General features: G+C 37.9%; 2 protein-coding genes across 2 annotated transcripts; one reads left to right on the top strand and one right to left on the bottom strand.

The window, feature by feature from the left end:
* The first annotated feature begins 11,376 nt into the window (after positions 1–11,376).
* On the top strand, positions 11,377–57,612 carry LOC131803204 (tetratricopeptide repeat protein 21B-like). Its single transcript, XM_059124303.1, has 6 exons — positions 11,377–11,635; positions 11,716–11,857; positions 11,914–12,160; positions 33,613–33,810; positions 56,744–56,983; positions 57,038–57,612. The coding sequence occupies exons 1-5, from the start codon at positions 11,498–11,500 to the stop codon at positions 56,820–56,822; spliced, it is 804 nt and encodes a 267-aa protein (XP_058980286.1). The 5' UTR covers positions 11,377–11,497; the 3' UTR covers positions 56,823–56,983; positions 57,038–57,612.
* On the bottom strand, positions 33,801–34,768 carry LOC131803205 (survival of motor neuron-related-splicing factor 30-like). The gene is made up of 2 exons (XM_059124304.1): positions 34,615–34,768; positions 33,801–34,558 (listed from the first exon to the last, which is right to left on the bottom strand). The coding sequence occupies exons 1-2, from the start codon at positions 34,654–34,656 to the stop codon at positions 33,881–33,883; spliced, it is 720 nt and encodes a 239-aa protein (XP_058980287.1). The 5' UTR covers positions 34,657–34,768; the 3' UTR covers positions 33,801–33,880.
* Positions 57,613–62,589: the final 4,977 nt, after the last annotated feature.

Below are 62,589 nucleotides of genomic sequence, written 5' to 3'. Positions count from 1 at the left end.
ACTGCCGACTCAAAACTGTTTTTTATTTGAGTAGATTTTGGATTTTTTTAATACTTTTCTCAAGTTATGGTGAAATAGGTCAAAAATGATCTAATCTCTTTTTTTTGTTCCTAATGTCGGCATTAAATATATAAGAGAAAATGCTTGATTATGTAACGTTTTTTAAGTTATAAATGATCTTTAGACTGTTATTACTATTATAACATATTTCTGATTCCAAAAGTATTAAATTTATTTACTTAAATCGATGATTAAGTTGACGCCACCACTAATTTTTTCTTTACAAACAAGCACTGTCGCACGCGTTGGAAGACACTCACTGACGAAAACCGTTATTCTCTCGTAATAAATGATCGGAGCTCATCGTTTTTACAGAAAGAGCAGACAACACTGCTGACGTTTTTTTTGCATTATTGCATTAAAAAAAAATGGAATCGACCACATTTTTAGTTATTTAAGTTTAAATTTCAAAAATGCCGACTACTGGGACATGCCGAACTTAGGCGCACTTACCCTATTTCTCTATTTTACATGTCTATGTCTAAAAAGTCATCATCAGCCAATCAATTGAAACAAACATCAATCCCACGGCAGCGGGTTCTACGACACCGGATTGACCCGAAACAACACACCAGTTTCGGCCAGCGGCTGCCAACCCAGTGTATACATGTTCGTGTTTGTTTATTTTTTCTGTTTTGGAGCAGCACATCCCGGAATGCTTGCTCCGGATTCTTTTGGTCCGAGCCGGGCTTGAGGAAAACCCCGGACCATGGTTCTGTACGGTTTGCCAAAACACCATCCACCATAGATCAGTCTCGGTGCGATGTAATGGATGCAGAGGATGGGTGCATTTTAGAAATTGTTCCGGTTTAACCCGTTGCGAGACTATAGCGATAGGGACTAGGTTGCTTCGTGCTGCACCAACGTAGTCCCCAGTGAGTCCACGACCTCGTCGTCGTCGGAGTATGGAACTCCCCCGCAGTCTCTAGAACAGCAACCTTTACTGCAGCACCTAACGCCACATGTTGCTGTTCCAATTCCGGACAGTGCATCGTTCTTGCAGTTCAATTGCAACGGACTCCGAGGTAAAATTGATGAGATAGTGGATTTTATGAATCGGAGGAATATTAAGATCGCAGCGGTGCAGGAAACCAAGCTCAATGAAAATTGTAGCTTACAACGTTGCAATGGTTACAACGTATTGAGGAAAGATCGCACCAGAAGTGGAGGTGGGGATTAGCGTTCCTGATACACCATTCTGTTCAATACAGACCTATCTCGCTTGAGCTAGTCTCTAGTGACCCGTACATGGAGTGTATGGGGGTAGCAGTCAAGTGTGGTACTGCCGGGGTAGAGGTGCTTAATGTGTATATCCCGCCGGTTAATAGCTGTGAACCGCGTTACTTGCCTAATATAAGCCCACTTTTGGAAGGCAATAACCGCCTGGTACTAGGGGACTTCAATGCCCACCATGAGTTGTGGCATTCCGTCCTAGGTAATGACCAGAGGGGATCAGCGTTGGCAGAGCAGATTGACTGCTCCACATTTTGCACGGTAAACGAGGATGCCCCCACCCGAATAAGAGGAGAGTGTCACAGTTCGCCAGATTTAACCATCGTGTCACCCGGTCTGATAAATGACGTGACTTGGCAACCCGTCATTTCTCCTTGGCTCAGACCATCTCCCGATAATCGTCTCCATCAGCAGATCGCCCGATTTCATAACCTCTGAACGCCGCACTTCCTTAACCATGGGAAAGCCCACTGGCCCGAGTTCAGAGAGTTCACCAACCTTCGCTTCAGAGAACTGCCCAATCCTTCTGATGTTCGGGTAGCTGAAAGGATTTTCCGGGACATCATCAAAGCTGCAGCCGCTCGCTATATACCTGCTGGTCGAATACCCGAAGTAAGACCAAATTTCCCAGCAGAGGCAGCGGGATTAGCGAATGAGCGTGATGAGCTCCGACGTACCAACCCTACTGATCCCAGAGTCAGTGAACTGACAGTGGAAGTCAACCGGTTGGTACAGGAGCATAAGCGGAAAAAGTGGCTAGACCATCTGAAGTGTTGCAACATTGGAACCGATTTGAGTAAACTGTGGGTAACGGTAAAGTCACTCTCGAACCCTGGAAAAAGGATGATAGGACAGCAGTCACATTTAACGACGTAACTGTGACTGATCCGAAGAGGTGCGCTGGCTGTTTTAACCGCCAATTTGTCGAGCACCCCGAGAGTGATAGGGCGAGGCGAAGAGTACTACGTCGTATAAGAGCTCTTCCCGCCGAGGATGTACCTCCACAGTTTACGATGGGTGATGTTGCGAATGTCATCCGAATATATCAATGGTAATGTTGAAGCAACTGGATACGCCGGGAGTTGAGTATTTAACCAAAGTCCTTAACTTGTCGTTAGCCACCCACATAGTTCCCGAAGCCTGGAAAATGGGCAGGGTGGTCCCGCTACTGAAGCCTGGCAAGGATGCCAGCAAAGGCGAATCATACAGGCCAATTTCGCTTTTGTCGCCAGTAGCAAAGACTCTCGAGGCCTTACCCCTCCCCAGTATTAGAGGAAGCTATTCAGTTGCTAACCATCAACACGGTTTCCGTCCACTACATAGCACTACAACAGCATTGCACGCCATATCCACACATATCAGTCGAGGACTCAACCAGAACAGGCCGTGCCACAGAACAGTAGTGGTGGCTCTCGACCTATCAAAGGCCTTTGATACGGTCAACCATGCCACGCTGTTCGAGGACGTTGAGAACACTACCCTCCGGCCAAGTTTGAAACGTGGATAGTCAACTATATGTGTGGACGCCAGTCGTACGTGGAATTCCGGAATAAGAAGTCCAAGCCTCGTAGAGTGAAACAGGGAGTTCCCCAAGGTGGGATGATATCTCCGGAACTGTTTAACCTCTACCTTTCCGGAATTCCGCGCCCTCCAGACTGCATCGAGATCGTAACTTATGCGGATGATTGTACGATCATGGCGTCGGGTCCTGTAGTTGATGACATATGTGTCAGGGTGAATAACTATCTCGCGGAGCTTGCCGCCTTCTTCCACGCGAGGAATATGAAAATATCCGCCACTAAATCGACGGCCACACTATTTACCACATGGACTGCGGAGATGAGAACACAGCTGAATGTGCAGGTCGAGGGGCATATAATTCCGACCACCAACTACCCCAAAATCCTTGGGGTCACATTCGATAGCATGTTCAAGTCTTCCGCGCAAGCCACAGCTATTTGCGATAAAATGAAAAGTAGGAACAAGGTCCTCAAGGCGCTAGCCGGCAGCACTTGGGTGCGGATAAGGAAACCTTGTTGACCTCTTATAAAGCGAAAGGTCGGTCTGTGGTTAGCTATGCGGCTCCAGTGTGGTCGGCGAATACAAGTGCAACGCAGTGGAAATGTATTCAGACCTGCCAGAATGCCGCCCTGAGAACTGCAACAGAGTGCCTCCTCATGACACCTGTGGACCACTTACATGAGGAGACGAAGGTTCTTCCCTTACGTCAGCATAATCATATGCTTTCGTTGCAGTACCTGCTTGGGTGTTATCGCGGGAGTCACCCTAACCACCATATGGTGGATAGAACTCCTCCACCCAGGCGTGTCAGGAAGGACCTGCACGATGTAGAGAAGAGGTCCAGCGATATAAGAGAGAGCCTCTAGATCATGAAGCCTATCAAGCGGGTCTGAATAGCATTCATACTGATGCAGTCACAGAGGTAGTTAATAATTACAGTATGAATGCCATACTCGGAGTCCACCCCCCATCCATTGCAGCTGAAGAACGTCGGCTGCCTAGGCAAACCAGGGTAGTTTTTGGCCCAACTACGTTCAGGATGGTGCAGCCGTCTCAATTCGTATTGGGCACGAATTGATGAGGATGTGCGGAACGCCTGCCCAGCGTGCGATACAGGCCCGCACAACACGCTGCACTTGTTTAATTGTCCTGCCAAACCTACCGAACTCCGTCCAGAGGATCTATGGCTACAGCCCATAAAGGTAGCAGAATTCCTAAACCTCGACATTGAGGAAGAACCAGATTAGTCGGAAAAAACAACAGAACGTGTAAAACTGCTACAACAACAACAACAAACATTAAAAAAAAAAATTACATCTCGATTGTTGACACTTTACATGAAAGCTTTAAGGACCTATCGACAAATGATGGTACTGGTCCTGTTTCCATTGTAAAGATTTCTTACCGTTTGCAATGCTTTCTTGATTGCAAGAATCCCCGCATGAAAAACAGTTTATATGACCAGTCCGTCCAGAGGAGGTTCCAAGCGTTGCATTACGTCATTATAGTTGAAGTCGTAAAGGTGTACATATAATCACTAATTTTATCATCTTTAGTGCTTATGCATGACCAAACTGCGAAAAGTGTCATCCTCCCGCTTCCGGTTGTCATTAAGGACGCGGCTCTTAGCACGACTCAGATGCATTTTGTAACATTGCCAGTATTATGCCATCAGGACCAGGGGATTTTAACAGTAGAAAATTTTTGTTCTCGGATGAAAGCTTGGAAAGCTGGTTAACCTTTCCATCAGCCTCTCATCTTCTGCTGTATTACGTGGGAAAGGTGTTAATGGTTGCCCACAGCAATCTTATTCTTGCAACCAGGGAAGTGGTTGGCCGTTAGAACGTCCAGTGTCCCGAGTTGACCCATGTCCCATCATTTCGCTTTATACTTGAATGGTTTAGGGTTTATATGGTTTAGGCTGTGTTTTACGAAATATTCACGGGGTTTACTTGACTTGGATCTTAATTTGCCAGTTTTTTTTAATAATCTTTTAAATCCATTTTAATTTATAGACACATAATTTTTTCTGCGTATGTTTCCTTACTACCGTAAATTCTCTACATAGAATTTCATTTCCCTCGCTCTTTTGAGGTATAGATAATTGGAGTTGCGACTAATTTCCTCCACAATCGTATCAATCTGTTCATACTTCGGGCAGTAAATTTCCACCTATGTCCTAGATTATATTTTACTGGAAATACAGACCTGGTTCCTTTGTCATCTGTGTTTTGGGAGAACAGCCGCCATTGCTTTTGTCCAACTCTACAATTTCTGAAACTTTATTGCAACGTATAGTTTCAATAGTTGATCTGACGTATTCGTTTAAATTTACTCAAGGGCACAGCGTATTTTGGCATTCTCTTTACTGCTGGGGTAAATCACTTATATGTCATTCCAAAGGAATCCCGGAAATGCGAGTTTTTACTTCTTTACAGCAATCTAGATTCAAATTTACCCCACACATTTTGTTTTTTTTAGACTTTCTAGGCTCTCTGAACATCGTTCGATAATAATGTTCTATTGCTTACATTTTGTGAAACCAATTGGTTTGATTTGGCAAGTTCAATTTCTTAGTAATTACATATTTTATAGGTCTCCGAAAAAAATAAAATTCCACTAATTTTGACATTTACTTACTGAATTTTCTTTTAGATTTTTGATAAATCATCCAAAGCAGTTCTATTATTGGAATCCCTGGTTATTTGCGACTTCTGTGTCTACCATTGATTGTTTACTGTATGTACATCTGAATATTAAAATACAGTACTGTAAACTTCGGCTAGTGATGATTTTTTCTCTTTCGGCAAGGGTTAGTTTCTGAAGTATTTTTAGGATTGGTTGTGATTTCATTTTTTCTAAGTTAAGTTCTCCCGAATACATACCTACATGCACTCGTCCCTAAGTTTTGTAAAGGATTTTATTAGTCTATGTTGGTTTCTATTCTTGGCTTGCAGAATATATGTTGTTGTTGTCGAAGCAGTAGTACATGCATGTGTTTGCGTTCTGGTAATATGGTTCCAGCTCCCGGTTTAGAAACTCGGCTAATTTAACGGGCTGTAGCCAGAGATTTTCTGGAGTGATTTGGGTAGGTTTGGCTGTGCAATTAAAGAGGTGTAGCGTATTGTGCGGGCCTGTATCGCACGCCGGGCATCTTCATCAATTCGTGCCCAATACGAATTGAGACGACTACACCATCCTGAACGTAATTGCGCCAAAACTACCCTGGTTGTCTAGGCAGCTGACGTTCTTCAGCTGCAATGGATGGGGGGTGGACTCCGAGGACGGCATTTACTTTATAACTGCTAATAGCATCCGCGACGGCATCGGTGTGAATGCCACTCAGACCTGCCTGATAGGCTTCTTGATCTAGAGGTTCTCTCTTGTAGCGCTGGATTACCCTCTCTAGATCATGTATGTCCTTGCTGACACGCCTGAGTGGGGGAGATTTATCCACCATATGATGGTTGGGATGACTCTCACGGTAACATCCAAGCAGGTACTGCAATGAAAGCATATGCTGACGTAAGGGAAGGACATTCGCTTTCTCATGTAGATGGTCCACTGGTGACATGAGAATGCACCCTGTCTCAGTTCTCAGGGCAGCGTTCTGGCAGGTCTGGATATGCTTCCACTGCGTAGCACTATTATTCGCGGGTTTTCTTTGTCCGCACCCCAAGAGCTGTCGGCTAGCGCCTTGAGGACCTTGTTCCTACTTTTCATCTTGTCGCAGATAGCTGTAGCTTGCGCGGACGACTTGAACATGCTGTCGAAACGTGACCCCAAGAATCTTGGGGTAGTTCGTGGTCGTATTAGATTCCCCTCGACCTGACCATTCAGCTGTGTTCTCATCTCCGCAACCATGTCGTAAAGAGTGAGGCCGTTGATTTCGTGGCGGATATTTTCATATTCCTCACGTGGAAGTATGAGGCAAGTTCCGCGAGATAGGGGTTCAGCCTTTCGCATATGTCATCGACCACTGGACCCGACACCATGATCGTACAATCATCCGCATACGTTACGATCTCAATACCGTCTGGAGGGCGAGGAATTCCGGTAAGGTAGAGGTGAAACAGTTCCGGAGATATCACCCCACCTTGGGGAACTCCCTGTTTTACTCTACGGGCTTTGGAGTTCTTGTTCCGGAATTCCACATACGACTGGCATCCACACATATAGTTGATTATCCATCGTTTCAAACTTGGCCGGAGGGTAGTTCTCTGCACGTCCTCAAACAGTGTGGCATGATTGACAGTATCAAATGCCTTTGATAGGTCAAGGGCTACCAACACTGTTCTGTCACACGGCCTGTTCTGGTTCAGTCCTCTACTAATATGTGTGGAAATGGCGTGTAATGCTGTTGTGGTACTATGTTGTGGACGAAATCCTCTAATGCTGGGGAGGAGTAAAGCCTCAAGAGTCTTAGCTACTGGCGACAAAAGCGAAACCGGCCTGTACGATTCGCCTTTACTGGCATCCTTGCCTGGTTTCAGTAGCGGGACCACCCGGCCCATTTTCCAGATTTCGGGCACTATGTGGGTGGCTAGCGACAAATTGAGAACTTTCGTTAAGTACTCGACTCCCGACGTATTCAGCTGCTTAAACATTACTTAGCGTTACGGATGACATTTGCAACATCACCCATCGTAAACTGTGGTGGTTCCTCCTCGGCGGGAAGAGATATGATACGACGTAGTACTCTTCGCTTCGCCCTATCGCTAAAATATTCCGGGCACCTCTTCGGATCAGTCACCGTTACGTCGTTAAAGTGACTGAGGTCCTATCATCCTTTTTTCCAGGATTCGAGAGCGACATAACCGTTACCCACAGATTACTCATATCGGTTCCAATGTTGCAACACTTCAGATGGTCTAGCCACTTTTTCCTCTTATGCTCCTGTACCAACCGGTTGACTTCCACTGTCAAATCACTGATTCTAGGATCAGTAGGGTTGGTACGACGGATATCACTACGCTCGTTTGCTAATCCCGCTGCCTCTGCTGGGAAGTTTGGTCTTATCTCGGGTATTCGACCAGTAGGTATATAGCGAGCTGCTGCAGATTTGATGATGTTTCGGAAAATCCTTTCTGCTACCCGAACATTAGAAGGGTTGGGCAGTTCTCTGAAGCGACGGTTGGTGAATTCTCTGAACTCTGGCCAGTGAGCTTTCCCATGGTTAAGGAAAGTGCGGCGTTCAGAGGTTATGAAATCGGGCTACCTGCTTATGGAGACGATTATCGGGAGATGGTCTGAGCCAAGAGAAGTGACGGGTTGCCAAGTCACGTCATTTATCAGATCGGGTGACACTATGGTTATGTCTGGCGAACTGTGGGGCATCCTCGTAAAATTCCATGTATGGGTCACTAGAGACTAGCTTAAACGAGATGGGTCTGTACTGAACAGAATAGTGTGACAGGAACGCTAACCCCCCACCTCCACTTCTGGTGCGATCCTTTCTTAGTACGTTGTAACCATAACAACGTTGTAGGCTGCAATTTTCAGCTTGGTTTCCTGCACCGCTGCGATCTTAAAATTCCACTGACTCATAAACTCCACTATCTCATTTATTTTGCCTTGAAGTCCGTTGCAATTGAATTGCAAGAATAATGCACAATCCGGAGTTGGAACAGCAACATATGCGTTAGGTGCTGCGGTGTTGGTTGCTGTTTTGGAGACTGCGGTGGAGTGCTGGGTTGGCAGCCGCTGGCCGAAACTGGGATCTTGTTGTTTCGGGTCAATCCGGTATCGTAGAACCCGCTGCCGTGAGATTGTGCAGAATATATGTTGTAGGGCTTGGCGATGGCGTTTCTTGCATTGAATATTGTGTATCGACCATCAACATCAAATGGTTTGACGGCCGATTTATTTAGGACTTCGATTGCATTAGGCTGTTTCGGAGGAAACGCTGTGGCAAGCGTGCCATCTGAAAGTCGCAATTATGTTTTTATTGTATACTTTCATCAAATTTCCATTTGCTTCGTATTTGTCAGATTTGAAAAATCTTACTGAATGATAAGAAATTAAATTATTAGAATTTAGTTTAATTTGAGGATTTTGAGGAAGACTTGGGATTGGTTTCCGTACCATTGTAATAACTTGATAACTAAACCTGATATTCTTTGAGACACTCAGGGATCAACGTTACGCTATATTCGGGTTTTGATGATTTCAGCCACGTTTTTTAGCGGAATTGTTTCAAAGTTGGTTTTTGAAGTTCTTATTATGTACCACAAAAATATCTATACAGGTCTATGTATTCCTATAGCCCCCATACAACAGTTTCTCCTTATATTCGGTATTCTTCAAATTCTGGAACCATATTTTCAAAAGTGCTACTTTTTTAATGATAGAGGTTATTAACACATTAAAATGTTCTTAATAAGAAAAAAGAATAAACAAATTTCCAGTATTAATGTCGTCATGCCATCATAATCATGAGGACTTTTACAGAAGGATTGCTGAAGAAATTTAGTTTGCACACTTATAACATTTATTGTTTACGTCCAATTCTGTAACTTTTATTAATAATTCTCATCTATGCTTTGCAGGAAGCTTTGGATTTTGTTTCCCAAAATGACTTGCAACTAGAAATACATTGCGAATTCGTTCAATCCTACGTATCCAAATATGCTCAACAATATCTAAAGGACATTAAAGAATAAACGTTATATGCTTCATTCATTACAAAGTCTATTTTTTAAACATATGGGGTTTGTGTGCTTGTAAGTATAATGGATATTCAAGATTTCGAGAGCCTCTTGTTATACTATGGCCGTTCGGGACTTTTCCATACCATGCAGAAAACGGCTTTAGATGGATTATCAAAATATCCGAATCATTTCACTTTTCGACTGTACAATGGTATGGCATTGGTGTTAGGCAACAGGATTCAAGAAGGTATACGAGAATTAAATCCACTTAAGAGCGATGATGAACTTGGAATTGCAGCTATTATGGCTTTACTGTATGCACATAAGCGTTGCAGTGCAGTTGACAACGAAGCCATTCAAAACTTACAACAGCGATTAGATGAATCCTACAACAAAGCCGGTACTAACGCTTTTTACAATGCCAGTTTATTCCTCTTTTTGGCTAAAAATTTTCGTGATGCCGATATTTACGTTAACAAAGGTTTACAAATTGATAATGATCACGAATATTCAATAATATTGCAAACATGGATTAATACATATTTGACAAAAAATGAGATAAATGGAAATATTATACGTAAATTAGAAAATATTCTTACACATGGGAAAAATATTGACGCCACTCTGGCATTGGTTCGTTGTTTTCAATTGCGCGGTATATTTGAAAATGCCATAAATTTTCTCATAAAGCTTTCAATTAGATATCCCCAGCTAAATATACCATTAATAGTAAAAATGGAAACTCAACTTGCTGCACTCAACTGGGATCAATCCTACGAAACGGCTCTGCGTGTAATTAATTTGGAGCCAACCAACGTAGCTGCACTCCGAATAAAGGCTTGCACTCTCATAACACGAGATGGCAATTTAAAAGGAGGTATTTCTACGGTTCAACAACTTTTGGTGGCTACAGAAAGAGTAGAAGTGGGAAATGTTAAACTCTTATTAGAAAACTGTAAACTAGTTGCTCGTATATGCTCTCGAAATGCAGATATTCTAACCCTTACTCTTCGTTTTATTGACAAAATAATTCAAGCGAACCCAACTTTCGCGGACTGCATCGTGGAATTGGGCTATCAAAGGATTTTACTTGGCAACATAAATGAAGCTGGAATTTGCTATCGATCTGCCACTAAAGCGGATAGTAACAATTTTTACGCTTTGTGTGGTTTAACTCTTTGTCAGATGTTTGAAAATGGACGTTCGGAGCAAATTCTCCAACAGATTGACTATTTGTGTGACAAGTTTGCTGGTGAAGAACATCCATTCTTGTTGTTTCTAAAAGCAAAATATTCTAATCAAACTGACCATTCTATTCAATATTTAACGAAAGCTATGGAGAAGCATTTACGGGATTTGGAAGGTGAATTGTTTGGACCGGAATATCTTTTGAAATTAGATCCGGAGTTTCTACTTCAAATAACAGCAGAATTTTTAAGACACTCGCCGCTACAAATGAATATTAAACCATCCTTACACCTAATACAAGACACAGTGCATATAACGTTAAAACATTGCATTTTAATATTGGACCTCCTTCTTAAATATTGCCCGGCGCATATTAATGCAAATTTTGCACGTGCAAAGGTACATCTCTTGTGCAGTGAAATCAATTCGGCAAGTTCCTTATTGCAAAGAATTGTCAATGAAATTGACTCCACTTTTACGGATGCGTACTTGCTTTTAGCGCAAGTTCAAATATACAACCATCAGTATGTTAAAGCATTACAGTATCTGGAAATGGCTTTGTCATATGATTTTGCTGTGCGTGAGGATCCGAAATATTATCTATTAATGGGTATTGCACAGAGACAACAACAACAATACTCTGAAGCTCAAAAAAGCTTTATGTCTGCAATACATATCTTGGGCAACGAATCAACTTCGCTTGGGAGCAAGATCCACCAAGAGGACCGGAAAAAAACTTTACTGTTGCAGATAGAGTCACACTGTATTTGGAACTTATTGGAACATATAAGGATATAGGTGATACGCAGGGTGTGTATGAGAGTGAGCGGTTATTACAATTTGCTATGGAGGAATTCAACAATACTACAGAGGAGGGCCGTTTAGTAATTGCACATGCTGAATTTATGTTACAAAACGACAACGTCAACAAAGCTATTGAGTTGTTGTCAGCGATACAGCCTGGACAATCTTATTTTATACAGGTGCTTATATTCTTATTCAAATGATTGACCGAATCTATGTACATGTATAATAAACATATGTATATGCATAATTTTTTAAGGCCAAAACTAACTTGGCAAATATTCATCTTCACAACCGGAAGGATCGCGTAGCCTTTGCAAAATGTTTTAACCAACTAGTTGAGTCATGTCCAGAGCCTCAGAGCTATTTGATATTGGGAAAAGCATATATGTCAATACAAGGTAAATAATAAGGAAACATATTCTCAATAAATTTTAATATCGTTTATTTCCAAAAGAACCGGTTTTGGCTGTCAACGCCTACCAGAAGGCATACGAGATGAACCCACAGGATTCGAATTTAGCTAATAAATTGGGACGTGTTTATATAAAATCTCATCAATATACAAAGGCTATAGCATTTTACCAGCATGCCATTCAAATACACCCTAATATGAGTTTGGACTTAGCAGAACTTTTTCTAAAATTAAAACAATATAAGGATGCCTGCGACATATTAGAAGAACCGGAAAATTCAATTAAAATGTAAATATGAACTAAATGTTGACCATGTAAAAAAAAGGCACCACAGTAAGGTATTAACATTTTTAATTAGATAAATTGAGAGTATTGTGCTCACAGTTTTTTTAGCGTTTTGCCGTTGCATAAGCTTTTTTGTGTGGATGATTTACAAAGGCGGAACGATGATAAACGGAAATTTTCACAGTTGAGTTACTGAGAGTTTTCAAAATTTTACTGAAAAATTTGCTCAGCAAAAATTATCCAGTAACATCAGCTGCATTGGGACCACGCAAAAATGTTTACAAATTTCAGACAATAATGTAAATATTTTTTTATTATTATTTTTGAGTTTATAAGCATTTAACATTGTATTATACTATTAAACAACTTACTTTCCATTTAAAAAAATTCAATTTTGCGTCCACTTTCTCAACTATTTAAAAGTTTAATGTTCACAACATGGAAAATATTACAATGGTGGAAATTTAATAAAGTAAACATTTTTAAAACGTTATAATACCCTCCACCATACATAGTATGGAGGGTATATTAAGGTCGTCATTCCGTTTGTAACTCATCGAAATAATAGTTTTTGACATAACAAAGTATATATATTCTTGATCAGCGTAAAATGCTAAGACGATTTAGCCCTGTCAGTCCGTCTGTTGTAATCACGCTAGAGTCAGAACGAATAAAAATGGGAAGCTAAATTTTTGCACAGATCAGTCTTTTGTCTGCAGTTCCAAAATGGGCTATATCGGTCCACGATATCCTAAAGCCCCCAAATAACGGTACCCCCGATATTCGATATTTTGATGATGTTAGCCACACTTTTCAATGGAATTGTCTTAAAACCCACACAAGTAGCTCCTTGTGAGTACTTCACCCCCTGAGAGAGAATTGTCTACACAGGTCCACGATATCGTATATCCCCCATATAACGGTACCCCCCGATAATCGGTATTTTTATGATTTTACCCACATGATTTGATTTGATGATTTGAAAATCCACACACACAGACAATACGATTGGAAAATGTGGCTCAAATCTTGAAGGACAGTATAGCAGTACAGAAACTATAACTGTATTCGTTTAAAATAGTGCAACTGTATGTGGTCAGTTTCATATTTTCCATGTTGCGGCCGCAACATCTTCCACCTCTTCCACTAGGATGTTTTGTGTCGTATGTATTATAACGGTTTATAATTTACAATAACTGCATAAAATATTTTCGAAAAAAAACGTGTGCTGGATTTTATTTTGGATACGTGATTTTTACTTAACTAAAAAAATCTATACGCTTTTTATACCCTCCACCATACTATGGAGGGTATATTAACTTCGTCATTCCGTTTGTAACTCCTCGAAATACTCAAGTCAGACCCAACAAAGTACATATATTCGTGATCAGCGTAAAATTTCTAAGTCGATTTAGCGATGTCGGTGTAATCACGTTATCTTTCGAAAGAATTGAGATAGAAGGCTAAAATTTTGCACACATGTTTATTTTGCCAATAGGCCAGTTCGTAAATGGAACGAATTAAAGTAGATTGATAAAATTTTACTGAAATGTATATTATACCCGCAGGACTCTTGGTATTGAAAATGGGCCATATAGGTCCACGTTTTCATATAGTCCCCATATAACGGTACTTCCGGATATTCGGTATTTTGACGATTTTAGCGAAGTTATTCCCCGGAATTGTTTCAACATTGGTATTTGAAATTCGAAATGGATACTACAGCCTGTGACAGAAAATTGTCTATGTAGGTCCACGTCTTCGTATAGCTCCGATATAACGGTACCTCACAATATACGGTATTTTGATGATTTTACCTATATTACTCACCGTTTATTTCAAGTTTCGAATATGGTAATGGCTTATGACAAACAAAGCCTATGTAGATTTACGTCGTAGAGACCCCAATATAACGGCTATATTCGGTATTTTTAAGAATTTAACAGAATTTTTAACTTTTTTTTGAAAATTCAAAGTTCGGCCGCACCGAACTTTTTAACTGGCTAATACTTGAAAAGTACAGCGAAAAGAAGATGATTTTTTAAAAACTTGAGCATGATCCAAGCGAAGCTTTTTTATAACCTACACCACATAGTGGTAAGGGTATTAAGTCATTGTGCATTTGTTTGTAACATGGAGAAGGAAGCGAGATAGATCTATAGTTAATGTTGTGCTTTTATGGTTTGAAATAAAAGCCAATGTTTGTTAATACTAAAGGTGTAAAGATTTATTGGATGATGAGCGTTCACAGCTACTAATTTAAAAAAAGAAGAAGTTACAATGTAGTGAGTCAGACTCGAGTGACAGACAGAACAAGACTGAGCAAGCTGAAATGGCGGTAGCACGGCGTCCTATTATATGAGCGTTGCCGTATAGGATGTTGCAACATGAGATGCCATATTATAAATGTGGGTTGCCACAACGTCTCCCTCCTTAAGATGAGAAGGTGATTTTGAAATAGGTTCGACTGGTTGTCTGCGACTTGTTATTCTTTGAGGTGTCCCGTTTGGTGAACCTGTTGAAGTTGCAAAATGTTCTTGATGGTTAGGCAAAGCGATTTCGAATTCTTCAAGTAGTACGTCCAATGGTAGTTTTTGTCGTTCTTGACTGCTTGACTCTACCGATTCTCTATGTCGAAGTTGATCAGTATGAGCTCGTACTAGAATTTTTCTGTCCCCAACGTCGATTAGAGTGTTGTAAATGACTTTCCCTTTACGCTCGACTATTTCGCCTGTTGTCCAGTAACCTTTGTTTCCTTTGAAGTTTCTTGCATAGACCAATTCTCCGTTGCTAAACTCTCTGTTTTTGGTACCGTGTTTGGTATTGTACTGCTGTTCCATTTTGAGATTGACGTTATACTCAGGCGATTGTCGTTTCCTTAGAACGTCGAAGACCGTACTCATTGTTCTTCCGATGAAAGATTCTGCTGGAGACTTACCTTCTGGTGAATTGGGATTTGGTGTGGATCTGTAGACTTCTAGGAAGGTTTGGAGAGATTCCGTAGGCGTTTCGTCTCCTTCGAGTTTTTTTAATGCACGTTTAAGTGTATCAACGAAACGCTCGGCTTGACCATTTGAACTTGGATGAAAACGAACAGTCCTTGTGTGTTTAATGACTTTTTTGCTGCACCACTTCCCAAATTGTTCTGAACAAAACTGTGTTCCGTTGTCCGAGACTAATTGTTCAGGATTTCCGAAGAGTGCACAATATTCGTTTAACATTTTTAATGTTGCATATGTGGTTGTCATTGTAGTCTCGTAGATAACAGGATATTTTGAATACGAGTCGATGATAAGAAGATAATATTTACCTTTTTCTGGACCAGCATAGTCTATATGTATCCTTTCAAGAGGGTGTGAAGTTAATGGCCATGGGCAAAGATTTGTTTTTACTGGACTTTTTGCCGCATGTTGACGATTTTTGCAATTCCAAACAAAGTCTTCAATTTGTTTGTCGATGTTTGGCCAATAAACATAACTTCTGGCGATGGCTTTGCTGCGTTCTGCTGATAAGTGTCGTCTGTGAAGTTGTTGTAAGATTTGTCTCTGATATGATTTAGGAATTACTATACGATTATTGAAAAGAATGCAACCATCGAACGTTGAAAGATTTTCCTTGCGGTTGAAAAATTGAATTATTGATGGGTTAACATTTTTCTTGCTTTCTGGCCATTCTGTTTGAATGTATTTGAGGACCATTTGTAAATCCGTGTATTTTGTTGTTGCATCGACGATCATTTTAAATGATACTGGGAGAACTGACATAGTTTCATTTATCTCGTTACGTATGTCTTCTTCGAATGATATTGAAGCCACTATAAAGTCATCTGGGGGTTTTTCGTGATTGTTGACTAATCTTGATAATACATCAGCGTGACCAAAGTTCTTTGTGTTTGTGTATTTAATTTCGAAGTTGTAAGCCAGTAATATAAGGGCTCATCGTTGTAAACGATTTGCTGGAAATATGATGTATTGCCTTCATAGTGTTGTCTGGAAACATATGATAGATAACCGCGCCGATTCCGTGAGATGATGCATCGGCTGCTACATGTATGGGCAAGTTTGGATTGTAATGCGTTAAAAGAAGATCTGATGTCAAGATGCTCTTAAAGTCGTTTAATGATTTTTGACACTGTGACGTCCACTCGAACTTGGCGTCCTTTTTTAGTAGATCGTCAAGAGGTTTACGTAGTGTTCTCATGTTGTTTACAAATTTCCCGTAATGATTAATAGAGCCTAATAACGATCTTACTTCCGAGACGTTTTCTGGCGTTTTAAGATTTTGAACGGCTGCTATTTTGATTGGGTCAGGTTTGATTCCATCTTTGCTTATTATGTGTCCTAGATATTTGATTTGTTTTTTGAAAGAATTGGCATTTTTCAAATTTCAGCTTGAATCCGTGATCTTGAATTCTTTGTAAAAGCTTGTTTAAATTGGATTTATGTTCCGGAATAGATGGACTTGATAACATGATGTCGTCTATATATGCTTTTGCTCCTTCTATGCCTGCGCATAGCTTATCCATGATCCTTTGAAATGCTCCCGGAGCTAATTTTATACCTGGGGTTAGACGGTTGAACTTATACAGACCTTTGTGTGTATTGATGGTGAGAAGCTCTTTACTTTCGTCATCAACTTCGGCTTGTAAATATGCGTCTGAGAGATCTAAGTGACTAAAGATTACACAGTTGTGGCAATCAGACATGATTTCTTCCGGTGTTGGTAATGGATACTGATTAGGTTCTACTATTGAGTTTAGTCCTGTTGAATAGTCTGCACATATTCGAATTTTTCCATTACGTTTGCTGACCATTATCGGCGCTGTGTACCTCGATGAATCTACCGGTGTGAATATTCCTGCGTTTTCTAATCTGAGGAGTTCTGTTTCAATTTCCATTCTTGCTGCGGAAGGAACTGGTCGTTTGGGAACGAATATTTATTTTGTGTTTGTCAATAATTGTATGTTGACTTTTGTTTTGCACATACCTGGGGTACTGTTATCAAAAACTGATTGATAATTCGTTTTCAATTCTGCTATTTCATCAACGAAGGTTATTTGATGACACCATGAGGTTATTGGTTTCTGCCATAGATTGAATGATTGAATCCAATCGATTCCCATGATATTGAGTTTTTCTATATCTGTTATATAACATTTTAATGTTTTTGATGTTTTGTCGATTGTGACGTCACATTGAAATTCTGCTAGGAGCTTGATTGAGTTTGCGTCGCTAGCGTTGTCAAAAGTTTCGTAGGCTTCAGGCTTACCTATAGCTTTCCATGTGTTGATAGATACAATGGATATGTCTGACGCAGTATCAATTTGAAGTTTTACAAGATTGTTGTTAATTAGGACAGTTGTGTATTTCCTTAAGTCGCGGAAATTAATGTTGTGTGTTTTGAAAACTGCCTTAGTTTTGAATGATTTCCTTGAATTGCTGTATTTCTTGAATTCGTTCTGGTTGTTTTCAGATGATGATTTGAAATTCTTACCAGTCTTAGCGATGTTGCAAAAGTTATTTTTATGACCCACTTGATTGCATGTTGTGCATTTATGTTTCTGGAAAGGACAAAATTTGAAGTGAAGGTCTCCGCAATACCAACAGGGTGAATTGGGTGTTTTGTGCTTCTTAAAGTCTTTTGCGTGCTTGCTTGTTGAGTGAACAGACGATTTTTGATTGATGTTCAATGAAAATGTTGTCCGATTTGAGATCTAGAATTCGTTGTGTTTCGTCTACTAGTTGATCTGGGTTCATTGTAGTGTTTTCATCATCCAGTACCTTTAGTAAGCGAAGTCTTATGTCGTTGTCTTTTGCTGACTTGAGTCCTAAATAAGAAATGAGACATTTGAATTAGTCGATTTTCAGTTCTTTCATGTTGAATAGTTCGCATTGTAGGTTTACTCTGCTTGCGTACTCTATGAAATCTTCGCTGTCGCCTTTTGCTAGCTGGAGACATTTGTATCTTTGTGAGACTTGTGTTTCTGTTTTACCAAACAGTTTCTTGAGTTCTTCAGGTTTTGCTGGTAATACGTATATTATACCCGCAGGACTCTTGGTATTGAAAATGGGCCATATAGGTCCACGTTTTCATATAGTCCCCATATAACGGTACTTCCGGATATTCGGTATTTTGACGATTTTAGCGAAGTTATTCCCCGGAATTGTTTCAACATTGGTATTTGAAATTCGAAATGGATACTACAGCCTGTGACAGAAAATTGTCTATGTAGGTCCACGTCTTCGTATAGCTCCGATATAACGGTACCTCCCAATATACGGTATTTTGATGATTTTACCTATATTATTCACCGTTTATTTCAAGTTTCGAATATGGTAATGGCTTATGACAAACAAAGCCTATGTAGGTTTACGTCGTAGAGACCCCAATATAACGGCTATATCCGGTATTTTTAAGAATTTAACAGAATTTTTAACGTTTTTTTTTTTTTTTTTTTTTTTGAAAATTCAAAGTTCGGCCGGACCGAACTTTTTAACTGGCTAATACTTACAGCGAAAAGAAGATGATTTTTTAAAAACTTGAGCATGATCCAAGCGATGCTTTTTTATAACCTACACCACATAGTGGTAAGGGTATTAAGTCATTGTGCATTTGTTTGTAACATGGAGAAGGAAGCGAGATAGATCTATAGTTACTGTTGTGCTTTTATGGTTTGAAATAAAAGCCAATGTTTGTTAATACTAAAGGTGTAAAGATTTATTGGATGATGAGCGTTCACAGCTACTAATTTAAAAAAAAGAAGAAGTTACAATGTAGTGAGTCAGACTCGAGTGACAGACAGAACAAGACTGAGCAAGCTGAAATGGCGGTAGCACGGCGTCCTATTATATGAGCGTTGCCGTATAGGATGTTGCAACATGAGATGCCATATTATAAATGTGGGTTGCCACAACGTCTCCCTCCTTAAGATGAGAAGGTGATCTTGAAATAGGTTCGACTGGTTGTCTGCGACTTGTTATTCTTTGAGGTGTCCCGTTTGGTGAACCTGTTGAAGTTGCAAAATGTTCTTGATGGTTAGGCAAAGCGATTTCGAATTCTTCAAGTAGTACGTCCAATGGTAGTTTTTGTCGTTCTTGACTGCTTGACTCTACCGATTCTCTATGTCGAAGTTGATCAGTATGAGCTCGTACTAGAATTTTTCTGTCCCCAACGTCGATTAGAGTGTTGTAAATGACTTTCCCTTTACGCTCGACTATTTCGCCTGTTGTCCAGTAACCTTTCTTTCCTTTGAAGTTTCTTGCATAGACCAATTCTCCGTTGCTAAACTCTCTGTTTTTGGTACCGTGTTTGGTATTGTACTGCTGTTCCATTTTGTGATTGACGTTATACTCAGGCGATTGTCGTTACCTTAGAACGTCGAAGACCGTTCTCATTTTTCTTCCGAAAAAGGTTCTGCTGGAGATTTACCTTCTGGTGAATTGGGATTTGGTGTGGATCTGTAGACTTCTAGGAAGGTTTGGAGAGATTCCGTAGGCGTTTCGTCTCCTTCGAGTTTTTTTAATGCACGTTTAAGTCTATCAACGAAACGCTCGGCTTGTCCATTTGAACTTGGATGAAAACGAACAGTCCTTGTGTGTTTAATGACTTTTTTGCTGCACCACTTCCCAAATTGTTCTGAACAAAACTGTGTTCCGTTGTCCGAGACTAATTGTTCAGGATTTCCGAAGAGTGCACAATATTCGTTTAACATTTTTAATGTTGCATATGTGGTTGTCGTTGTAGTCTCGTAGATAACAGGATATTTTGAATACGAGTCGATGATAAGAAGATAATATTTACCTTTTTCTGGACCAGCATAGTCTATATGTATCCTTTCAAGAGGGTGTGAAGTTAATGGCCATGGGCAAAGATTTGTTTTTACTGGACTTTTTGCCGCATGTTGACAATTTTTGCAATTCCGAACAAAGTCTTCAATTTGTTTGTCGATGTTTGGCCAATAAACATAACTTCTGGCGATGGCTTTGCTGCGTTCTGCTGATAAGTGTCGTCTGTGAAGTTGTTGTAAGATTTGTCTCTGATATGATTTAGGAATTACTATACGATTATTGAAAAGAATGCAACCATCGAACGTTGAAAGATTTTCCTTGCGGTTGAAAAATTGAATTATTGATGGGTTAACATTTTTCTTGCTTTCTGGCCATTCTGTTTGAATGTATTTGAGGACCATTTGTAAATCCGTGTATTTTGTTGTTGCATCGACGATCATTTTAAATGATACTGGGAGAACTGACATAGTTTCATTTACCTCGTTACGTATGTCTTCTTCGAATGATATTGAAGCCACTATAAAGTCATCTGGGGGTTTTTCGTGATTGTTGACTAATCTTGATAATACATCAGCGTGACCAAAGTTCTTTGTGTTTGTGTATTTAATTACGAAGTTGTAAGCCAGTAATATAAGGGCTCATCGTTGTAAACGATTTGCTGGAAATATGATGTATTGCCTTCATAGTGTTGTCTGGAAACATATGATAGATAACCGCGCCGATTCCGTGAGATGATGCATCGGCTGCTACATGTATGGGCAAGTTTGGATTGTAATGCGTTAAAAGAAGATCTTATGTCAAGATGCTCTTAAAGTCGTTTAATGATTTTTGACACTGTGACGTCCACTCGAACTTGGCGTCCTTTTTTAGTAGATCGTCAAGAGGTTTACGTAGTGTTCTCATGTTGTTTACAAATTTCCCGTAATGATTAATAGAGCCTAATAACGATCTTACTTCCGAGACGTTTTCTGGCGTTTTAAGATTTTGAACGGCTGCTATTTGATTGGGTCAGGTTTGATTCCATCTTTGCTTATTATGTGTCCTAGATATTTGATTTGTTTTTTGAAAGAATTGGCATTTTTCAAATTTCAGCTTGAATCCGTGATCTTGAATTCTTTGTAAAAGCTTGTTTAAATTGGATTTATGTTCCGGAATAGATGGACTTGATAACATGATGTCGTCTATATATGCTTTTGCTCCTTCTATGCCTGCGCATAGCTTATCCATGATCCTTTGAAATGCTCCCGGAGCTAATTTTATACCTGGGGTTAGACGGTTGAACTTATACAGACCTTTGTGTGTATTGATGGTGAGAAGCTCTTTACTTTCGTCATCAACTTCGGCTTGTAAATATGCGTCTGAGAGATCTAAGTGACTAAAGATTACACAGTTGTGGCAATCAGACATGATTTCTTCCGGTGTTGGTAATGGATACTGATTAGGTTCTACTATTGAGTTTAGTCCTGTTGAATAGTCTGCACATATTCGAATTTTTCCATTACGTTTGCTGACCATTATCGGCGCTGTGTACCTCGATGAATCTACCGGTGTGAATATTCCTGCGTTTTCTAATCTGAGGAGTTCTGTTTCAATTTCCATTCTTGCTGCGGAAGGAACTGGTCGTTTGGGAACGAATATTTATTTTGTGTTTGTCAATAATTGTATGTTGACTTTTGTTTTGCACATACCTGGGGTACTGTTATCAAAAACTGATTGATAATTCGTTTTCAATTCTGCTATTTCATCAACGAAGGTTATTTGATGACACCATGAGGTTATTGGTTTCTGCCATAGATTGAATGATTGAATCCAATCGATTCCCATGATATTGAGTTTTTCTATATCTGTTATATAACATTTTAATGTTTTTGATGTTTTGTCGATTGTGACGTCACATTGAAATTCTGCTAGGAGCTTGATTGAGTTTGCGTCGCTAGCGTTGTCAAAAGTTTCGTAGGCTTCAGGCTTACCTATAGCTTTCCATGTGTTGATAGATACAATGGATATGTCTGACGCAGTATCAATTTGAAGTTTTACAAGATTGTTGTTAATTAGGACAGTTGTGTATTTCCTTAAGTCGCGGAAATTAATGTTGTGTGTTTTGAAAACTGCCTTAGTTTTGAATGATTTCCTTGAATTGCTGTATTTCTTGAATTCGTTCTGGTTGTTTTCAGATGATGATTTGAAATTCTTACCAGTCTTAGCGATGTTGCAAAAGTTATTTTTATGACCCACTTGATTGCATGTTGTGCATTTATGTTTCTGGAAAGGACAAAATTTGAAGTGAAGGTCTCCGCAATACCAACAGGGTGAATTGGGTGTTTTGTGCTTCTTAAAGTCTTTTGCGTGCTTGCTTGTTGAGTGAACAGACGATTTTTGATTGATGTTCAATGAAAATGTTGTCCGATTTGAGATCTAGAATTCGTTGTGTTTCGTCTACTAGTTGATCTGGGTTCATTGTAGTGTTTTCATCATCCAGTACCTTTAGTAAGCGAAGTCTTATGTCGTTGTCTTTTGCTGACTTGAGTCCTAAATAAGAAATGAGACATTTGAATTAGTCGATTTTCAGTTCTTTCATGTTGAATAGTTCGCATTGTAGGTTTACTCTGCTTGCGTACTCTATGAAATCTTCGCTGTCGCCTTTTGCTAGCTGGAGACATTTGTATCTTTGTGAGACTTGTGTTTCTGTTTTACCAAACAGTTTCTTGAGTTCTTCAGGTTTTGCTGGTAATACGTATATTATACCCGCAGGACTCTTGGTATTGAAAATGGGCCATATAGGTCCACGTTTTCATATAGTCCCCATATAACGGTACTTCCGGATATTCGGTATTTTGACGATTTTAGCGAAGTTATTCCCCGGAATTGTTTCAACATTGGTATTTGAAATTCGAAATGGATACTACAGCCTGTGACAGAAAATTGTCTATGTAGGTCCACGTCTTCGTATAGCTCCGATATAACGGTACCTCCCAATATACGGTATTTTGATGATTTTACCTATATTATTCACCGTTTATTTCAAGTTTCGAATATGGTAATGGCTTATGACAAACAAAGCCTATGTAGGTTTACGTCGTAGAGACCCCAATATAACGGCTATATCCGGTATTTTTAAGAATTTAACAGAATTTTTAACGTTTTTTTTTTTTTTTTTTTTTTTTTTGAAAATTCAAAGTTCGGCCGGACCGAACTTTTTAACTGGCTAATACTTACAGCGAAAAGAAGATGATTTTTTAAAAACTTGAGCATGATCCAAGCGATGCTTTTTTATAACCTACACCACATAGTGGTAAGGGTATTAAGTCATTGTGCATTTGTTTGTAACATGGAGAAGGAAGCGAGATAGATCTATAGTTACTGTTGTGCTTTTATGGTTTGAAATAAAAGCCAATGTTTGTTAATACTAAAGGTGTAAAGATTTATTGGATGATGAGCGTTCACAGCTACTAATTTAAAAAAAAGAAGAAGTTACAATGTAGTGAGTCAGACTCGAGTGACAGACAGAACAAGACTGAGCAAGCTGAAATGGCGGTAGCACGGCGTCCTATTATATGAGCGTTGCCGTATAGGATGTTGCAACATGAGATGCCATATTATAAATGTGGGTTGCCACAACGTCTCCCTCCTTAAGATGAGAAGGTGATCTTGAAATAGGTTCGACTGGTTGTCTGCGACTTGTTATTCTTTGAGGTGTCCCGTTTGGTGAACCTGTTGAAGTTGCAAAATGTTCTTGATGGTTAGGCAAAGCGATTTCGAATTCTTCAAGTAGTACGTCCAATGGTAGTTTTTGTCGTTCTTGACTGCTTGACTCTACCGATTCTCTATGTCGAAGTTGATCAGTATGAGCTCGTACTAGAATTTTTCTGTCCCCAACGTCGATTAGAGTGTTGTAAATGACTTTCCCTTTACGCTCGACTATTTCGCCTGTTGTCCAGTAACCTTTCTTTCCTTTGAAGTTTCTTGCATAGACCAATTCTCCGTTGCTAAACTCTCTGTTTTTGGTACCGTGTTTGGTATTGTACTGCTGTTCCATTTTGTGATTGACGTTATACTCAGGCGATTGTCGTTACCTTAGAACGTCGAAGACCGTTCTCATTTTTCTTCCGAAAAAGGTTCTGCTGGAGATTTACCTTCTGGTGAATTGGGATTTGGTGTGGATCTGTAGACTTCTAGGAAGGTTTGGAGAGATTCCGTAGGCGTTTCGTCTCCTTCGAGTTTTTTTAATGCACGTTTAAGTCTATCAACGAAACGCTCGGCTTGTCCATTTGAACTTGGATGAAAACGAACAGTCCTTGTGTGTTTAATGACTTTTTTGCTGCACCACTTCCCAAATTGTTCTGAACAAAACTGTGTTCCGTTGTCCGAGACTAATTGTTCAGGATTTCCGAAGAGTGCACAATATTCGTTTAACATTTTTAATGTTGCATATGTGGTTGTCGTTGTAGTCTCGTAGATAACAGGATATTTTGAATACGAGTCGATGATAAGAAGATAATATTTACCTTTTTCTGGACCAGCATAGTCTATATGTATCCTTTCAAGAGGGTGTGAAGTTAATGGCCATGGGCAAAGATTTGTTTTTACTGGACTTTTTGCCGCATGTTGACAATTTTTGCAATTCCGAACAAAGTCTTCAATTTGTTTGTCGATGTTTGGCCAATAAACATAACTTCTGGCGATGGCTTTGCTGCGTTCTGCTGATAAGTGTCGTCTGTGAAGTTGTTGTAAGATTTGTCTCTGATATGATTTAGGAATTACTATACGATTATTGAAAAGAATGCAACCATCGAACGTTGAAAGATTTTCCTTGCGGTTGAAAAATTGAATTATTGATGGGTTAACATTTTTCTTGCTTTCTGGCCATTCTGTTTGAATGTATTTGAGGACCATTTGTAAATCCGTGTATTTTGTTGTTGCATCGACGATCATTTTAAATGATACTGGGAGAACTGACATAGTTTCATTTACCTCGTTACGTATGTCTTCTTCGAATGATATTGAAGCCACTATAAAGTCATCTGGGGGTTTTTCGTGATTGTTGACTAATCTTGATAATACATCAGCGTGACCAAAGTTCTTTGTGTTTGTGTATTTAATTACGAAGTTGTAAGCCAGTAATATAAGGGCTCATCGTTGTAAACGATTTGCTGGAAATATGATGTATTGCCTTCATAGTGTTGTCTGGAAACATATGATAGATAACCGCGCCGATTCCGTGAGATGATGCATCGGCTGCTACATGTATGGGCAAGTTTGGATTGTAATGCGTTAAAAGAAGATCTGATGTCAAGATGCTCTTAAAGTCGTTTAATGATTTTTGACACTGTGACGTCCACTCGAACTTGGCGTCCTTTTTTAGTAGATCGTCAAGAGGTTTACGTAGTGTTCTCATGTTGTTTACAAATTTCCCGTAATGATTAATAGAGCCTAATAACGATCTTACTTCCGAGACGTTTTCTGGCGTTTTAAGATTTTGAACGGCTGCTATTTTGATTGGGTCAGGTTTGATTCCATCTTTGCTTATTATGTGTCCTAGATATTTGATTTGTTTTTTGAAAGAATTGGCATTTTTCAAATTTCAGCTTGAATCCGTGATCTTGAATTCTTTGTAAAAGCTTGTTTAAATTGGATTTATGTTCCGGAATAGATGGACTTGATAACATGATGTCGTCTATATATGCTTTTGCTCCTTCTATGCCTACGCATAGCTTATCCATGATCATTTGAAATGCTCCCGGAGCTAATTTTATACCTGGGGTTAGACGGTTGAACTTATACAGACCTTTGTGTTTATTGATGGTGAGAAGCTCTTTACTTTCGTCATCAACTTCGACTTGTAAATATGCGTCTGAGAGATCTAAGTGACTAAAGATTACACAGTTGTGGCAATCAGACATGATTTCTTCCGGTGTTGGTAATGGATACTGATTAGGTTCTACTATTGAGTTTAGTCCTGTTGAATAGTCTGCACATATTCGAATTTTTCCATTACGTTTGCTGACCATTATCGGCGCTGTGTACCTCGATGAATCTACCGGTGTGAATATTCCTGCGTTTTCTAATCTGAGGAGTTCTGTTTCAATTTCCATTCTTGCTGCGGAAGGAACTGGTCGTTTGGGAACGAATATTTATTTTGTGTTTGTCAATAATTGTATGTTGACTTTTGTTTTGCACATACCTGGGGTACTGTTATCAAAAACTGATTGATAATTCGTTTTCAATTCTGCTATTTCATCAACGAAGGTTATTTGATGACACCATGAGGTTATTGGTTTCTGCCATAGATTGAATGATTGAATCCAATCGATTCCCATGATATTGAGTTTTTCTATATCTGTTATATAACATTTTAATGTTTTTGATGTTTTGTCGATTGTGACGTCACATTGAAATTCTGCTAGGAGCTTGATTGAGTTTGCGTCGCTAGCGTTGTCAAAAGTTTCGTAGGCTTCAGGCTTACCTATAGCTTTCCATGTGTTGATAGATACAATGGATATGTCTGACGCAGTATCAATTTGAAGTTTTACAAGATTGTTGTTAATTAGGACAGTTGTGTATTTCCTTAAGTCGCGGAAATTAATGTTGTGTGTTTTGAAAACTGCCTTAGTTTTGAATGATTTCCTTGAATTGCTGTATTTCTTGAATTCGTTCTGGTTGTTTTCAGATGATGATTTGAAATTCTTACCAGTCTTAGCGATGTTGCAAAAGTTATTTTTATGACCCACTTGATTGCATGTTGTGCATTTATGTTTCTGGAAAGGACAAAATTTGAAGTGAAGGTCTCCGCAATACCAACAGGGTGAATTGGGTGTTTTGTGCTTCTTAAAGTCTTTTGCGTGCTTGCTTGTTGAGTGAACAGACGATTTTTGATTGATGTTCAATGAAAATGTTGTCCGATTTGAGATCTAGAATTCGTTGTGTTTCGTCTACTAGTTGATCTGGGTTCATTGTAGTGTTTTCATCATCCAGTACCTTTAGTAAGCGAAGTCTTATGTCGTTGTCTTTTGCTGACTTGAGTCCTAAATGAGAAATGAGACATTTGAATTAGTCGATTTTCAGTTCTCTCATTTTGAATAGTTCGCATTGTAGGTTTACTCTGCTTGCGTACTCTATGAAATCTTCGCTGTCGCCTTTTGCTAGCTGGAGACATTTGTATCTTTGTGAGACATGTGTTTTTGTTTTACCAAACAGTTTCTTGAGTTCTTCAGGTTTTGCTGGTAATACGTAGTTGGCAAACCTTTCTTGTACTTGGTTCGACATTTTTCTCCATAACAAGGCCACTTAGTCATGTTCTTCAATTGAGCTTGCTTCTTTTCCGAAAACATGCACAAACCTGTTGTACCACGCTTGAAATATCAGACCGCTCTCTGGCTCGTACACGAATGCTGTCATTGACTGTGCTAGTGATTCCATTAGTGCTGCTTTGGATGAATTTGATGTTTGTGGTGAGTGTGGTGAATTTGGTGCTCCTTGTGCTTGAAGAAGATCAGCCATATGCTTTAGCAGTTGCGTTTGTTGCGACATAGCTTTTTGTTGCTCTGTTAACAATTGTAGAATTATGTCTTGAGACATTATTGCGGATTGTTGTGTGTGCAATTATTGATCAATTTCCACTATCCTCGTAGCCACTTTTGTTGTGCTTTTATGGTTTGAAATAAAAGCCAATGTTTGTTAATACTAAAGGTGTAAAGATTTATTGGATGATGAGCGTTCACAGCTACTAATTTAAAAAGAAAGAAGAAGTTACATTGTAGTGAGTCAGACTCGAGTGACAGACAGAACAAGACTGAGCAAGCTGAAATGGCGGTAGCACGGCGTCCTATTATATGAGCGTTGCCGTATAGGATGTTGCAACATGAGATGCCATATTGTTAATTTGGGTTGCCCCAACAGATATTCATAGAATCACTTTCTGAGTCGATTTTCGCATGTCAGTCCGTCCGTCCATGTATTATTGTGAACAAAATGCAGGTCGCATTGAATTGAAATTGGTGATAATCGGATCAGGTTTAGATATGGCTCACATATATCTTCAACCGATTTCGGGTTAATTGTACACCAAATGGCTAATCTAAGTCCAAATTGCCTGTATTTTCGTAGATCCGACCGAAATAATTCTAAAATTCAGATTAGGATACAGCTCCCATATATATCTTTATCCGATATCAGCTTTATTGTGCACCAAATGGTTAATATGAGTCCAAATGGACTGAATTTTGGCATTAACGACTGAATTCATCCTATAAACTAGTACTTCAAATTTGGTGTAAATCGGATCAGATATAGCTATAGCTCTCTTATATATGTTTTATCCAATTTGGGGTTTAAAGTCATTCACAAGCGTAATATGCATTCCGCAACAATAATCTTTGTTACCAGATATCGTACACAGCTCTGAAATAAGTGTTACAAATTTTGTCTCCCATGTATATCCTCAATCGATTTCGGGTTAATTATGCACCAAATATCCAATACCAGTCCAAATGACCTGAATTTTGGCATATCCAACCGAATTCAGTCTAGATTTGATGAAAATCTCTTCAGATATAGCTATAGCTTCCATATATACGATTCGTCCGATTTGGTGTTTAAGTCTCTCAAATTCGTAATATGCATTCGACAACAATGATATTTGGTACCAGATAACTTATAGAGCTCGGAAATACATCAGCCAAATTTTATGAAGATCGTTTCAGATTTGGATATAGGTTCTAAATATATATATATATATATCTTCAACCGATTTCGGGTTAATTGTGCACAAAATGACCAATATTTTTCAAAAAGTTCTAAATTTTGGTACATCCCATATATATGTTTCATCCGATTTTGTGTTTAACTCCCTCACATTCGTAACATGCACTCGACAAAAATGATATTTTGTACCAGGTACTTCTGCCAAATTTTATCGAGAACGGCTAAGATTTGAATTAGATCCCATATATATCCTTAATTCGATTTCCGGATTATAGTGAAAATATTGGCTAATATCAGACCAAATAGAGTGAATTTCGGGACGTACGTTTCCATTTTGTGCAAGTCGGTTCCGATATATATATTTTTAATATAATCCTTCTCCAAGTGATATCATGCACTCTATAACAAACTATATTTGCTCTAAAGCCAAATTTTGACGAGTAGTATGATCTACTTGAAATAAATTCTTTTGTTAAGGAAGCTCTACTAAATATGCACAGTGGTGAATGGTATCATATAGTCGGCCCCGCCCGACTTTTGACTTTTCCTTACTGCTTTCAATTTTGGTCAGTGAAAATTCACGCTTTCCTACATCTTCATTGCCAAATAGAATTTCGCAAAACACATAAGCATTAAAATGTATTGATTCGCTGTATTTTAAAATCGGATGCGCATAAAATACCGAATATCGGGAGGCACCGTTATCAAAACGTGGACCGATACTACTTTCATAATAATATACCACCGACCTGATTTCACAAACTTAAGAACTCATTTCTTAGGAAGAGATCACTCTCAAATGTAGGAAACGTCAAGAGAATTTCCAATGTAGGCTTATTTTTTTAACATAAATCAATGAAATCCTTTTTTCACACAACATGTCAGTAGAGCGCACAACAGGCCAAACTTCGGGCTTATGTGTATGTCTGCTATGACTTGTAGCAATTTATTTTGCCGCTCTTTTTAAGCTAACCTAGCCATACACGAATTTTTGAGAAAATATAGAAGCATTTTTTGATTTATTGATATATTTTGACTCAATTTACATGTTTTTGTATGTATATATTAGTCACTATCTGAGTTAACTACTTATTTACATTATTTAATAATTAATTACAATAAAAGATTTTGCGCGAGTGGGATAAAGAATGCAGAACTTTTACGCACAATAACCAAAATTAATAACGCAAAAATCTTTGAAATCTACATATTTTCTTAAAATATATTTTGTTCCGTTTTTTAATGACAAATTCAAATTTAAAAATAAAATTTCTTACATATATTGTACTAGTCCCAGTATTTGGCATCTTATTATATATTATTGAATTCAAATTCCTTTAATTTAAAACATTGTATCAGTGCATCTGCTAATAAATATTGACAGCCACAGCCAGCACATGATCAGCCATACAATGTTTAAAATTAAAGTAATTTGAATTCAATAATATATAATAAGATACTAAATACTGGGGCTATTACAATATACATATATAAGAATTTTTATTTTTAAATTTGAATTTTTCAAATTTTGTTTGCAATTCTGAAAATTTTCGGTGCTATCGCTAATTTGGCGTTAGCATTTTAAACCCTGCTTTGTATACTTTTTGACAAAACGATATTGGAATATGTAAATATGTAATGGGACTACTTAAAATATCATTTTAAAAATCAACATTCGGTCGTAGTTGTTTATTGGTAGCGCTTATATTTATAATGTAGGGTTCATACTATAATGTAAAGACTTATAGACTGTTTACAGAACTTTTGTTCAAGGCAGACAAGCAAATTTCAACTAGACAATCTAGTTATACCCTACACCACATAGTGGTAAGGGTATTATGTCTTTGTACATTTGTATGTAACATGGAGAAGAAAACGAGATAAACCCATAGTTCCTTTTGGTGATCAGCATAGAATCACATTTTTAGTAGATTTATGCATGTCCGTCCGTCTGTCTGTCCGTCCGTCCATGTATTTTTGTAAACAAAATGCAGGTCGCATTTATTATTCGATTGAGATGAAATTTTCTAAATAACAATTTGGAAATGGTCAATATCAGTAGAAATGGTTTGAATTTTGCTACATCTGACGGAATTCAGCCTACAAACAGGTGCTTTCAAATTTGAAAATCGGTTCAGATATAGCTATAGCTCCCATATATATGTTTCATCCGATTTGGTGTTTAAGACTCTCACATTCGTAATATGCACTCCACGAGACTGATATGTTGCATCAGATATCAGATACAGCCTAGCAATTCATGATTATATTTGCTATTGCTAATATCAGTCCAAATAGTGTGAATTTTGGCACTTCAGACCGAATTTAGTATATAAATAAGTATTTTAAATTTGGTGCACGATACAATAATATTTGGTACCAGATATCAGATGCAGCCAAGAAATAGCTGTTTTCAATTTTATGAAGATCGGCTCTGATTTGGATATAGCCTCCATATATATATATCATTTTTCGAGTTCATGTTTATTGTGCACCAAATAGCTAATATTAGCCCAAATGGAGTGAATTTTCGAAATTCAACCGAGTTTAGCATAGAAGGAAGAATTTCAAATTGGCTCCCATATATATGTTTCATCCGATTTGGTTTTTAAATCTCCAACTTTCGGAATATGCTCTCTACCATAACGATATTTTGTACCAGGTATGACATAGAGTTCAGAATTTGCAATATAAACCTTTCTTTTACGAGAGTTCTACTAAATATGCATAGTGGTGTAGGGTGTAGGCCCGCCCGACTTTTGAGCTTTCCTTACTGGTTTTTATTTGATTTCATTTATTATTCTTTTATTTTAAATTTAATAACCCAAATTCCTAAAATTAATTGTTCTGTTTACATTTTTTGGACAAATAACTCTGACACTTGTAGCACATATGTTTGCTGTACAGCAACACTTGCTGTTATCTATATTATTGTACCATGGCGAAAACCCACAAAACTTGAACGGAATATTGGTGTTTCTCCACAAAATTGTATCCATCATAGTAGGACAAGATTGTTTTATTATACATATTAGGTGTGTCTGGTTACTCTAAAATTTGTAACAATTGTTACAAATTGTTACTGGAAGTCGTCTGTTAACCCGAAAGTTCTGCAAAATAGAGCGGTTGGAGAGAGAAATTTTGACAGTTCTTTCAGTGAGAGTTTGCAAATTCTTGCTGGACAAATTTCTTCTTGCAATCACTTGCAACTCTTCTTCTTCCCATTCATCGACATTCAATCAGATGTTTTCTATTGTTTGTTTAGTTTCAATTTGAGAACAACGTAAAAAAATGTGAAAAAAGTAAATATTAATATGTAATAAGAAAATAAAAGACTATTTCCAACATTTTTATTTAAAAAACTTGTAAAATTAGTATTTCTTCCTTTGTTTTAATTCTCCTTATGGGGACAAATTGGTTTGTTTTGACAAATCAGCTGATTAGTTGCAAGCTTCTGCAGGAATACCGTCTGTTTACTTTTCGCATTTTCCTTGCAAAAGAGAATAAAACTACCTTACTCTCTCAGAAAGAAGTTGCTGGACAATTCCTGCTGGAAAAGTAACCAGACACACCTATTGTTGCCCGTTAGCGTAAAAAATAAGAATTTCTGTTGTCTCTAAATTTGAAATCATTTCAAATTATTTTCTTTTTTATTCAAAATAATACACACACATATAAAGGCTGTGTATATACTTTGACAGAATAGAGACACCAAAAGAAAAAAATTGTATTTAGTTTACAGGTTTGTTCTACCTGCAGCTATTGTGCCATGGTACCATGATTTTACACTATTGCCTTTCTGTCAAAAATTTGTGCTTTCAAAACGAAGATTTGTTTCCATTTCTAATAATGATTGCCTCCGATCGTTTTCCATTTTAAATAACAGTATAAATGGGGTTGACGGAATTATCAACCTAATCCGTAAAAGTTTGCGCAAAAGAAAGTAGACAAGTGCATTAATGAAACTTCTTTTATACCCAACAACGAAAGTTTGTAACACCTCGAAATATTGGTTCTAGACCCACCATTTTACATATGGATCTACCTATCTCCCAAAACCTGCAAGAATCTCCTATTTTTGCAATTTTTTCGATATCATAAAGGGAAAATCGGTTATCGTAGTAAAAGGTTTTACATTCTTGCACTTCTGGAACAGACCAATTGTTTGTGTACTTCTGGCAATGAAATGTTTGTGGTTTTCTTTCGTTCGGAGTACAAAATGATTGAAAAAAAATTAAAATTTGTGACTTATATTATTCGATTGTTTTGTTCGCTGATTGAGAGTAGTTTTCCATGTTTGTGGCAATATGCTGACAGGGATTTGCATGTTAAATGCACGAATTAGCTCAAACCTGTGGTATGTTGAAATATGATGCGGGAATTGTTTTTTTGTAACATCAAAATAAATGTGAACACTTATATAAATAGGTAGAATATTCCTTATGTTATTCATTTCATACATTTGCCGGAAGACTAATAACATTTTAGATGGAAATCGAGACATAATATTTAGCGGGTGAAATGGGCCATAACAGCGAAAAATGTCAAAATTTATGATATATATTGCATATACATAAACATTTATACAATGAAGTGAAATGGACCAGACACATTCACAAACATGTAATGTCAATTATGCTTGGAAAAACTAGTCTTGAATGTAAAATTTGTGATTTTGGTTTCAGCGTCTTTAGGATTATTTTAAATGAGGATTTAATAACACAGCACTCAATAAATTTGAACTGAATTCTACTAATAAACATTTTGAGGACCTTAATAATTTGAATGATTTTAATGTAGTCCTATTACTTGAGGAATTCTATTCCAAGGTCACATCTATAGGAACTTTATCGTAAGTTAGTGAGTAGGGTATCACATATGACTTAAAGTGACTAGAAAATTGTTTTAGATTCAACAGCAAAATCTCATAGCAGTAAATTAATATCTTAATTATCACTCTATACACAGGGACTCCTTGGATGCAGAAGAGATCCAGCTCAGAACAAAAAAACTTTTGCTATTGGCACGTGTCCATGAAAAGGCCGGCCATGATGACCTTGCATTTGAGACGTTATCAAAAGCAAAAGAAAATCAATACATACTTCAAAAGCGAAATTCCGTTCACCAAGCTGGAAGAGGAAATGACAGAGATAAAATGATGTCAAAGTAAGTATGAAATACATTTTATTACAAAAAAAAAACACCTTAGAATCATAATTGAAGTTAATTTAATAATTTAAAGTCCTTTTCTATGTTTTTCACCGACTGTGTAGTCCGTCATTCCTTTACCAGCAACACCGCACGTACCGATTCCCACACGACCTTCAACATTTTCAGGAGATGCAAAAATACTTTTTACCTGCATTCCTTGCTTTTTTGAATGCTTTGTGGTAAAACTTAACCATTTGTTTTTATCTTGCTCTCGTTCTTCTTCCAGTTCTTTAAAGCGTTGTTGTTTCTTAAGCTTTCGTTTCTTAAGATACTCTTTCTGATTAGGCCTATGACGCTTGTTACTCGGAAAAACTTCTGTACGACTACTTCTCTCACGAAGCTCATTAAGTAGTGTAGTCGATCGATTTTGATAAGCATCAAAAATAATTCTAACTTCACCATGTTCCGTAATATCTTCAATGGTGGCGTCATAAAACTGCCCATCTTCTGTCCACTTTGCTTGGCATTTATCACCAATTTTCCATACTTTGCTTGGCGAAAAAAGTTTCTCAACGTGAATCAAAGCTGATTCTATATCATCATATGAAGATTTTGAATTTGCAGGCTCAATATATGCAGGTTTACTTTGCTCCTCTAGCTGAGTTTTTACGAGGTCTCGGGTTAATTCGATGACCTCCTCCAAATCCTTTTTCAACTTCAGAAGCTCTTCATTTTCAGGGTCTGTAAGTAAAGCAGCTTCCACCTAAACACAGATGTATTTTAGATGATAAATATACTGTCAAAAATAAATATTATTACCTGCTGAAGTTGTAATTTATAGTTTTGTAAATCGTCTGCCATTTTAGTAGTCGAAAAATCTCCAAACACACAACATACTTTAATTTTGACGATGCCAAATGATTGTCAATCAAAATTAGTGGAACACACGCAACGTAACATCTGATGACGTATCGTAGATACTAGTACGAAAGTCGCACAACTTCAGTTATACCAAGTTCACATGGTACATTATTCAATCTCATTTTTGGACAACAAATTCCCCCAAAATTTTCAAAGTAAACAATTGTAAACATAGCTAAACAAGTTCAATGCTACAAGTTCAGAAGTGGGCAAACATTTTGCAAGCGAACAAAAGTTTTGTAAATTTATTATGTCAAAAATATATAAAAACAATTTTTAACAAATGAGATTACTTACCGCAAAATCAATTTATGACATTGTTGTGTTTCTACCTTTGGGCATGGTACAATAAGGAGGTAGAACAGCTTCGTAAAACTACAGGAATACAACCCAGAGGCTATGCCCGCTTCCTGTCAGAATTATTCAAAATTATAGGCAACAAGGTGTTTTAATTTACGGACATCTTACCTTTTTATTGTACCATGCCTTTGGTCAATTGGATACCAGTGATGAATAGTGATGTTATATATTGATCCGTTTTGTTTTTTCCTCTTTGTCATGCGATTGCTAAAAGAGTGGTGGTTTTTAATGGAGTCTACTCTTCACTCTTTTATTTTGTGTGGGAGCACTCCTGAGTCACTCTTGTTTGAAAAATTAGAGTGGCAGCAGAATTACTCAAAATAGATGAAGAGTTTTCTCTAAGAGTGAATATGAGTAGAGCATTATTTTGGTGATTCGTGTGTGTTTGCGACAGCAAACCGGTTTTTATGTTGCTGTGCACTTTGAAGGAAAGGAGGCAAGAGGTTAGGTTTATCGTGTACAAAATCGAAGAAAAAGACAGCAGAATATATTGCAGGGGACCGGTGTTTTTTGGATAAACGCATTCCTAGAAGTTTTCGAAACGTGTTGTCATAATTTGTTAGGATGGTGCTTACCCATTAGATATTTTTTTCACAATTTTATACAATTCAAAAACTCACGGCTGTTAGTTTTAAGTTGGTGGATGCTTATGTCATGTCATATGTTTGGTTTCACTTTAAACACTAAATCATTTATGACGACAGCTTACAAACCACGCTGACAAAGCTAACAAGCACACAAACAACTGCACTAGCACAGGCTTTATTAAGATAGGCAACGATACTTTTGATTTGATTGTTGTTGTTATTTTTGCTAATGGTGGCTGCAAAAATACAAACACATACAAACGCAACTCTTAGCTAGGCAAGAGTAGATCAGCTCACATTTCAACAAATTTTGGGCACACTCAAAAACGAGGAAAACTTTCTCACACCCATTTTTTTTTATTCCCAGGAGCGCACTCTTTCAGCAAAAAACAAAATAAAATCATATATGTAAAGGAAATTGTAAATATATTATAAACTTTCAAAGAAAGTGGAATGTATTCTTCCTTCAACTAATTGGTTTCTTTCTCTTTTCACAAGTATTAAAAATATGAATTAAAGTGTGTTACTAATGATACTATAAAGTCCAATGTAGAGTTAACGCACTACGCCTTTGCTCTGTCCCGGAACCAACAAGAAGCGACTAGTTTGCCATTTCGATATCATAATGGATAATTTGATTAACGCAATAAAAACGTTTACATTCTTGAAGTTATAAAACAGTTCTGGAACTTGTTAATTGTAATTAGACAAATTCGACTTTGACGGAATTAATGTTGAAAAAGAAAACAAAACAAATTATTATTTTTAAGAGCACAGGCCATATATGGCTCAGTCGAAAACCGTACTTTGGGCAGTCGGTAAACCGTTTCATACATACACCCCCTCCGTGATAACTTTGGGATAGATATCGATGTCAATGACAATATCGATCTCCGATGATTGAGGCTAAGAAAGATGTGGGAAATTTTTCTTAAAAGCATCGAACAGAGACTCGGCTGGTGTCTTAGTGGTGACCCGATTTTCTACGCGAAATGTGCCTTCGAAGTTCACCTTCGAATCGAATCTCTAAAATTGTGTTAATTGACACAGTATCTTCTCCCTCAGTGTCAACGTCGCGACGCGACTTACTGGAGAGGCGGAATTCAACAGACACAGGACCGTGGTTAGCTAAATGGTCCAATTTTACTGAACCAGGGAGGTGAAAGATCCCTTCGGGATGTTCGCGAAGAAACGAACCGAGAATCCGATCGTGATTTAGGTGGAAAGATGTCACTGAAACAAGAACCGTGTGAATGATTCAGTGCAAAACAATTCACTCAATTCTTATGCTTGCGAACCACATTAAACTGCTCCGTCATATCCATATCCAAGAACTTATGTCATCGACGTAGATTGGGGACGATGACAAATTGTCAATTTCGGTAACTGTCATGGTGGGAGCGATTGCGCTGGTTTTTTGGTTTTGGTGTGATCAGCGTTACTAATAAAAGAATCCAACGACAACGACAGGATGTTGTAGAGGGTAAATAAAATTCTCTTTCCCATTTTTAAAAAAACAATGGAATAATAGCAGACCTTTCAAGAGTTGTGCAGAAACATATTACTCAAAAATGTTGAGAATTACAAAAAATCGGTGAAACTCTGAGAAAACTGAAAATTTGTAACTATTTTCTTACGGGAAAGGTGAACTCCAGTGGCGATTGGATGCACTACAGTCCAAAACAAAAAAAATAGCACAATTGAATTTATAATCGCAAGAAAATTGCGAAAATATAAGGAATCCTCGATGTTCCTTTTTCAATTTATTTCTTGGCCAAGGACAGTACCTAGGTACTTATCTTTCGTTGGCAGGCTTAACCCAACTAAAAAATTGGGATTTTCCGCCTCCTTGTAAAAAGTATGAGCGCAGTTTTAAATAGGTTCACGCCGAGGCCGTTGCATCGTGCCCATCTAGAGAGTTTCACAAGAACTCCCTGCATGAGATCTGAAACAGTTTGCAAGAATTTACCCGCAATCAGTAGAACCACATTGTCAGCGTAAGCCACTACTTTTGTTCCATCCTTTAGAGTATCCTTTGTTACCAGAAGACAAAGTAATGGAGACAGAAGACAAAGAAATGGAAACGATTTCCTGACAGAGCACTCCCCAATGCATGAGTTGGTGGTAAACTAAGTTTTGTAATGAAACCATGAATTGCCTCAAGTGTAACATTGTTGAAGTCTCCTCTATATCGAGAAAGGCTGCCAAAGTGAAGTACGAGTCGTTCTTCTCCACAAAACTTACTACATCATGCTGTGCTGTTTCAACAGATTTACCTTTCATGTAGGCATGTTGAGCAGTGCTCATCGAAGTCAAAGGGAATATAAGTGACTCTAATTTCCCTCCACAGCGATGAAATGTGAGAGGGAAGCAGACAAGCCTTAAAGATCACTTCCAGAAATGGCATTATTACCGTCGATGCGTGCTTTAACATGGCGGGAGTAATGCCGTCCTGTCCCGGTGACTTGAAAGATTTGAAGGAGTTTATCGCCCATAAGATTTTGGGGGTGCTTGCAATCCTATCAATGATACTTACCTCCTCTACCCCACAGTGCTGACTATGTCGCTCTAACAGTCGATCATTTCCCGCATCCATGCTGTTCGGAAAGTGAGTACTGGTTAACAGATTGAGAGTCTCTAGACCAGAGTCAGTCCAACTTACATCTTTTCGTTTTCTACATCCAATGGATTTAGGGTCCTTTGAAAAAACTTTACGAAATCTGGAAGCTTCATTGACATCTTCTACTCAGTAAGACACACCCATGATAACCTTTTGGCCATTTTGATCTCACGTTTGTACCTGTTGAAAGAATGTTTATAAGCTTCCCAGTCCGTATACATTTTGGTATTGTTGGTCCTATTATATAATCGTCTACTTAATTTCCTGAGCTTGGTTAGATCTTTAGACCACCAAACAGGTTGTCATCTTTTGCCAGGGGAGGTGAGCGGACAAGTTTTCCCATAACACCCAATTAAAATCTTTGAATTCTAATTGAATCTTTGAATTTATTGAATTTACAGGCCCATCAATGTTTGAGGCAGAGGTTTACATGTAGATATAAGCCTCGACTCGGTAAACTCCGCGAATTTGTCCCATCGAGCCTTTATTGGATTTTTATGAGGTTTTTGATGCAGTTCCTCTACTGAGATTTGCTATGTTATGAGAGAGATCAATGGCCTCCTCCCTATTTTTATTTTGAAAAGTAGCATCGTTTCCCCTGTTACATCTTTTGTGATTATGTTTAAGCATAAAATCAAAAATGGGCACACCTTTGGCATTGGTATCCTTACTGCCCCATTGAAAGTGGTGGACTTTGACATCGCATCCAACAACGAGATTGCCCTTGCTTTCCAGGGTCTTGGTTCATGTGGTTGGTTTGTCTTTTACTTAGAAATTATTTATGGAAATACTTATAGCGTTTATGCTTTCGCATTATTTATATATTAAAATAAAGTTGGTGATATAAACTGGGTTTGGGCTCCATCTTCAGATACATCAGAGATATAGTTTCGTTCATTTCATCACTACAAGTAATTTAGTACCACTTAGTACAATTATAGTACGCATTTCCAAAATAAGTTCCTTCTTTTAAGTACATACACCAACAAATACCTTTTACAATTCTTTCTCTATCCCTTCACCCAATATCCAATTTATTATCACTTACTACTTTTCGAACAATTATAGGACACATTTCCAAATCTCAAACACAGATGCCAGTAAAAGTGTTATTGAGTACTTATCTTTTTCATTTCCAAGACCACCTTCATATCTTGTATATCTACATTTTAGGTGTTTTGACAACAAAAGAGCCAAAATTATAATATTATATGTTATCATGCAAGATGTACCCAGCCAATGAACAAGCAAAATAAAAATATCGTTAAAAGTTAATTTTTTTAAATTTTGCATAGTTTTAACAATGGTACAATAAAAAGGTAAGGTAAAGCTACCAGATGATTACAATCTTTTTTTCTAAGTGTGTCCGACTTCTGCCAATTTTGTGTATGTATTTATTGTTTTGAAAAATAAAATATTTTCAAAATCAATGATTGGAAGAAACTTAAATTGCGGAGCGCGCATTAATAATATTAAGCAGATTTACCATGGAAGTGAACGATTGATTGATCATATTTTTTAGAGCATATCCAGGCATTTCATTCATTTTTCGCGCTATTTGACACATTTTAAAAATATACAAATAATACAAAATAAATGAAAACAACTTTTTATTGTACCATGTAAAACTATGCAAAATTTAAAAAATAAACTTTAACGATATTTTTATTTTGCTTGTTCATTGGCAGGGTACATCTTGCATGATAACATATATTATTATAATTTTGGCTCTTTTGTTGTCAAAACACCTAAAATGTAGATATACAAGATATGAAGGTGGTCTTGGAATGTAATGTTTTATTAACTGGCGCCCAACGTTCGAGGGTTCAGCTAAGTGTCTATCGCGATAAAACGGTGTTTCTAACTAAAAGTTAATACAAATAAATATAAGTGAAAAATAAGTGAAAAAAATTAATTCAATAAAATAAATAACAAAAAGTTTTTAATAAAACGGTGTTTCAAACTAAAAGTTAATACAAATAATATAAGTGAAAAATAAGTGAAAAAAATTAATTCAATAAAATAAATAAAAAAAAGTTTTTAATAAAGAATATATAAAGAAATATCAATGAATAATAAAATTAGTGAAAAATTACTGAAAAATAAGTGAAAAAAATTAATTCAATAAAATAAAAAAAAAGTTTTTAATAAAGAACATATAAAGAAATCTCAATGAACAATAAAAAACATTCTATAAATTTAACAAAAATTTAAATACGTAAGTGAAAATTTAGTGAACTAATAAAATAACTAAAACATTCTAAAACTTTAACAAGTAAAAGACAATATAAATAAATCACTAACTGGCAAAAGAGCAATAAAAAAATATCAAGTAAATAAAAGAAACACCTCTAATCCAAATCAGTTAATTGCTTCGACTTTAAACAAAAAAGAAAGTGAAGAAGCATATTATCGAAGATTAAGAAAATATCGTGACACAGCAACCCGGAACTCTACATCTTGCAGTTTTTCAACGCAAGACATCCTCATAAGTGTCTGGAAGAATATCCCAAGTAGCAGTCGTAGAAAGGACAAAATCGGAACCAGCGGTGGGATGCAGATTAAAATATTTATTTTGTAAGTTCTAATTTTAAGACAATTATTAAACAATTTAAATTAAACATTATTAAATAACACAAGAAGAAAAGAATAATTTTCTTTAAAAACTACAAACTGATTATATAAAGAAATAATTCAAAACCATAATTATTAACTAAATAACACAAGAAGAAAAGAATAATTTTCATAAAATACTACAAACTGAATATATAAAGAAACAATTCAAAACCATAATTATAAAAACAACACTAAAAAGAAAAAAGAACTAGTAAATAGAAATAACGACTTATCAAATACATACAAATAAAAATGTATTAAAATTAATTTATAAGATTTAATTTTAAAATCCTTTTCCCGAACATAAAAAAACCATCTTCTATCATGTCAAATCCCAACAATCATATCCGACCACCATTACTCAACGCCCCAGAAATTAGACCTGAAGAAGATATGTCAGTCAATCTTAGAAACGCAATAACAGAAATAGTATCACAAGCAATTAGAACGGAAGGAATACACATTTTTAATTCAATTATTAATCAAAATTCAAATGAATTCTCAGGGACGGATCAGGTTATAAATCAAGAACATAGGGCTAATATAGGAGACCTAGATAAAATCCCAGATATCGTAAAAAGTCTAAGAGAATTTTCAGGTAACAGTATGGAATTTATATCATGGCAAAAAAAGCGTTGAGAGAATTCTTCAAATTTATGAACCGATAAAGGGCACTGCCAAATATTACGGAATTATTAGCGTTATAAGAAACAAGATCACAGGACAAGCAGACAACGTATTAGAATTATACAATACTCCATTAACTGGGATTGTATATCAAATTGTCTTATAACACATTACGCCGATAAAAGAGATGTATCATCTCTCGAATATCAATTAACCTCTTTGACCCAAGGTAGGCAAAGTATCCAAGAATTTTACCATGAAGTATACGGATGCCTAACCCTTATCCTTAGAAATAGAGAATGAAGCTACAAACATTTTAACCAAAGCATATAGAGAAAAAGCTATAGATACGTTCATTAGGGGACTAAATGGCGATATGCCAAGACTTTTAGCAATAAAAGAGCCAAGAGACTTACCACAAGCACTTGCATTGTGCCAAAAATTGGAAAACCAAATCTTTAGAACAAACTATGCACAAAATTCACGCCCCAGTATAAAGAAATTTGTTCAGTCACCACAATTGCCTCCAAGATATAATAAGCCAACAACACACTATCCACAATTTTCGTATCAACCGACGTCACCATACCAACCATGGTTTGACACTAGAAATCAGACTTTTCAGACAAGAAACGGATAATTCCAATCATATCCATTCCCAAATAACCAATCACGAAATGGCCAATTCAAATAATCAATTTCAAATTAACCCATTCCAAAATAACCTACAACCACCACCTAGACCTTTTGCTCCTAAACCACCCCAACCAATGGAAGTCGACGACAGTATAAGAACTCGTAACATAAATTATATAAACAGACCAAGACCTATGCAAAACTTCCAAGGGAAAAGACCACCACAACAATCACTTCAAATTAGACCACCTCTAAAAGTGCAAAGAAATTTCCACACCGTGGTAAAACATGAAATAGAAGATGATCTAAACCAAGATCAAACCTTACAGGAATATATTAATAGTTTCCTAGAATATCAAGAAAACTTACAGGTTCAAATAAAAACTACATTCAACCAAACCTATCAAAAAACATTATCAAAAATGAAAACGAATTTTATGCTAATTCGATAGGAGGTCCTATCAAAGTTACCCACCATGTCTTTGCAAACCTTTTTGGAAATAATGAAATTCCAATAAAATTTTTGGTACTTCCAACACTCAAATCTTTTCATGCCATATTAGGGAACGACATTTTAAAACAACGTTCAGCAATAATTTACATAGAGCGCAGCTTATTAGTAATAAGAGGTGGAAAGAAAATAAAATAAACCAACAATATACTAGTGACGTAAATACTATAGGAATTAGAACCCAAAATCAATGATTGGAAGAAACTTAAATTGCGGAGCGCGCATTAATAATATTAAGCAGATTTACCATGGAAGTGAACGATTGATTGATCATATTTTTTAGAGCATATCCAGGCATTTCATTCATTTTTCGCGCTATTTGACACATTTTAAAAATATACAAATAATACAAAATAAATGAAAACAACTTTTTATTGTACCATGTAAAACTATGCAAAATTTAAAAAATAAACTTTTAACGATATTTTTATTTTGCTTGTTCATTGGCAGGGTACATCTTGCATGATAACATATATTATTATAATTTTGGCTCTTTTGTTGTCAAAACACCTAAAATGTAGATATACAAGATATGAAGGTGGTCTTGGAATGTAATGTTTTATTAACTGGCGCCCAACGTTCGAGGGTTCAGCTAAGTGTCTATCGCGATAAAACGGTGTTTCTAACTAAAAGTTAATACAAATAAATATAAGTGAAAAATAAGTGAAAAAAATTAATTCAATAAAATAAATAACAAAAAGTTTTTAATAAAACGGTGTTTCAAACTAAAAGTTAATACAAATAAATATAAGTGAAAAATAAGTGAAAAAAATTAATTCAATAAAATAAATAAAAAAAAGTTTTTAATAAAGAATATATAAAGAAATATCAATGAATAATAAAATTAGTGAAAAATTACTGAAAAATAAGTGAAAAAAATTAATTCAATAAAATAAAAAAAAAGTTTTTAATAAAGAACATATAAAGAAATCTCAATGAACAATAAAAAACATTCTATAAATTTAACAAAAATTTAAATACGTAAGTGAAAATTTAGTGAACTAATAAAATAACTAAAACATTCTAAAACTTTAACAAGTAAAAGACAATATAAATAAATCACTAACTGGCAAAAGAGCAATAAAAAAATATCAAGTAAATAAAAGAAACACCTCTAATCCAAATCAGTTAATTGCTTCGACTTTAAACAAAAAAGAAAGTGAAGAAGCATATTATCGAAGATTAAGAAAATATCGTGACACAGCAACCCGGAACTCTACATCTTGCAGTTTTTCAACGCAAGACATCCTCATAAGTGTCTGGAAGAATATCCCAAGTAGCAGTCGTAGAAAGGACAAAATCGGAACCAGCGGTGGGATGCAGATTAAAATATTTATTTTGTAAGTTCTAATTTTAAGACAATTATTAAACAATTTAAATTAAACATTATTAAATAACACAAGAAGAAAAGAATAATTTTCTTTAAAAACTACAAACTGATTATATAAAGAAATAATTCAAAACCATAATTATTAACTAAATAACACAAGAAGAAAAGAATAATTTTCATAAAATACTACAAACTGAATATATAAAGAAACAATTCAAAACCATAATTATAAAAACAACACTAAAAAGAAAAAAGAACTAGTAAATAGAAATAACGACTTATCAAATACATACAAATAAAAATGTATTAAAATTAATTTATAAGATTTAATTTTAAAATCCTTTTCCCGAACATAAAAAAACCATCTTCTATCATGTCAAATCCCAACAATCATATCCGACCACCATTACTCAACGCCCCAGAAATTAGACCTGAAGAAGATATGTCAGTCAATCTTAGAAACGCAATAACAGAAATAGTATCACAAGCAATTAGAACGGAAGGAATACACATTTTTAATTCAATTATTAATCAAAATTCAAATGAATTCTCAGGGACGGATCAGGTTATAAATCAAGAACATAGGGCTAATATAGGAGACCTAGATAAAATCCCAGATATCGTAAAAAGTCTAAGAGAATTTTCAGGTAACAGTATGGAATTTATATCATGGCAAAAAAAGCGTTGAGAGAATTCTTCAAATTTATGAACCGATAAAGGGCACTGCCAAATATTACGGAATTATTAGCGTTATAAGAAACAAGATCACAGGACAAGCAGACAACGTATTAGAATTATACAATACTCCATTAAACTGGGATTGTATATCAAATTGTCTTATAACACATTACGCCGATAAAAGAGATGTATCATCTCTCGAATATCAATTAACCTCTTTGACCCAAGGTAGGCAAAGTATCCAAGAATTTTACCATGAAGTATACGGATGCCTAACCCTTATCCTTAGAAATAGAGAATGAAGCTACAAACATTTTAACCAAAGCATATAGAGAAAAAGCTATAGATACGTTCATTAGGGGACTAAATGGCGATATGCCAAGACTTTTAGCAATAAAAGAGCCAAGAGACTTACCACAAGCACTTGCATTGTGCCAAAAATTGGAAAACCAAATCTTTAGAACAAACTATGCACAAAATTCACGCCCCAGTATAAAGAAATTTGTTCAGTCACCACAATTGCCTCCAAGATATAATAAGCCAACAACACACTATCCACAATTTTCGTATCAACCGACGTCACCATACCAACCATGGTTTGACACTAGAAATCAGACTTTTCAGACAAGAAACGGATAATTCCAATCATATCCATTCCCAAATAACCAATCACGAAATGGCCAATTCAAATAATCAATTTCAAATTAACCCATTCCAAAATAACCTACAACCACCACCTAGACCTTTTGCTCCTAAACCACCCCAACCAATGGAAGTCGACGACAGTATAAGAACTCGTAACATAAATTATATAATCAGACCAAGACCTATGCAAAACTTCCAAGGGAAAAGACCACCACAACAATCACTTCAAATTAGACCACCTCTAAAAGTGCAAAGAAATTTCCACACCGTGGTAAAACATGAAATAGAAGATGATCTAAACCAAGATCAAACCTTACAGGAATATATTAATAGTTTCCTAGAATATCAAGAAAACTTACAGGTTCAAATAAAAACTACATTCAACCAAACCTATCAAAAAACATTATCAAAAATGAAAACGAATTTTATGCTAATTCGATAGGAGGTCCTATCAAAGTTACCCACCATGTCTTTGCAAACCTTTTTGGAAATAATGAAATTCCAATAAAATTTTGGTACTTCCAACACTCAAATCTTTTCATGCCATATTAGGGAACGACATTTTAAAACAACGTTCAGCAATAATTTACATAGAGCGAAGCTTATTAGTAATAAGAGGTGGAAAGAAAATAAAAATAAACCAACAATATACTAGTGACGTAAATACTATAGGAATTAGAACCCAACATATGACTCTAGATCAGGAAAATGCAATCAGAGAATTAACAAAAAAATATCCTAAATTATTTCTGGACCCAGATGAAAAATTGACATACACAACAATTGTGAAAGGTGAAATAAGAACTACATCAGACAAGCCAGTCTATTCTAGAAGTTACCCCTATCCTGCTTCATTAAAAGAAGAAGTGGAGAAACAAATTAACGAATTACTTGCAAACGGTATAATTAGGCCATCAAGATCTTCATACAACGCTCCTGTATGGATAGTACCTAAAAAATAGACGCTTCCGAAAAAAGAAAGTTTCGCATGGTAATAGATTATAGAAAACTTAATCAGATAACTATAGCAGATAAATATCCTATACCCGAAATATCCGATATATTGATGCAGTTAGGTAATAAAAAATGGTTCTCGGTTATAGATCTCAAAAGCGGTTTCCATCAAATCCCATTAAGACAACAAGATATAAAAAAAACAGCATTTTCGGTTGATAACGGAAAATACGAATTCACAAGCCTATCCTTTAGTTTAAAAAATGCGCCTGCAATTTTTCAGAGAACACTAGATGACATTTACGCCAACATATTGGAAAGATATGTTTTGTGGATGTAGATGACATTTTAATCTTCAGCGAAACTGAAAAAGGACACATAGAAAATATTGAGAAAATTTTCCAAACATTACAAAACGCTAATATGAATGTGCAGCTTGATAAAAGTGAATTTATAAAAAATGAAGTCGAGTTTTTAGGATTCATTATATCAAGTAATGGAATTAAAAAAAAAATTCAAAAAAATTAGAAACAATAAAAAACTTTCCACAACCTAAAACAATAAAAGAACTTAGATCCTTTTTAGGCCTGTCCGGTTATTACCGTCGCTTCATTAGGGATTACGCAAAAATAGCGAAACCCCTAACAGCTCTTTTAAGAGGGGAGGAAGGCAACCTGCCAAAATCTCAAGTAATTTCTCTCAATAGCCAAGCAATGGAAGCTTTTAATTTCTTAAGCTAAATAATTCCTTAATCAGTCAAGACGTAGTACTAGCCTATCCCGATTTTAAAAAAGAATTTGAACTCACCACTGATGCATCAAACTTTGCGTTAGGTGCGGTATTATCGCAAGACAATAGACCAATTGCTTTTATATCCAGGACTCTAAGAAAAACTGAAGAAAATTATGCTACAAATGAAAGGATGCTCGCTATCATATGGGCATTAGAAAATTTAAGAAATTAAAGTAAAAATAATTACAGACCACCAACCTCTTACACATGCACTTAGCAATAAAAATACTAATAGTAAGCTTAGAAGATGGAAAGCTACCCTTGAAGAATATAATTATGAACTGCAATACAAACCAGGAAAAACTAATGTTGTTGCAGATGCACTTTCAAGAGCACCACAAATTAATTCACTAACACCAACGCAGCATAGCGACGAAAGTTCTTCTGAAAATTTGATACAATTTTCCAACTCTCCCATAAATGTTTATAAAAACCAAATATTTCTGCATACTGACGACATTCCAACTTACAAATTTGAAATAATTTTTCCCACATATCATCGTCATACCATTACTCAAAACAATTATACTGACGAAGAACTTGTATCTTTACTCAAAAGATATCTTAATCCATAAACGGCATTCACACAGATGAAAAAACTTTAGGAGGATTACAAAGAGTCTATCCTATTCATTTTAGAAATTCCAAATTAATATTTTCAAGAGAAATCGTTACCGATCTTACAAATAAATCACGATCTACAAATGAAACGCAAAAGCAAATAAACATCAGCTACTAAAAAGATTTTACTTTCCTAGTATGCAATCTAAAATTAAGAGAATAGTAAAACAATGCATAGTTTGCAAAGAACAAAAATATGAAAGACACCCAAACAAAACGAAACTCCAATTCCAGAATATCCAGGTCAAATAGTCCATTTAGATCTATTTTACGTAAACCATAAAATAATACTTACAGGTATAGATAAATTTTCTAAATACGCTCAGGCAAAAATAGTACAATCACGATCTGTCGAGGATATTAAAGAACCTCTTCGCGAATTAATAACTTCATTTGGTTTTCGCAAATAAATTGTAGTCGACAATGAAAAATCACTAGCAGCAACTTTAATAAAATTCATGCTAGAAAATCAATTTGGAATAGAAATTTTTAAAACACCCCCACATATTGGTACCACAAACGGGCAAGTAGAAAGATTTCACTCTACGTTGAATGAAATCATGCGATGTATCAAAGCGGAAAAGACGTTTGATTCATTTTCCGACCTACTATATCAAGCTTTATACAGATATAATAATCCTATCCATAGTACCACAAATTCTAAACCAATAGAATCATTCTTTGGACATAGAGTAACACAGATCCAACACAGTTAGAAAAATTTATAATCTATCGATTTCTTAGGAACGATATGGAAATCCGGAGTTCCGATCATAATGACTTAATATTATTAAATAATAAAAATAACGAATTAATAAATAACAATAATAAACAATATATGATAAACGGAAATATTATTAATGTTATCAATAAAATTTAGCGAAACCAAAATCGTAAGTAGCCAAGACCAACTAATATTAATTATAGCTATACCAATTACTGAAAAAGAGACCTGCGAGTCCTGTAAGAAAAGAATGTAAAACAGCTTACAATATAAAAATATGTAATAACGAAAATTTGTTAGATTTAAGTAATGAGATATGTTTACCTAACTTACTAAAAGGAAAAAAATCACAATGTACTCTTACTAACGGATTTCATATACCAATAGTTGAAAATATTACACCCGGTTTGATAATATTAAATGAATTTAAAAATAAGTTGAAATTAATGGAGAATTAGTTAATCTGAACGGACATACGTAATTAGATATCAAAATACATCGATAACTATCGGAAATCAACATTACAGTCTCACTGAGACAATCCTTTACAAACCATTACCTGCGATTATACATTTACCATCTATAAACTCCTTTGAAAAAACACTTTCTTTACAAAGTATGGAGCAACTTCACATTAATAATACATCAATAATAAAATTAATAGAAATAAACAAGTTATTGGATTTGCAACAACTTTTACATTAATTATAATTTTGATCATAATAGTATCAATAATTCCAAAGTTTGTTAAAATTGCTAAATCAAAAAATTGCAAATATCAGCTCCTTTACAAATAATTGATAATAACCCTGCTTTCTTTATAAGGAACCCGGACGTTCGAAATTAAAGGCGGAGGAGTTAACATTAAAAATATTAACATTTCTTCTAATAAATAAAATAAGCATTTCCCACAATACTTGCATTAACACGTGCATCCGTTCTTATTTCTGTTCTCACCAAAATTTGCTGACACCATGTCTGCCACCACATCAGGTGATTTCTTTGTAATTTAAGTAAACATAATGATAACCATAATGACAAATGTTACTATAAAATTATTTCAGTTGTTAATGATAACTCAATAAAGGAGGTTCACTCCAATAAAACATAAATAAAAATATTTTTTTTTAATAAAATAAATTTAATGTTTTATTAACTCGCAACTATATCTCTGATGTATCTGAAGATGGAGCCCAAACTCAGTTTATATCACCAACATTATTTTAATATATAAATAATGCAAAAGCATAAACGCTATAAGTATTTCCATAAATAATTTCTAAGTAAAAGACAAACCAACCCAAAGGACCCTAAATCCATTAGATGTAGAAAACGAGAAGATGGAAGTTGGACTGACTCTGGTCTAGAGACTCTCAATCTGTTAGCCAGCACTCACTTTCCGAACAGCACGGATGCGAGAAATGATCGACTGTCAGAGCGACATAGTCAGCACTGTGGGGTAGAGGAGGTAAGTATCATTGATAGGATTGCAAGCACCCCCAAAATCTTATGGGCGATAAATTCCTTCAAATCTTTCAAGTCACCGGGACAGGACGGCATTACTCTCGCCATGTTAAAGCACACATCGATGGTAATAATACCATTTCTGGAATTTATCTTTAAGGCTTGTCTGCGTCTCTCTCACATTTCATCGCTGTGGAGGGAAATTAGAGTCACTTATATTTCCTTTGACTTCGATGAGCACTGCTCAACATGCCTACATGAAAGGTATATCTGTTGAAACAGCACAGCATAGTAAGTTTTGTGGAGAAGAACCTGAACAATAACTTTATTTTGCAACCATTTGCCATTCCGTTTTAATGTTATTAATTCGGCGACACCGAGACGAGATCACAGTTTTGTTTTCGTTTACTTTTATGCAGAATATCCCTGAACGTTTTTTTCTGGGTTCTTTTGGTCCATGATTGAACAAAACATAGGTGAGATGAAATGCATGCAAAGAACATTTAGGAATTTTTCCCCATTAACTCGGTTGTGAGATTACACCGGAGCATGTAGTGGGTGAACTTTAGAGATGGGGACTACATTGCTTCCTGCTGAGCCAATGTCGCCAGTGAGTTATCTTTGTCGTCGTGATACGAGATCTCCACAACAATAAATAAATATTAATATTGAAGCAGAACTTAGATCATACGTGACTGCTAATAAAAAATTTTAAACTATTAAAAATTGCAATTTTGTTCTTAGTTACTTGTATAAAAGTGTCTTTAGGAACAAGTATTCTAGTTTTTTTTACGAAAATTATGTTACAATCATGGCTCAGTAAGAAAGGTTGCTCAACTCCAAAGAAACTAGGAAAATGCAACTCTGTGCTGGAGTATTATAGTGTCAAATAGTCTTTTAAATATGCAACATTTGGTTTTGTTTATATTAATTTTTTTACAAAATTCTTATATTGGGGAAAACCTGCGAAACACGAATGGAATTTTTGGGTTATTCCCCAAGATTGAATATAAAAGAGTAGGACAAGACAGTTTTATCCCAAAATTTTACAATGTGTTGCCCATTAACGTCGAAAATATGTATTCATTTTGCAATCAATCCCACGGCAGCGGGTTCTACGATACCGGATTGACCCGAAACAACAAGATCCCAGTTTCGGCCAGCGGCTGCTAACCCAGTATTTACATGTTGTGTTTATTTTTCTGCATTGGGAGCAGCATACCCCGGAATGCTTGCTCCGGATTTTATTGGTCCGTGTCGGGATTGAGGAAAACTCTGGACGTGGGTTCTGCTGGGTTTGTCAGAACACGTCATTCACCACCGATCTGTTTCTGTGCGATGTAATGGATGTAGGAATGGGCGCACTTTAAGAACTGTTCCTGACTAAGGCGTGTGCGAGACTGCAGCGAAAGAGATTAAGTTGCGACGTGCCCCAGTAGCGTAGTCCCAGCAAATCCACTTCTTCGTCGTCCTCATCAGAGGCGTCGCCGAAGTATGGAACTCCACCACAGTCTCCAGAACTGCAACCGATATGCTGTTCCAACCACGGATTGTGCATCGTTCTTGCAATTCAATTGCAACAGACTCCGGGGCAAAATAGATGAGATACTGGAATTTATGAATCGGAGGAATATTAAGATAGCAGCGGTGCAGGAAACCAAGCTGAATGAAATTTGCAGCCTACAACGTTGTTACGGTTAGAACGTACTAAGGAAGGATCGCACCAGAAGTGGAGGTGGAGGATTAGCGTTTCTGTTACACCATTCTGTTCAGTAAAGGTGCTTAGTGTGTATATCCCGTCGATTAATAGCTGTAAACCGCGTTAATTTCCAGATATTAGCCCATTGTTGGTAGGCAATAAACGCCTGGTACTAGGAGATTTTAATGCCCACCATGAGTTGTGGCATTTCATCCTAGTTAATGACAGATAGGATCAGCGCTGACAGGGCAGATTGACTGCTCCACATTCTGCACGGTTAACGGTTACCCCCCATAAGATGAGAGTGTCACAGTTCCCCAGACTTCTCCATAGTGTCACCCGGTCTGATAAATGACGTGACTTGGCAACCCGTTATTTCCCTTGGCTCAGACCATCTCCCGATAATCGTCTCCATAAGCATATCTCCCGATTTCATAATATCTGAACGCCGCACTTTCCTTAACCATGGGAAAGCACATTGGACTAAGTTCAGAGAATTCACTAAACGCTGTTTCAGAGAACTGCCCAACCCTTCTGATGTTCGGGTAGCAGAAAGGATTATCCGAAACATTATGAAAGCTGCAGCCGCTCGCTACATACTGCTGGTCGAATACCCGAGATAAGACCAAACTTCCCAACAGAGACAGCGGGATTAGTGTGATGATCTCCATCGTAACAACCCTACAGATTCTAGAATCAGTGATTTGACAGTGGATGTCAACCGGTTGGTACAGGAGCATAAGCGGAAAAAGTGGATAGACCATCTGAAATGTTGCAAACATTGGAACCGATATGAGTAAGCTGTGGGTAAAGGTTAAGTTGCTCTCGAACCTGGAAAACGGATGATAGGGCCTCAGTCACTTTTATCGACGTAACGGTGACTATCGAAGAGTACTACGTCGTATCAGATCTATTCCCGCCGAGGAGGAACCACCACAGTTTACGATGGGTGATGTTGCAAATGTTGGGCCCTGACGGAATCTCAATGGTAATTTTTAAACAGCTAGATATGCCGGGAGTCGAGAACTTATCGAAAGTTCTCAATTTGTCGCTAGCCACCCACATAGTGCCCGATATCTAGAAAATGGGTCGGATGGTCCCGCAACTGAAGCCAGGCAAGGATGCTAGTAAAGGCGAATCGTACAGGCCGATTTCGCTTTTGTTGCCAGTAGCCAATACTACTATACAGTTGCCCACCACCAGCACGGATTCCGTCCACAACAGTATTACACGCCATTTGTACACATATTAGTAGAGGACTGAACCAGAACAAGCCGTGTGACAGAACAGTTTTGGTTGCCCCTGACCTATCAAAGACATTTGATACGGTCAATCATGCCATACGGTTTGAGGACGTGCATAGAACCACCCTCCGGACAAGTTTGAAATGTTGGATAATCAACTATATGTATTGGAAGTACATCCAGAACTGCCAGAACGCTGCCCTGAGAACTGCGACAGGGTGCCTGCTCATGACACCAGTGGACCATCTACATGAGGATGCGAAAGTCCTTCCCTTACGTCAGCATGGTCATATGCTTTCGTTGCAGTACCTGCTTGGTGCTACCGTGAGAGTCATCCCAACCATCATATGGTGGATAAATCTCCCCCACTCAGGCGTGTCAGAAAGGACATACATGATCTAGAGAGGGAGGTCCAACGCTACAAGAGAGAACCTCTAGATCAAGAAGCCTATCAGGCAGGTATGAGTGGCATTCATACCGATGCAGTCGCAGATGCTATTAGCAATTATAAAATGAATGCCGTACTCGGAGTCCACCCCCATCCATTGCAGCTGAACAACATCAGTTGCCTAGACAAACCAGGGTAGTTTTGACGCAATTACGTTCAGGATGGTGTAGTCGTATTGGGCACGAATTGATGAAGATGTGCGTGACGCCTGCCCTTCGTGTGATACAGTCCCGCACAATAGGCTGCACCCATGGTACAATGAATTCAAGGTAGAGCAGAACTACCATATGATTTTAATTTTTTTATTTTTCTGGCTTAATAGTCAACTTTATTTGTTTATGTATGTGTATTCTTTTCAACAATAAAAAAATCAGAAAATATTCAAATTCGGGTGTTTTCAAAATGCTTATAGCAACGTATGCATCGACAAAATCTACAGTTTTGTATACATGTATACGATAATCGTCTCCATCAGCAGATCGCCCGATTTCATAACCTCTGAACGCCGCACTTTCCTTAACCATGGGAAAGCCCACTGGCCCGAGTTCAGAGAGTTCACCAACCTTCGCTTCAGAGAACTGCCCAATCCTTCTGATGTTCGGGTAGCTGAAAGGATTTTCCGGGACATCATCAAAGCTGCAGCCGCTCGCTATATACCTGCTGGTCGAATACCCGAAGTAAGACCAAATTTCCCAGCAGAGGCAGCGGGATTAGCGAATGAGCGTGATGAGCTCCGACGTACCAACCCTACTGAACTGACAGTGGAAGTCAACCGGTTGGTACAGGAGCATAAGCGGAAAAAGTGGCTAGACCATCTGAAGTGTTGCAACATCGGAACCGATTTGAGTAAACTGTGGGTAACGGTAAAGTCACTCTCGAACCCTGGGAAAAAGGATGATAGGACAGCAGTCACATTTAACGACGTAACTGTGACTGATCCGAAGAGGTGCGCTGGCTGTTTTAACCGCCAATTTGTCGAGCACCCCGAGAGTGATAGAGCGAGGCGAAGAGTACTACGTCGTATAAGAGCTCTTCCCGCTGAGGATGTACCTCCACAGTTTACGATGGGTGATGTTGCGAATGTCATCCGAAAACGCTAAGTCATCTAAAGCGTTGGGCCCGGACGGAATATCAATAGTAATGTTGAAGCAACTGGATACGCCGGGAGTTGAGTATTTAACCAAAGTCCTTAACTTGTCGTTAGCCACCCACATAGTTCCCGAAGCCTGGAAAATGGGCAGGGTGGTCCCGCTACTGAAGCCTGGCAAGGATGCCAGCAAAGGCGAATCATACAGGCCAATTTCGCTTTTGTCGCCAGTAGCAAAGACTCTCGAGGCCTTACTCCTCCCCAGTATCAGAGGAAGCTATTCAGTTTCTAACCATCAACACGGTTTCCGTCCACTACATAGCACTACAACAGCATTGCACGCCATATACACACATATCAGTCGAGGACTCAACCAGAACAGGCCGTGCCACAGAACAGTAGTGGTGGCTCTCGACCTATCAAAGGCCTTTGATACGGTCAACCATGCCACGCTGTTCGAGGACGTTGAGAACACTACCCTCCGGCCAAGTTTGAAACGTTGGATAGTCAACTATATGTGTGGACGCCAGTCGTACGTGGAATTCCGGAATAAGAAGTCCAAGCCTCGTAGAGTGAAACAGGGAGTTCCCCAAGGTGGGGTGATATCTCCGGAACTGTTTAACATCTACCTTTCCGGAATTCCGCGCCCTCCAGAACGGCATCGAGATCGTAACTTATGCGGATGATTGTACGATCATGGCGTCGGGTCCTGTAGTTGATGACATATGTGTCAGGGTGAATAATTATCTCGCGGAGCTTGCCGCCTTCTTCCACGCGAGGAATATGAAAATATCCGCCACTAAATCGACGGCCACACTATTTACCACATGGACTGCGGAGATGAGAACACAGCTGAATGTGCAGGTCGAGGGGCATATAATTCCGACCACCAACTACCCCAAAATTCTTGGGGTCACATTCGATAGCATGTTCAAGTCTTTCGCGCAAGCCACAGCTATTTGCGATAAAATGAAAAGTAGGAACAAGGTCCTCAAGGCGCTAGCCGGCAGCACTTGGGGTGCGGATAAGGAAACCTTGTTGACCTCTTATAAAGCGATAGGTCGGTCTGTGGTTAGCTATGCGGCTCCAGTGTGGTCGGCGAATACAAGTGCAACGCAGTGGAAATGTATTCAGACCTGCCAGAATGCCGCCCTGAGAACTGCAACAGGGTGCCTCCTCATGACGCCTGTGGACCACTTACATGAGGAGACGAAGGTTCTTCCCTTACGTCAGCATAATCATATGCTTTCGTTGCAGTACCTGCTTGGGTGTTATCGCGGGAGTCACCCTAACCACCATATGGTGGATAGAACTCCCCCACCCAGGCGTGTCAGGAAGGACCTGCACGATCTAGAGAGAGAGGTCCAGCGATATAAGAGAGAGCCTCTAGATCATGAAGCCTATCAAGCGGGTCTGAATAGCATTCATACTGATGCAGTCGCAGAGGTAGTCAATAATTACAGTATGAATGCCATACTCGGAGTCCACCCCCCATCCATTGCAGCTGAAGAACGTCGGCTGCCTAGGCAAACCAGGGCACGAATTGATGACTATGTGCGGAAACGCTGCCCAGCGTGCGATACAGGCCCGCACAACACGCTGCATTTGTTTAATTGTCCTGCCAAGCCTACCCAACTCCGTCCAGAGGATCTATGGCTACAGCCCATAAAGGTAGCAGAATTCCTAAACCTGGACATTGAGGAAGAACCGGATTAGTCGGAAAAAAAAAAAACAACAGAACGTGTAAAACTGCTACAACAACAACAGTTTTTGTAGGGAATAAACCATAAGAGATACATAGAACATGAATTTGAAAAGAAATTTTGACCTTTCATTCAGTTTTGCGGTTTTTTAATTATTTATTCAAACTCAATGCAACAAGTGTTTGCTTTTTTATTGTTTTGATAGAAATTCTGACATTACGAGCCAAACAGGTAGACCTCTATACTTGCATTTTTTCAAAGTTAGCCTACATCGTCTTCATTGTACCATGGCTGCACCTATTTTATTGCACAGCCAAACCTTCTCAACTCACTCCAGAATATCTCTGGCTACAAGCCCGAGTAGCCGAATTTCTAAATCTGGAGCTGGAACCAGATTAGCAGAACGCAAACACTTGCATGTACTACTGCTACAACAACAACGTTTATGTTTTATTCAAAAGAATACGCACATACGCCAACTGTGTATATGTTTTGACAGAATAAAGGCACCGAAAGAAAAAATTGTATTAGGGTAGCTTTATTCTACCTTCTGGAATTATGACATGGTTACAATAATATTTTTATTTTTTAAGTTATTTTAAGTGTGATTCTTAATTTTTTTAATATTTTTAATATCTATTTAACAAACATTTTTAATTAATTGTGATTTAAACTATATAGGATTTGTTTGCTGATGGCACAGCATTGCACCAAGATTAGCAATATAGAGCAAGCTCTGATCCACCTAAGGAATGTTTGAAGTACGATCCCAATGATATTAATGTATTGATATCGCTCAGTCGGATCTACATGCAAATGAATTCCACAGATTTATGTCGCGACATTTGCTTAAAAATTTTACAAATCGATTGTAACAATGAGGCTGCGTCCGTATTAATGGCTGATCTATCATTTCGCAAGGTATGATTTTTATTAAAATTTGATAAAGTATAAATAATAGTTGTTTTTTATTAGATGGACTTCGAAAATGCTGCATACCACTTCTCACAGCTATTGCTCTCACAGCCTTGCTACTGGACAGCCTTAGCAAGATTGATTGAAGTAATGAGACGGTCTGGATCTTTAAATCACGCTATTTTATTTCTGCAAAAGCCGAACAAGCAACAGCATTTCCCGGGACATGTCCCGGATTAAACTATTGCCGTGGACTTTACGAATGGTATAATGGGAATCCAAATGGGGCATTACGAAGTTTTAACGTTTCTAGAAGAGATAATGAATGGGGTCCGCAAGCTATATATAATATGATTGAAATATGTATTAATCCTGATGGCGACATACCTAATGGAAATGATTGCTTGGAATCTGAAGAAAATGGAGAAATGAGTGATGCGCGGGCCATTGCATTAAAAACAGCAGAACGTTTATTAAAAGAGCTGAGACCCCGCCCGACTGTTATGAACAACGAAGCAATTAATCATCGATTACTAAAAAATTTCTAAAACTGGCTTCTAAACAAAAGTTTCAAATTGAATCTGCACTACAAGACTTTCTTGAATTGTCTAATAGAGAAGATCTTCAAGGAAGCGTTGGCCCTATTCTGGTGCAGCTACGGCTTTGGTTCAATTAAAACAGACTCAACGTGCGAAAAACCATCTAAACGGGTAGTCCGAGTTGCATGGAATTTTGAAGAAGCCGAGTATTTAGAGCGCAGTTGGTGTTATTGGCAGACATTTATATTAATTCCAACAAATTGGATGTGGCAGATCCTTAGTTTTTAAAAGTCCTGCAGCATAATAAGTCCTCTTCTAAAGCTTATGAATTAGCAGGATATATATCGGAAAAGTCGCGCTTTACCGAGACGCTGCTAAAAATTATTGCAGTGCATGGAATTGCAACGGCAGCTCGAAACCACATATCGCTATAAATTGGCTTACAACTACATGAAAACTAAACGTTTTGTTGAAGCTATAGTAATATGCCAGCAGGTCTTAAAATTACATCCAGATTATGTCATTAATTCAAAAAGATATACTAGAAAAATGTATGAATAATTTAAGGCAATAACAATTTGTAATATTATATTAATTATGCATTATCAAAAACACCTAACCTATACAAATGTTTATTAAAACATATATTACAACCTAATAAACATGTTTGAATCCATTTTACATAAAAATGTATATTTTAGCTAATGTTGGATGGTATTTAAAGTCGGCCTGGCCGAACTTAATGTTTTTTTACTTTTTCTCTATTATTACGGACTTTCCACTGAATTATTGCTTCGATCGTTGTTTTCTTTGCCGATAAATAAGGGAAAATGTGTATTTTATAAACTACGGTTCTACAATTTATTGGCTTATTTTATATTTATACTCCCATATTGCAAGAGAGATATTTCTTTAAAACTTTCTGGTAGCTTTAGCACATCCACTTCTAATAAGAGTTTTTGGTCATTTATTTTTCTAAGGGGTAAAACCATAGAGTAATGAAATCTTACAATATCAGGTGCTCAATCCCACGGCAGCGGGTTTTACGATACCGGATTGACCGGAAACAACATCCCAGTTCCGTCCAGCGGCTGTCAACCCAGTATTTACATGTTTGTGTTTGTTTATTTTCTGCGTTGGGAGCAGTATATTCCGGAATGCTTGCTCCGGATTATATTGGTCCGTGTCGGGATTGAGGAAAACTCTGGACGTGGGTTCTGCTGGGTTTGTCAGAACACGTCATTCACCACCGATCTGTTTCTGTGCGATGTAATGGATATAGGAATGGGCGCACTTTAAGACTGTTCCTGACTAAGGCGTTTGCGAGACTGCAGCGAAAGAGATTAAGTTGCGACGTGCCCCAGTAGCGTAGTCCCCAGCAAATCCACTTCTTCGTCGTCCTCATCAGAGGCGTCGCCGAAGTATGGAACTCCACCACAGTCTCCAGAACTGCAACCGATATGCTGTTCCAACCACGGATTGTGCATCGTTCTTGCAATTCAATTGCAACAGACTCCGGGGCAAAATAGATGAGATACTGGAATTTATGAATCGGAGGAATATTAAGATCGCAGCGGTGCAGGAAACCAAGCTGAATGAAATTTGCAGCCTACAACGTTGTTACGGTTAGAACGTACTAAGGAAGGATCGCACCAGAAGTGGAGGTGGAGGATTAGCGTTTCTGTTACACATTCTGTTCAGTACAGACCTATCTCGATTGAGCCATACATGGAATGTATGGGGGTAGCAGTCAAGTGTGGAGGCGAGGTAAAGGTGCTTAGTGTGTATATCCCGTCGATTAATAGCTGTAAACCCGTTAATTTCCAGATATTAGCCATACGTGGACTAGGAGATTTTAATGCCCACCATGAGTTGTGGCATTTCATCCTAGTTAATGACAGATAGGATCAGCGCTGACAGGGCAGATTGACTGCTCCACATTCTGCACGGTTAACGGTTACCCCCCATAAGATGAGAGTGTCACAGTTCCCCAGACTTCTCCATAGTGTCACCCGGTCTGATAAATGACGTGACTTGGCAACCCGTTATTTCCCTTGGCTCAGACCATCTCCCGATAATCGTCTCCATAAGCATATCTCCCGATTTCATAATATCTGAACGCCGCACTTTCTTAACCATGGGAAAGCACATTGGACTAAGTTCAGAGAATTCACTAAACGCTGTTTCAGAGAACTGCCCAAACCTTCTGATGTTCGGGTAGCAGAAAGGATTATCCGAAACATTATGAAAGCTGCAGCCGCTCGCTACATACCTGCTGGTCGAATACCCGAGATAAGACCAAACTTCCAACAGAGACAGCGGGATTAGTGTGATGATCTCCATCGTAACAACCCTACAGATTCTAGAATCAGTGATTTGACAGTGGATGTCAACCGTTTGGTACAGGAGCATAAGCGGAAAAGTGGATAGACCACCTGAAATGTTGCAACATTGGAACCGATATGAGTAAGGTGGGTAAAGGTTAAGTTGCTCTCGAACCTGGAAAACGGATGATAGGGCCTCAGTCACTTTATCGACGTAACGGTGACTATCGAAGAGTACTACGTCGTATCAGATCTATTCCCGCCGAGGTGTGGTTACCACAGTTTACGATGGGTGATGTTGCAAATGTTGGGCCGGACGGAATCTCAATGGTAATTTTTAAACAGTTAGATATGCCGGAGTCGAGAACTTAACGAAAGTTCTCAATTTGTCGCTAGCCACCCACATAGTGCCCGATATCTTGAAAATGGGTCGGATGGTCCCGCAATTGAAGCCAGGCAAGGATGCTAGTAAAGGCGAATCGTACAGGCCGATTTCGCTTTTGTTGCCAGTAGCCAATACTACTATACAGTTGCCCACCACCAGCACGGATTCCGTCCACAACAGTATACACGCCATTTGTACACATATTAGTAGAGGACTGAACCAGAAAAGGCCGTGTGACAGAACAGTTTTGGTTGCCCTTGACCTATCAAAGACATTTGATACGGTCAATCATGCCATACGGTTTGAGGACGTGCATCGAACCACCCTCCGGACAAGTTTGAAATGTTGGATAATCAACTATATGTATGGAAGTACATCCAGAACTGCCAGAACGCTGCCCTGAGAACTGCGACAGGGTGCTGCTCATGACACCAGTGGACCATCTACATGAGGAGGCGAAAGTCCTTCCCTTACGTCAGCATGGTCATATGCTTTCGTTGCAGTACTGCTTGGTGCTACCGTGAGAGTCATCCCAACCATCATATGTGGATAAATCTCCCCCACTCAGGCGTGTCAGAAAGGACATACATGATCTAGAGAGGGAGGTCCAACGCTACAAGAGAGAGAACCTCTAGATCAAGAAGCCTATCAGGCAGGTCTGAGTGGCATTCATACCGATGCAGTCGCAGATGCTATTAGCAATTATAAAATGAATGCCGTACTCGGAGTCCCCCCATCCATTGCAGCTGAACAACATCAGTGCCTAGACAAACCAGGGTAGTTTTGACGCAATTACGTTCAGGATGGTGTAGTCGTATTGGGCACGAATTGATGAAGATGTGCGCGACGCCTGCCCTTCGTGTGATACAGTCCCGCACAATAGGCTGCCACCATGGTACAATGAATTCAAGGTAGAGCAGAACTACCATATGATTTTAATTTTTATTTTTCTGGCTTAATAGTCAACTTTATTTGTTTATGTATGTGTATTCTTTTCAACAATAAAAAAATCAGAAAATATTCAAATTCGGGTGTTTTCAAAATGCTTATAGCAACGTATGCATCGACAAAATCTACAGTTTTTGTATACATGTATACGATAATCGTCTCATCAGCAGATCGCCCGATTTCATAACCTCTGAACGCCGCACTTTCCTTAACCATGGGAAAGCCCACTGGCCCGAGTTCAGAGAGTTCATCAACCTTCGCTTCAGAGAACTGCCCAATCCTTCTGATGTTCGGGTAGCTGAAAGGATTTTCCGGGACATCATCAAAGCTGCAGCCGCTCGCTATATACCTGCTGGTCGAATACCCGAAGTAAGACCAATTTCCCAGCAGAGGCAGCGGGATTAGCGAATGAGCGTGATGAGCTCCGACGTACCAACCCTACTGATCCCAGAGTCAGTGAACTGACAGTGGAAGTCAACCGGTTGGTACAGGAGCATAAGCGGAAAAAGGGCTAGACCATCTGAAGTGTTGCAACATCGGAACCGATTTGAGTAAACTGTGGGTAACGGTAAAGTCACTCTCGAACCCGGAAAAAGGATGATAGGACAGCAGTCACATTTAACGACGTAACTGTGACTGATCCGAAGAGGTGCGCTGGCTGTTTTAACCGCCAATTTGTCGAGCACCCCGAGAGTGATAGAGCGAGGCGAAGAGTACTACGTCGTATAAGAGCTCTTCCCGCTGAGGATGTACCTCCACAGTTTACGATGGGTGATGTTGCGAATGTCATCCGAAACGCTAAGTCATCTAAAGCGTTGGAATATCAATGTGAAACGCAATGGATACGCCGGGAGTTGAGTATTTAACCAAAGTCCTTAACTTGTCGTTACCACCCACATAGTTCCCGAAGCCTGGAAAATGGGCAGGGTGGTCCCGCTACTGAAGCCTGGCAAGGATGCCAGCAAAGGCGAATCATACAGGCCAAATTTCGCTTTTGTCGCCAGTAGCAAAGACTCTCGAGGCCTTACCCTCCCAGTATCAGAGGAAAGCTATTCAGTTTCTAACCATCACCACGGTTTCCGTCCACTACATAGCACTACAACAGCATTGCACGCCATATACACACATCAGTCGAGGACTCAACCAGAACAGGCCGTGCCACAGAACAGTAGTGGTGGCTCTCGACTATCAAAGGCCTTTGATACGGTCAACCATGCCACGCTGTTCGAGGACGTTGAGAACACTACCCTCGGCCAAGTTTGAAACGTTGGATAGTCAACTATATGTGTGGACGCCCAGTCGTACGTGGAATTCCGGAATAAGAAGTCCAAGCCTCGTAGAGTAAAACAGGGAGTTCCCCAAGGTGGGGTGATATCTCCGGAACGGTTAACATTACCTTTCCGGAATTCCGCGCCC

The sequence above is a fragment of the Musca domestica genome, unplaced genomic scaffold (genome assembly GCF_030504385.1).
Source record: "Musca domestica strain aabys unplaced genomic scaffold, Musca_domestica.polishedcontigs.V.1.1 275, whole genome shotgun sequence".
NCBI classification, from domain to species: domain Eukaryota; kingdom Metazoa; phylum Arthropoda; class Insecta; order Diptera; family Muscidae; genus Musca; species Musca domestica.
This window is presented reverse-complemented; position numbering and strand designations above follow the sequence as displayed.

Excerpts from the sequence above, each read along its gene's own strand:
- LOC131803205 (XM_059124304.1), bottom strand. The coding sequence starts at position 34,656 with ATGGCAGACGATTTACAAAACTATAAATTACAACTTCAGCAG. Across the intron at positions 34,559-34,614 it reads ATAAATTACAACTTCAGCAG|GTGGAAGCTGCTTTACTTAC; the intron begins GTAATAATATTT and ends ATCTGTGTTTAG.
- LOC131803204 (XM_059124303.1), top strand. The coding sequence starts at position 11,498 with ATGGAGGAATTCAACAATACTACAGAGGAGGGCCGTTTAGTAATTGCA. Across the intron at positions 11,636-11,715 it reads GACAATCTTATTTTATACAG|GCCAAAACTAACTTGGCAAA; the intron begins GTGCTTATATTC and ends TAATTTTTTAAG. Across the intron at positions 33,811-56,743 it reads AGAGATAAAATGATGTCAAA|GATTTGTTTGCTGATGGCAC; the intron begins GTAAGTATGAAA and ends TAAACTATATAG.